This window comes from Hordeum vulgare, chromosome 2H, assembly GCF_904849725.1.
Source record: "Hordeum vulgare subsp. vulgare chromosome 2H, MorexV3_pseudomolecules_assembly, whole genome shotgun sequence".
Lineage (NCBI taxonomy): Eukaryota > Viridiplantae > Streptophyta > Magnoliopsida > Poales > Poaceae > Hordeum > Hordeum vulgare.
The window spans coordinates 148,025,285-148,097,373 of NC_058519.1; the positions used below are offsets into that span (position 1 = coordinate 148,025,285).

The following is a 72,089-nucleotide window of genomic DNA, read 5'->3' on the forward strand; positions in this document are numbered from 1 at the left end:
TGAGTTTTGTGTGGATGAAGTTTTTAAGATTTCAGAAACCATCATATGAGAGGAACTAAGGAGACACAAAATCTCAAGCTTGGGGATGCCCAAGGCACCCCCAATACATATTTCAAGAAGTCTCAAGCACCTAAGCTTGGGGATGCCCTGATTGGCATCCCACCTTTCTTCTTCAACAATTATCGGTTAGTATCGGTTGAACCTAAATTTTTGCTTCTTCACACGATTCGTGCTATCCTTGGAGTGTCAATTTATTTTGTTTGAATAAGGTACTTAGGATCTGAAATTCTTATATGGGAGAGTCTTCACATATCCAAATAATTATCCAACTACTCATTGATCTTCACTTATATCTTGTGGAGTAGTTTGTCTTTTGCTCTAGTGCTTCACTTATATCTTTGTAGAGCATTGAAATGGTTTTATTTTATAGAAATAGTTGAACTCTCAAGCTTCAATTATATTATTTTGAGAGTCTTAAACAGCATGGTAATTTACTTAGGTTATGAATCTAGTCCTAATATGATGGGCATCCAAGAGGGATATAGTAAAACTTTCATATAGAGTGCATCGAGTACTATGAGAAGTTTGATTCTTTGCATATAGTTTTGAGACATAAGGATGGTGATATTAGAGTCATGCTAGTTACTCCCTCCGTTCCTAAATATAAGACCTTTTAAAGATTGCATTATAAACTACATACGGATGTACATAGACATATTCTAGAGTGTAGATTCACTCATTTTGCTCCGTATGTAGCCTTCTAATGAAATCTCTAAAAGGTCTTATATTTTGGAACAGAGGGAGTAGTAATTATGGTTTGGTAGAAAAACTTGTGTTAGAGTTTATGATTCCCATAGCATGCACATATGGTGAACCGCTATGTTAGGAAGTCGGAGCATGATGTTTTTATTGAGTGTCATCCTTTGTGTGGAGGTCGGGATCGCGCGATGGTTAACTCCTACCAACCCTTCCCCTAGGAGCATGCGTCTAATAATTTGCTTCTATAGCTAATAAACTTTTGTAATAAGTATGTGAGTTCTTTATGACTAATGTTGAGTACATGGATTATACGCACTCTCACCCTTCCACCATTGCTAGCCTCTCTAGTACTGCGCAACTTTTGCGGTGCATTACACCCACCATATATCCTTCCTCAAAACAGCCACCATACCTACCCATCATGGCATTTTTATAGCCATTCCGAGATATATTGCCATGCAACTTCCACCGTTCCTTTTATTATGACACGCATCATCATTGTCATATTGCTTTGCATGATCATGTAGTTGACATCGTATTTGTGGCAAATCCACCGTTCATATATTTCATACATGTCACTCATGATTCATTGCACACCCCGGTACACTCCCACAGGCATTCATATAGAGTCATATATTTTTGTTCTAAGTATCAAGTTGTAAGTAAATAAAAGTGTGATGATCATCATTATTAGAGCATTGTCCCATGTGAGGAAAGGACGGAAGCTATGATTCCCTCACATGTTGGGATGAAACTCTGGATTTTAAAAAAAAGCCAAAAAGACCACCAAAAAAATGAATTAAAAAAATGAAAAAAAAGAGGCCAAAGAGCCCAAACAAAAAAATGAGAGAAAAAGAGAGAAGGGACAATGCTACTATCCTTTACCACACTTGTGCTTCAAAGTAGCACCATGATCTTCATAATAGAGAGTCTCTGATTTTGTCACTTTCATATACTAGTGGGAATTTTCATTATATAACTTGGCTTGTATATTCCAATGATGGGCTTCCTCTAAAGTGCCCTAGGTCTTCGTGAGCAAGCAAGTTGGATGCACACCCACTTAGTTTCTTTTTGAGCTTTCATACACTTATAGCTCTAGTGCATCTGTTGCATGGAAATCCCTACTCACTCACATTGATATCTATTGATGGGCATCTCCATAGCCCATTGATATGTCGAGTCGATGTGACCATCTCCTCTTTTTGCCTCACAACATCCACCATATTCTAGTTCACCTATAGTGCTATGTCCATCGCTCACACTCATGTATTGCGTGAGAGTTGAAAAGGTTTGAGAAAGTAAAAGTGTGAAAACAATTTCTTGATTAATACCGGGGTTGTGCATGATTTAAATACGTTGTGTGGGGAAGATGGAGCATAGCCATACTATATGATATTGTAGGGATAACTCTCTTTGGCCATGTTATTTTGAGAAGACATGATTGCTTTGTTAGTATGCTTGAAGTATTATTGTTCTTATGTCAGCATTAAACTTTTTGTCTTGAATCATATGAATCTGAATATTCATGCCACAATATATGTTAGGTAGCATTCCACATCAAAAATTCAGTTTTTATCATTTACCTACTCGAGGACGAGCAGGAATTAAGCTTGGGGATGCTTGATACGTCTCCAACGTATCTATAATTGTTTATCGTTCCATGCTATTATATTATCAACTTTGGATGTTTTATATGCATGAATACGTTATTTTATATTATTTTTGGGACTAACTATTGACCTAGAGCCCAGTGCCAGTTTTTGTTTTTTCCTTGTTTTTGACCTTTTTCAGATAGGAATATCGAACGGAGTCCAAATGGAATAAAACTTTCGCGATGATTTTTTTGGACCAAAAGAGACCCCTGAAGCTTTGGAAGAAGGCCAGAAGAGCCACGAGGGAGTCACGAGCCCGGTAGGCGCGCCCTACCCCCCGGGAGGGCCTAGCAGGATCGTGACCTCCTCGTGGGCCCAACTGACGTAATTCCACCGCCATAAATTCCTATGAATACAGAAACCCCCAAAAAGAAACCTAGATTGGGAGTTCCGCCTCCGCAAGCCTCTGTAGCCACCAAAAACCAATCGGGAGCCCGATCCGGCACCTACCGGAGGGGGAATCCATCTCCGGTGGCCATCTTCATCATCCCGGCGATCTCCATGACGAGGAGGGAGTAGTTCTCCCTCGGGGCTGAGGGTATGTACCAGTAGCTATGTGTTTCATCTCTCTCTCTCGTGTTCTTGAGATGTCATGATCTCGATGTACCGCGGGCTTTGATACTATAGTTGGATCCTATGATGTTCTTCCCCCTCTCCCTTCTTGTAATGAATTGAGTTTTCCCTTTGGAGTTATCTTATCGGATTGAGTCTTAAAAACACTTGATGTATGTCTTGCACGTGTCTATCTGTGGTGACAATGGGATATTCATGTGAGTACTTGATGTATGTTTTGGTAATCAACTTGCGGGTTTCGTGACATCGGGAACCTATGCATATGGGTTGGCACACGTTTTGACTCTCCGGCAGAAACTTTGGGGCACTCTTTGAAGTTCTATGTGTTGGTTGAACAGATGATTCTGAGATTGTGTGATGCATATCGTACAATCATGCCCACGGATACTTGAGGTGACAATGGAGTATCTAGGTGACATTAGGGTCTTGGTTGATGTGTGTCTTAAAGTGTTATTCTAGTACGAACTCTAGGATAGATTGAACGGAAAGAATAGCTTTGTGTTATTTTACTATGGACTCTTGAATAGATCGATCAGAAAGAATAACTTTGTGGTGGTTTCGTACCCGACAATAATCTCTTCGTTTGTTCTCCGCTATTAGTGACTTTGGAGTGACTCTTTGTTGCATGTTGAGGGCTAGTTATATGATCCAATTATGTTATCATTGTTGAGAGAACTTCACTACTGAAAGTATGAACCCTATGCCTTGTTTCCACGCATTGCAATACCGTTCGTGCTCACTTTTATTATTATTTACCTTGTTGTTTTTATATTTTCATATTACAAAAACCTATATCTACTATCCATATTGCACTTGTATCACCATCTCTTCGCCGAACTAGTGCACCTAATTCCTCTCTCTTACGGTCCATCAGACCCTCTGGAATGTGGTGTAGACGGAAGGCTGCACTGAAATCTTCCCATGTGGTTGCTGGTCCGGCACGACGCATAGCTTCAAAATTCTCCCACCACAGATTGTCGGGGCCTTACAGGAAATACGCAGCAAAGGTCACCTTGTGAGCCTCAGCAACATTTACAGAGCGTATCTTGCGCGATATACTGCACAACCAGTCATCAGCGCTGAGAGGATCGACGAAGTGATGGAACTTCGGGGGATTTAGCTTGACAAAGTCATTGAGGGATACTGCATCATTTCGCAGCTGACGAGCCGTATTTTGCTCAATATGCTATAGCAGACGGTTGGTCTCTCGCTTGTTTCTTTCCGCCTCAAGCATAACTTCTGCCACAGAAGGAGGGTGAGGCAGTTCCTCCTGTGCTGCCTGACTACCTTCTCCATGCTCATGGTTAGGGGCACGGTTCAGCCTGGTAAACACCATCCTGGCAAACAAACTCACAGCTTAGACTAATATCAACATCAATACTAACTATGGATTAAGAATACATTGAACACATGGAATGCGTAAATGAACATCCGAACAACATGGTAACAAGCAACTGCTATATATACACCATGGTTCATACACACCATTACATAGTTCAATACAACCTCAAACTGAAGAGCAAACTACTGAAAAGATGATACTACTCATCAGAGGCTTTCCAAGCTTCCTATACATTATTTATCTATGCCTCCAGAACTCATCTCACAACATAATCATACTCCACAAGACACACAGGACTGTGGAAGTACAACTACTACCATACTACTCTTCCACTCACGGGTTCAAGCATCCACATAAAACATCTCATAAAGGTTGCCTCCATGGCCTGGAAGCTCAACCTCCGGATCAGGAAATACTCGAGCGTGTGACCCCTAGGAACCGTAAGGATACGGGTGTGGCCTTGGTCCCCTGACTGGTGGTAGTAGAGGTCCCCGAAGAGGGGTGACACCTCCTATAGCAGGCCAGTCAACGTGATCTGGAAGATGAGTCCTAACGGGGTTCAACATCTCCATATCCCCATACCCTGTCTGAACTACAGGTGCCAGCCGTGTCAAGGCTGTCCACAAACGGGAACGAGTAGCATAGAGCTCCATACGAAGGGCACGAGCATCTCTGTCTCTATTCTCTAACATCTCAGCGGTAGACTGCAGCAGCGAATCCTCCAAAGAGGAATCAAAGTAGACCCCACTGAGGTATCCTTCTTCTCATGGCTGAGAAGCGGGAACATAGCAGAACTCTGAATTCTGCAGAGTGCATGTCTGGCTCTCATGATGGTCAACATGGAATAGGCAGCATCTTGTACCGCCATGTCAACAGTAACTCCCAATCCATAAGGCCAATGGATCGGCTCCTCGGCTCCATGGTAATCAGGGAATACCCTAACAGTGCACACGTACTGACTCTGGTTGAAATCCCGGTACTGCTCCTCCACTGTATACTCTGGGTACCAGCGGTAACCGGCTACTGACATCATCCTGACCAGCATGGCCGTGTGACCCGGCACATCAATGCGCCTAGTCAGACGGACCACCTCACGAGAAGGACGGCGAGGCATCTGAAATAGAGAGTAACGCAAAAGGCATTAGAGCTCTGGACATAAAATTGGGTAGCATGATGGCTGTAAATGCTCAAAACCAACTTTGAGACAACCCATAAAAGATAGGATAGCATAACCACTCAACTATGAAGTTCAATTCCATGGTCATCAAAACTTATTTTCCTTTCATTGGAACAAAAAGAAACTCGAAGTAACTCTCAAACCGTTTTCCTACAATCTACCGATTAGTAACACGCGATCGTGAGAGATAGATAAGTAACCTAGTTCTTAATCCCCGTAGAAAAGACGAGGATGACCAAAATAGAATGACTTGAGAAGAGAAGCAAGAAACTTACGTTCCCTTCCACAAACAATTCCCTTATATATAACTAAAGCAATTCTAGACTCAACTTCGACCAGTTCGGCTTGGTAATCCTACAGTCAGTCAGGCTCTGAGACCAACGCTGTCGGGACCCCAATCCTAAGCCATAAGAATCCAGCATGTAACACATCGCATCTCTTTGCGGTCCAGTGCACGGTTAAGCCCACGGCTGCCACCTTACCTTAGCCGGGACCGTTTCTCCTTTTGACTCACGTATGCATTTGTGTCATTAGCATTCCAATGCCAAAGAACCTGGGTCGACATAACTAGTCACAAACTCAAGTGGCTCAAGTGTACAGAGACAGACATACATAACCCAACAAAGCAGGTGTCGGTCATCAGCGAGTGTAGACGAGTCGTAGTAAGCTACAAGGACTCCATTACACCGCGTGACATTTCCCCATAGGGACAGACACAACAACTAAGAAGGATACATGCCGGTCAACCAATGTGTCCAGAGCAGTAGCAAACTACCAAGGCTCGGTGGAAACACAAAGGGGCATTTCTATGTATAGAGAGCTACTAAGGGCATACGACTAGGTGTCGAATCCCATACATATCACAGTGCATCACACGTACGCATGACATACTCAATATGCATAGATACAACAATGGCATCACAACATAACCATACAACAACACAACATTTATTTAGAAGACTCGGAAGAGTCTTGCATAATATGTTCATACAGGTAGGGGTCACATGACCCGACACTCAAGTCATACAAGCAGGGTTATACAAACCAAGCGGAAGCATAAAAGTTGTCTGAGTACAGACAGTTGAAAGGAAAAGGCATAAAGCCTGACTATCTACAGATTCCTTTTGCAAAGGGGTCAGGTCGTAGCTGGGACACCAGCTACTCGTCATCATCGATGTCTAGAAAGAACCCGTATGTTGGCTCGTGGGTATCCTCTTCAACATTTATTAAGAAAACATGAGTACAAAAGTACTCAACAAGACTTTAGAACAGATCTATCTACTCATGCACAGGTATCAATAAAGGGGTTGTGGTGTTTCATGCAGCAAGCCAGCTTTGACTCTTGGCTAGACTAAACTACAATTTTAAATAGTTTAAACAACATTGATAAGTCGTACACGAGTCCACTACCACCACACCAATACACTATCATGAACTCCTTTCCATCTCCCTACGGAAATGCCATACATGATACTCACGCTTATCTTGATACTTTTATGAGTAGCCATTAAAGTTGTCTATGAACAACATATGTCTCCAAGTAGTCCATATCCGCGGACGCGGCTATTCGAATAGATCATAACCCTGTAGGGGTGTGCTTCTTCACACACACTCTCGCCACTTATCGCCATGTGCCTGTCATGCACCTCGACAACCTTCAAGCGGAAGCCCAGCGAGGGAGTCGGCCACGACCGTTAACCACACTAATACCTAGTCCAGGTTTATCGCCTATTTGAGGGTAACCCGCACAGAAGTCCGGCCGAGGTTTCCGCCACGGCCCCAAATGATGTGTGCAGGGTTCCCAAGCCCACCATACGGGTGCCACTTGGTACACTGTGCCACTGCCTACCACATCATAGCCCACCTCTAAGGTCAGCACTATGCACGGCCTCCAGCATGACTACAAACACCAGAAACTACTTTCAACTCCTGGACCGAGTACTAGGCGATTAATAAGTCGAGCAGGGTCATATTTCAGGGCCCAGCATGTGGTAGTAACTAGTCTTGGATTACATACACGGAACACAGTTCCTAAGGACGGTTCCAATGAAACAACCCGCCATGTACTCCTACATAGCCTTTCATCGGTACCTTTACCAAATCAGGTTCCACACTTATTCTTTGTCACTAGAACACATTCATCCATTCCTGTTCATCACCCAGATGAAACAGACCTGACACTAATCTAGGCATAGCAAGCATAGCAGGATAAAACACATCACAACTCAAGCAACTACCAGGTAAGCTAGGTTGCAAGGTTTGGCTATTTACTATGACAATGATAGGTCATGCAAAGGAATAGGTTCAGCTACCTAAGTAAAGCATTTGAAATATTTTTTCCTAATGCAATAAGTGGGAGCAGGAGCAAGAACATGGGATTATATCGGGATGATCAAAAGGGTGCTTGCCTTGTTGCTCAGCACAGGGATTAAATCCGTCAATCGGATATTCAGGCGTATCTCGAAGGGCAGAGCCTACCGAAACAATAGCGACAATCAATAACATTCATATGCAACAATATGATGCATGATCATGGCATGATATGAAATGTAGCATAAGCTAGTGTGGCTATCAAATCTTTGGGTTGATGCTGATTTGAATTCAAATTCAAATACTAGTTGAAATAGCATATTTATCATATTCATTTAATTGATTTGACCTGATTCTGTTTCATAACTTTGTTTGTCATGCATGAAAATAGCACCATTATGTTCATTGGATTTTTCTGATCAATTTGCATATATTATTTGTCAGATTTGGAGTTATATTCAATTTTCTATGAATTTCCAATGTTGTAGCATTTTCTGGAATTATATTAAATCAGAAATAGAGTTACTGCATCAGCATGACATCAGCAGGTCGAACTGGCCATTGAAAGTCAAACCTGACCAGTGGGACCCACTGGTCAGTGACTTTGGCCAGATTTTAATTAAACTTCAAGTTAATTAGTTAGATAACAGGGGATGTCCCACATGTCAGTGACTGCTTAGGGCTTTAATTAATCATTTATTTTTATTAACCTAAACTTAATTAGCCATGGGTTGGCCCCACCTGTCATAGACCCGCGGGGTCAAACCCACCGGTGATGGGGTCAAACCCACCGGCGACGAGCCGCCGGTGGCTCCAGGGACGGCAGAGGGCATCGGAAATGCTCCTCCGGCGACCAAATGGACGGCGGAGGGCACCAGGGGAACGACACTTCACCCACGAGTCCATTTTTGCTAGTCTCGGGGGCTGAAGTGGCCGGAGCTGACGCCGGTGACGAGCTTGGCGGCGGCCGAAGCTCGGGCCTCATCGGGATCACTGCTACGAGGCTTATCACGTGCGGGGCTGGGCTCCTACGGCACCTACTCATCAACCTGAAGCCGATGGTAGCCTCAGATCGACCAGCTGATCACCAGAGTGTCACCGGCATTGAGCTCCCGCAGCGGATATCGTCGGGCTCCAATGGAATCGGGCGCTAGGGCATGGGATCGAAGGGGAAAACGAGGGGGAAACCATCCTGGGCTCACAGAGATTGCAGAGACGTCGAGAGCAGGCTCGAGGATGGCCTGGAGAAGGAGAACGACGGCGGCGATCAACGGCGACCCGAGGAGGAAGACGATGGTGATCTGACGATGCAAGGCTTGGGGGCTCTTTTCCTTTGGCAGGGACGACGTGCTTGACGAGGCAAGCGAACGACGCGCTCAGGGAGGCTTGGGATGGCCTAGAACAACGGCGAACTCGAGCTCGAGCTCGGCTCCAATGGCGGCCGAGGGAAGAGAGGCAGGAGAGTGAATGGGGAGAGGGAGAGAGCTGGAATGGGTCGCGGAGGGTTATCCGTTCGCGGCCAGCGCGATGACGAGGCCAGGCACGCACGCAGGTGCGTGGCCGCACCGGAGAAAGCGGTGGCCACCTCCTGCTGCCTACTGGCGCGAGGAAGACGACACGGAGAAGAGCTGAGCTGGGCCAGGTAAGCGCTAGATAGGATTTTTCTTATTTCCTTTCTTTTCTGATTTTTGTTTTAAACTTTCTGACATTTGTTTGATTTTATTTTTGGCTCCAAACTATTTCTAAAATAGTGAATACACTCTCGGGTGTTATTTGGAATATTGCCAACCCCATATAAAAGATTCAACATTTTATGAAACTCTGAAATATTTGAAATCAAATATATAGTTGATTTCAGTGGCTTTTGTATTTTAAATAAAATGCCAAAAGTATTTTTAAAAATAAATCCACCCCTGAATTGTTGTTTCCAATACTTATCAAAAATGATGGACTTTTATGAAGGCCATGTTGAGTTCATTGATTTGTCACAATTTTAAATTGTTTTGAATATAGAGTTGCTAGGGTTTTTCTCTTTGATTTCCATTTTCACTTTTAATGCAAGAATAAAATATGAGCACAATCTTGCTAGACTTCAAAGGGGTAGCTAGGGATGTGACAATGGAGTCGAGAGGGCCACGAGGTAGGCACAAGCAATCAGCCCCCCCCCCCCCCGACCCCTCGGATCGTGCCCTGTTAGCTTCTCGGCCCCTTGTGACGCCTCCATCCTTCTTCTGATGCTCGCTGGTCTTCTTTTCGTCCATATAAAATCATCAAAAAAATTCACGGCAATTGGACCTCATTTGGTATGGAAAACCTGCAAAGTGAAAAACACGCAGAAAACAGCAACTGCCACTCGGCACTGGGTCAATATGTTAGTGCTCAAAAATAATATAAAAATGTAAATAAATACATCAAAAGTATTCTAGAATTATGATATATCAGCATGGAACAATCAAAAATTATAGATACATTGGAGACGTATCAAGCATCCCCAAGCTTAATTCCTGCTCGTCCTCAAGTAGGTAAATGATAAAAACAGAATTTTTTATGTGACATGATATCCATGATGTAACCTTGTGCATGTATACTCATTGAGAAACAATGAATTAAAAAACATTAACATAGCAATACTTGTAGGTATAAGCAGCAAATCGTTAATCTTTCAAAGTATACGATCCTCAAAGATTGTTTTACCCCCCATCCATCTTTATTATATTAGCAAGGCATGGCTCCATCTTCACCACATTAATAGAAATGTCAAGCACCACTGTGTCCAAGTGAGGAAATTGGATCACACTTTTTCATTATGCATTAACTTTTTATTCTTCACGCAATACATGAGTGTGACCATTCGACATAGCATAAAGGTGGAATGGAATGTGGTGGTAGTTTTCAAAGGGGTAAAAGTGGAGAAGATAGTCTCACATGAACTAGACAGAGAAATGAGCTATGGAGATGCCCGTTAATAGATATTGATGCGAGGAGTAGGGATTGCCATACAAACGATGCACAAGAGCTATAATTGTATGAAAGCTCCGTTGAAGCTAAGTGAGGTGTGCATCCAACTTGCTTGCTCATGAAGACTCGGGCATTTGACGATGCTCGTCATCGGAATATACAAGCAAGTTTAGGAAAAAGTGATTCCCACTAGCATATGAATGATATAACATAAGACTCTCTATATGAAGAACAAGGTGCCACTTTCACGAAAAAGTGTGGTAAAGGATAGTAGCAAAGTCCCTTCTCTCTTTTTCTCTCATTATTTTTTATGGTGGGCTCATTTTGCCTCCCCCATTTTTATTTCCTCATTGGGACAATGCTCTAACAATGATGATCATCACACTTTTATTTACTTGCAACTCATAATGAAAATTGATAGGACGATATGACTCTGAATGAATGCCTCTGGCAGTGTACCAGGATGTGCAAATATCTAGCATGACATGTATCAAACACATGATGAGAGGTGGCTTTGACACAAATACTATGCCAGCTTTAAATGGTCATGGAAAGCATTATGATGATGAACGAACTAGTCATGTGAAGTGACGATGGCATTTGGATGGCAATATATCTCAAAATGGCTATGTAAATGCCATGATAGGTAGGTATGGTGGCTGTTTTGAGGAGGATATAAAAAGTCTTATGTGCAATAGAGCATTTCATGTCATGAGGTTTGGATGCACCGACAAAAGTTGCACCGATCCTCAAGGTGAAAATGGGCGATGTACGGTACCGAAAGGCTAGCAAATATGAGGAGGTGAGAGTGCGTATGTCCATGGTGTCACATTAGTCATGAAGAAATCATATACTTATTGCAAAATTTTATTAATGTTATCACAAATCAAAGTACTACTCACATGCCCCGAGGGAGAGGGTTGGTAGGAATTAACCATCGCACGACTCTGCCTGAAAACAACACACGGTTTTCAACGAGGAATAGAAATGCTCACACATCATCACCATGCCTTTTTAATTTTTTAGATGAACAAGAAGTTTAACATCTCTTAATATCTACACCTATCTGAATTAATAATCATGCACTCACACATTTTTTATATCACCACATCAATATCATTAACCCCTAATTTTTCTTTATGTGCTACATGATGGTTTTTATCATCATTCATTGGATACTCATTATTTTTTATCTAGTCTTATGACCCATCCAAATTACCATCACTATTTTTCTAGCTCTAGAACAAATATAAGTGAAGTACGAGAGAATAATATTTCTATAAAATTTACATGCCACCGTGTTCAAAAAGATCTAAGTGAAGTACTAGAACAACTTCTAAGCTCAAAAGATATAAGTGAAGCACATAGAATATTATAACAAATTGTGATGATGTGATCTCTCTCTCTCAAATAGGTATGTCCAGAAAACAATGATTGTGGTATACTGAAAGTAAGCAAACAAAACAAACGATGCTCCAAGAAAACTCATATCATGTGACGAACAAAATTATAGCTCCAAGTAATGTACCGATGGATTGAGACGAAAAGAGGGGACGCCTTTCGGGGCATCCCCAAGATTAGATGCTTGAGTCTTCCTAGAATATTAAATTGGGGTGCCTTGGGCATCCCCAAGATTAGGCTTTTGCTGCTCCTAAATCCTTTGTCCATCACGACAATACCCAAAACTTGAAAACTTCAATCACATAAAACTCAACTAAACTTCATGAGATCCGTTAGTATAAGCAACATATCAAATACTTGCAGGTGTTGTTACATATTGATTATTATTTTATTTTATCATAGGGTACTATATCTTAACTCCTCCATGGCTTATACCCCCCCCCCCCGATACAATCCATAGCATCATCAAAACAAGCAAACTACATGAGCAAAAACAGAATTTGACTGAAACAGAATAGTGTGTAGTAATCTGTAATGAACCTATACTTTTCTAACCCCAAATATTCTAAAACATTAGGACGACCTGAGGAATTTGTATATCAATACTTGGTAAAATATATCTTAAAAAGTTGTTCTAGTAAAATCAGAGAAACTATGTGTTGGACGTCAAAGTTTCTGCTTTTGCACTGTATCAATTCTACTCATGATGCAAATCATATCAAAGGCTTTATTTGGCGCAAACACTAATTGAAATATAAAACACAATCATTATAGAGGTAATAATCATGTTATCACACACTAACAGCAATAAAAAAGCAAAAATTAAAGATAACTCTTGGGTTGTCTCCCAACAAGCGTTATTGTTTTACGCCCCTAGCTAGGCATATTGCATAGTATCAAGTGTAGTCACCTTTGTTCATAAGAGGTGTAATATCATCCATAACCTTGTTTCCCCTAGCACAAAGAACATCGGGATTTTGTTCTATGGTATCAAGCCTTCTATTACAAAGCATGACATTCCAGTGAATCATAGAGATAGAGTTGAACACCCCCCCTAAAATTAGACTTCATACTAGTTCTAGCCTCTTTGATTAAATCGGTTTGGCGGTGGCACACTAGTATAGCCGATTCAATGGTTTCAATTTTAGGTTGCCCAAATACACTTTTCAGCTTATCATAGGTCTCAAAAGCATTGTTTCCAAGGAAGTCTTTTTCGAACATAGATAAACCAACAGAAAAACTTTTGAGAAGCAAATTAATATGACTCTTAGGATTAGCTCTAGCTTGTATTGTTAGTTCTCTATCCCAAGCTTCCTTGAGGGACTCGTCACCTACTTGCTTAAAATCCAAGATTGGGGAACCTCTCCAAAGTAAGGACGAAGAGGCATATCCATAGTGGAAGTGGCCATGACGTCAAACACATAAACTAGGAAGAGAAAATGTAACCTAGTGACAAGCTAAGCAAGCAAAGATAAATATTTTTGTATTTTAAATTTTTTAAGAGAAAACTAAATATACTAGCAAATAAAAATAGGAACAACTGAATGATTTTTTTGTCTGGAGTTACTTGGTAGTTGGTGATGATATTCCCCGGCAACGGCGCCAGAAATCCTTCCTGATACTTGTGATCTGTGTTGGGTTTCCCATGAAGAGGAACGGGTTATCGCAGCACAAAATGGGTATTTTCCCTCAGTTATGAAAGTAAGGTTTATCTAACAAATAGGAATATCAACCAAAACCGTCTTCAGCGGCTGCACACAAAAGAACAAACAATTTGCACCCAACACGGGCAAAAGGTTGTCAATCCTCTTGTCTTGTTATTTGCAAGCAAGTGAGGTTTGTAGATAATTGTAGATAGCAAGATAAAATAAAAACAAGTAAATGGAAGCAAGGTAATGAATGTTTTACCAATATGTTGTGAATAGACCCAGGGGCCATATCTTTCCCTAATGGCATCTCTCATGGAAAAATAGCATACGGTGGGTAAACAATTTACTCTTGGGCAACTGACAGAAAAGCGAATAGTTATGCGATATTTGCGGCAATGATCATGTGTATATAGGCATGACATCCATAAACAAACAGTCCGACTCCTGCATGTACCTATTACTATTACTCCACTCATCAACCGCTATCCAACATGCATCTAGAGTATTAAGTAAAACATAGTAATGCATGGAGAACAATACCATGATGTAGACAAAGTAAACTCAAGCAATATGAATAAACCCTGTCGTTTTATCCTTAGTACCAGCAACACAAAGACGCATCTTGTCCCCTTCTGTCACTGGGATATAGAAATTTGCCAGGTTAAACATACCACAATGCACCTCTCACCGAAGAAATATCGATCTAGTTCGCCAAACTATTTTAATATATTGGAGAGAATTATGAATCTATCATAATCATGCACATAAGATCATATAAGTGTTGGGTAACATAGAATAAATTCAAAATTTTCCTACGCCATATTCAGATCTTCCTAAACGAGAGGGGAGTGTGCATCTTCATACCTTTGAAGATCGCTAAGCGTAAGCGTTGCTAGAACGCGGTTGATGGAGTCGTACTCGCGGCGATTCAGATCGCGGTGTGATTCTGATCTAGTGCCGAACCACGGCACCTCCGCGTTCAACACACGTGCAGCCCGGTGATGTCTCCCGCACCTTGATCCAGCAAGGAGGAGGGAGAGGTTGGGGAAGATCTTCGGCAGCACGACGGCGTGGTGTCGATGGAGAGACGAGGTCTCCCGAGAGGGCTTCGCCAAGCACCGTGGGAGAGGAGGGAAGAAGAGGGACAGGGTTGCGCCGAGGGAGAGATCAACTTGTGTCTCCAACAGCCCCAAACCCCTCTCTATTTATAGGAGGAGAGGGGAGGGGTGCGCCACCTCTAGGGTTCCCACCCTAGGGGTGGCGGCAGCCCAAATGGGAGAGGGAGGCGGCGTCCAGGGCAGGAGAGGGGTGGCGCACCCCCTGGTGGGCCTTAGTCCCACCAGCGCCTAGGGTCCCCCCTTCCTCTCTCGTGCGCCATGGGCTGCGTTTGGAGGGTGAACCAGCCCACCCATGGGCTGGTTCCCTTCCACACTTGGCCCATATAGCCTTCTGGGGCTTGTGGCCCCTCCTGGTGGGCCTCCGGAACCCTTCCGGTGGTCCCGGCACTTTGGTGGTGGTGCCCGAAACATTTCCGGCGTCCGAACCCATCCATCCTATGTATCAATCTTTACCTCCGAACCATTCCGGAGCTACTCGTGACGTCCGGGATCTCATCCGAGACTCCGAACAACCTTCGGTAACCTCGTATAACAATTCCCTATAACCCTAGCGTTATCGAACCTTAAGTGTGTAGACCCTACGGGTTCGGGAGGCATGCAGACATGACCGAGACACTCTCCAGCTAATAACCATCAGCGGGATCTGGATACCCATGGTGGCTCCCACATGTTCCACGATGATCTCATCGGATGAACCACGATGTCAAGGATTCAATCAATCTCGTATACAATTCCCTTTGTTTGTCGGTATAGAACTTGCCCGAGATTCGATCGTTGGTATACCCATACCTTGTTCAATCTCGTTACCAGTAAGTCTCTTTACTCATTCCGTAGCACATCATCCCGTGACTAACTCCTTAGTCACACTGAGCTCATTATGATGATGTTCTATCGAGTGGGCCCATAGATACCTCTCCGTCACATGGAGTGACAAATCCCAATCTCGATTCGTACCAACCCAACAGACACTTTCGGAGGTACTCGTAGTGGGCCTTTGTAATCACCCAGTTACGTTGTGACGTTTGATACACCCAGAGAACTCCTACGGTATCCGGGAGTTACACAATCTCACGATCGAAGGAAAAGACACTTGATATTAGAAAAGCTTTAGCATACGAACAACACGATCTAGTGATATGCTTAGGATTGGGTCTTGTCCATCACATCATTCTCCCAATGATGTGATCCTGTTATCAATGACATCTAATGTCCATGATCAGGAAACCATGATCATCTATTGATCAACGAGCTAGCTAACTAGAGGCTTGCTAGGGACAAATTGTGATCTATTTATTCACACATGTATTACTGTTTCCTGTTAATACAATTATAGCATGAACAACAGACGATTATCATGAACAAGTAAATATGATAATAACCATTTTATTATTGCCTCTAGGGCATATTTCCAACAGTCTCCCACTTGCACTAGAGTCAATAATCTAGTTACATTGTGATGTATCGAACACCCATAGCATTGTGGTGTTAATCATGTTTTGCTCGAGGAAGAGGTTTAGTCAACAGGTCTGCAATATTCTGATCTGTGTGCACTTTACAAATATCTATTACTCCTCTCTGGACCTGGTCCTGGATGGAGTGGTTGCGGCGTTGGATGTGCTTGGTCTTCCGGTGAAATCTGGGCTCCTTGGCTATGGCAATGGCTCTAGTGTTATCACAGAAGAGTGTCATCGGACCCGACGCGCTTGGAACCACTCCAAGGTCGGTGATGAGCTCCTTCATCCAAATCCCTACATGAGCCGCTTCTGAAGCAGCTATGTACTCCGCTTCACATGTAGATGCTGCCACGACGTCTTGCTTGCTGCTGCACCGGCTCACTGCCCCGCCATTCAAAACATACATGTATCCGGTCTGTGACTTAGAGTCATCCGGATCTGTGTCGAAGCTAGCATCGGCGTAACCCTTTACGACGAGCTCTTCGTCACCTCCATAAACGAGAAACATCTCCTTAGTCCTTTTCAGGTACTTAAGGATATTCTTGACCGCTGTCGAGCGTTCCATACTAGGATCACTTTGGTACCTCCCTACCAAACTTATGGCAAGGTTTATATCAGGTCTGGTACACAGCATGGCATACATTAGAGAGCATACGACTGAAGCGTAGGGGACAGTACTCATCTTCTCTCTATCTACTGCCGTGGTCGGTGACTGAGTCTTACTCAATCTCATACCTTGCAAAACTAGCAAGAACCCCTTCTTTGAGTTTTCCATATTGAACTTCTTCAATATCTTGTCAAGGTATGTACTTTGCGAAAGACCTATGAGACGTCTCGATCTATCTCTATAGATCTTGATGCCTAATATGTATGCAGCTTCTCCAAGGTCCTTTATTGAAAAACTCTTGTTCAAGTAGGCCTTTATGCTCTCCAATAACTCTACATTATTCCCCATCAATAATATGCCATCCACATATAGTATGAGGAAAGCTACAGAGCTCCCACTCACTTTCTTGTACAGACAGGCTTCTCCATAAACCTGTATGAACCCAAACGCTTTAATCACCTCATTAAAGCGAATGTTCCAACTCCGAGATGCTTGCACCAGCCCATAGATGGAGCGATGGAGCTTGCATACCTTGTTAGCACTCTTAGGATCGACAAAACCTTCTGGTTGCATCATATACAACTCTTCCTTAAGATACCCGTTAAGGAACGTTGTTTTGACGTCCATTTGCCAAATTTAATAATCATGAAATGTGGCAATTGCTAACATGATTTGGACTGACTTCAGCTTCGCTACAGAGAGAAAGTCTCATCGTAGTCAACTCCTTGAATTTGTCGAAAACCCTTTGCGACAAGTTGAGCTTTGTAAACGATCACATTACCGTTTGCGTCGGTCTTCTTCTTGAAGATCCATATATTTTCTATGGCTCGCCGATCATCGGGCAAGTCCACCAAAGCCCATACTTTGTTCTCATACATGGATCCTATCTTGGATTTCATAGCCTCAAGCCATTTGTTGGAACCCGGGCCCGCCATTGCTTCTTCATAGTTCGAAGGTTCACCGTTGTCTAACAACATGATTTCCATCACAGGGTTGTCGTACCACTCTGGTGCGGATCGTACCCTTGTGGACCTTCGTGGTTCAGTAGCAACTTGATCCGAAGCTTCATGATCATCATCATTAACTTCCTCTCTAGTTGGCGTAGGCGCCACAGGAACAATTTCCCGCGTTGCGCTACTCTCCGGTTCGAGACGGGGTGTAATTACCCCATCAAGTTCTACTTTCCTCCCACTTACTTCTTTCGAGAGAAACTCTTTCTCTAGAAACGATCCGTTCTTGGCAACAAAGGTTTTACCTTCGGATCTAAGATAGAAGGTATACCCAATAGTTTCCTTAGGGTATCCTATGAATACGCATTTCTCCGCTTTGGGTTCGAGCTTTTCTGGTTGAAGTTTCTTCACATAAGCATCGTAGCCCCAAATTTTTAGAAACGACAGCTTAGGTTTCTTGCCAAACCATAGTTCATATGGTGTCGTCTCAACGGATTTAGACGGTGCCCTATATAAAGTGAATGCTGCAGTTTCCAATGCGTATCCCCAAAATGATAGCGGTAAGTCGGTAAGAGACATCATAGATCGTTCCATATCCAATAAAGTGTGATTACAACGCTCCGACACTCCATTACGTTGTGGTGTGCCAAGCGGCGTCAGTTGTGAAACAATTCCACACTTCCTTAGGTGTGTGCCAAACTCGTGACTCAACTATTCTCCTCCATGATCAGACCGTAGACACTTTATTTTTCTGTCACGTTGATTCTCCACCTCACTCTGAAATTCCTTGAACTTTTCAAACGTCTCAGATTTGTGCTTCATCAAGTAGATATACCCATACCTACTCAAATCGTCGGTGAGAGTGAGAACATAATGATAGCCACCGCGAGCTTCAATGTTCATTGGACCACACACATCAGTATGTATTATTTCCAATAAGTCAATTGTTCTCTCCATTATTCCTGAGAATGGAGTCTTAGTCATCTTGCCCATGAGGCACGGTTCGCATGTGTCAAATGATTCAAAGTCAAGAGACTCTAATAGTCCATCAGTATGGAGCTTCTTCATGCGCTTAACACCGATATGACCAAGGCGGCAGTACCACAAGTATGTGGGACTATCATTATCAACTTTACATCTTTTGGTACTCACACTATGAATATGTGTAACATCACGATCGAGATTCATCAAGAATAAACCATTCACCAGCGGAGCATGACCATAAAACATATCACTCATATAAATAGAACAACCATTATTCTATAACTTAAATGAGTAGCCGTCTCGCATTAAGCAAGACCCTGATACAATATTCATGATCAAAGCAGGTACTAAATAATAATTATTAATGTTTAAAACTAATCCGGATGGTAGATGTAGAGGCAGCATGCCGACGGCGATCACATCAACCTTGGAGTCATTCCCGACGCGCATCCTCACCTCGTCCTTGGCCAGTCTCCGCTTATTCCGCAGTTCCTGCTTTGACTTGCAAATGTGAGCAACAGCACCGGTATCAAATACCCAGGAGCTACTATGAGCGCTGGTAAGGTACACATCAATAACATGTATATCATATATACATTTAATGTTGCCGGCCTTCTTGTCCGCTAAGTACTTGGGGCAATTCCGCTTCCACTGACTTTTTCCCTTACAATAGAAGCACTCAGTCTCAGGCTTGGGTCCATTCTTTTTCTTCTTCCCGGTATCTGGCTTACCAGGCACGGCAACGGCTTTGTCGTCTTTCTTGAAGTTCTTCTTACCCTTGCCCATCTTGAAACTGGTGGTCTTATTGACCATCAACACTTGATGCTCTTTCTTGATTTCTACTTCTGCAGACTTCAGCATCGAGTACAACTCGGGAATGGTTTTCTCCATCCCTTGCATGTTGTAGTTCAGCACAAAACCTTTGTATCTTGATGGGAGAGACTGGAGGATTCTGTCAATTACAGCGTCATCCGGAAGTTCAACTCCAAGCGAAGTCAGATGACCGTGTAACCCAGACATTCTGAGTATATGCTCACTAATAGAACTGTTGTCCTCCATCTTACAGCTGAAGAACTTGTCGGAGACTTCATCTCTCTCGACACGGGCATGAGCTTGAAAAACTAGTTTCAGCTCCTGGAACATCTCATATGCTCCGTGTTGCTCAAAACACCTTTGGATCCCCGTTTCCAAACTGTATAACATGCCAAACCTAACCAGACGTTCTGAATGTCCTGGGACGCTGCGGGAGCAGGAGGGTCACCTAGCGATGCATTAAGGACATAAGCCTTTTTAGCTGCTTCGAGGATGAGCTTCAAGTTGCGGACCCAGTCCGCATAGTTGCTACCATCATATTTTAGCTTGTTTTTCTCTAGGAATGCGTTGAAATTGAGGTTGACAGGTGTGTTGGCTATTGGATCTACAATATTTGTAAAGACAACTTTTAGACTAAGTTCATGACAATTAAGTTCATTTAATCAAATTAAGTATGAACTCCCACTTAAATCGACATCCCTCTAGTCATCTAAGTGATACATGATCCATGTCGACTAACCTGTGTCCGGTCATCATGTGAGACGGACTAGTCGTCATGGTGAGCAACTTCATGTTGATCGTATTCAACCATACGACTCATGTTCGACCTTTCAGTCTCTTGTATTCGAGGTCATGTCTGTACATGCTAAGCTCGTCGAGTCAACCTAAGTGTTTCGCGTGTGTAAATCTGGCTTACACCCATTGTATGTGAACGTTAGAATCTATCACACCCGATCATCACGTGGTGCTTCGAGACAACGATCCTTCGCAACGGTACACACTTAGGGGAATACGTTCTCGAAATTTTTATGAGGGATCATCTTATTATGCTACCGTCGTTCTAAGCAATAAGATGAAAAACATGATAAACATCACATGCAATCATATAATGACATGATTTGGCCATTACCATCTTTGCTCTTTCGATCTCCATCTTCGGGCATCGCATGATCATCATTCTCACCGACGTGACACCATGATCTCCATCATCATGTCTGCGTGAAGTCGTCACGCCAACTACTACTACTACTACTACTACTATAGCTAACCGTTAGCAATGAAGTAAAAGTACTAAACACATGGCGTTGTATCTCATACAATAAATTAAGACAACCGCTATGGCTCATGCCGGTTGTCATACTCAATGACATGCAAGTCGTGAATCCTATTACAATAACTTGATCATATCATACATTACATATGTAACATCACAACTTTGGCCATATCACATCACATGTCAAACCCTGCAAAAACAAGTTAGACGTCCTCTAATTGTTGTTGCAAGTTTTACGTGGCTGATTTGGGTTTCTAGCAAGAACGCCTTCTTACCTACGTGACAACCACAACGATGATATGCCAAAGCTATTTACCCTTCATAAGGAACCTTTTCATCAAATCCAATCCGACTAGAGTGGGAGAGACAGACACCCGCTAGCCACCTTTATGCACAGTGTGCATGTCGGCCGGTGGATTCTGTCTCACGTAAGCGTACGTGTAAGGTCGGTCCGGGCCGCTTCATCCCACAGTATCGCCGGAAAAGAATAAGACTAGTAGCGGCAAGCAATTGACAAATCAGCGCCCACAACCTTTTGTGTTCTACTCGTGCATGGAATCTATGCATAGAAAACCTGGCTCTGATGCCACTATTGGGTAACGTAGCATAAATTCAAAATTTTCCTACGCCATATTCAGATCTTCCTATCGAGACCAGCAACGAGAGAGGGAAGAGTGCATCTTCATACCTTTGAAGATCGCTAAGCGGAAGCGTTGCTAGAACGCGGCGATTCAGATCGCGGTGTGATTCCGATCTAGTGCCGAACCACGGCACCTCCGCGTTCAACACACGTGCAGCCCGGTGATGTCTCCCGCACCTTGATCCAGCAAGGAGGAGGCATAGGTTGGGGAAGATCTCCGGCAGCACAACGACGTGGTGTCAATGGAGAGACGAGGTCTCCCGGCAGGGCTTCGCCAAGCACCGTGGGAGAGGAGGAAGAAGAGGGACACGGCTGTGCCGAGGGAGAGATCAACTTGTGTCTCCAACAGCCCCAAACCCCTCTCTATTTATAGGAGGAGAGGTGAGGTGTGTGCCACCTCTAGGGTTCCCACCCTAGGGGTGGCGACAGCCCAGATGAGAGAGGGGGGCAGCGGCTAGGGCAGGAGAGGGGGTGGCGCACCCCCTGATGGGCCTTAGGCCCACCAGCGTCTATGGTTCCACCCCCCCCCCTTCCTCTCTGGTGCGCCATGGGCTGGGTGTGGAGGGCGCACCAACCACCCTGGGGCTGGTTCCCTTCCACACTTGGCCCATATAGCCTTCCGGGGCTTGTGGCCCCTCCCGGTGGGCCTCCGGAACCCTTCGGATGGTCTCGGCACTTTGTCGGTGGTGCCCGAAGCATTTCTGGCATCCAAACCCATCCATCCTATGTATCAATCTTTGCCTCCGGACCATTCCGGAGCTCCTCGTGACGTCTCGGATCTCATCCGGGACTCCGAACAACCTTCGGTAATCTCGTATAACAATTCCCTATAACCCTGGCATCATCGAACCTTAAGTGTGTAGACCCTACGGGTTCGGGAGGCATGCAGACATGACCGAGACACTCTCCGTCCAATAACCATCAGTGGGGTCTGGATACCCATGGTGGCTCCCACATGTTCCACGATGATCTCATCGGATGAACCACGATGTCAAGGATTCAATCAATCCTGTATACAATTCCCTTTGTCTCTCGGTATAGAACTTGCCCAAGATTCGATCGTCGATATACCCATACCTTGTTCAATCTTGTTACCCATAAGTCTCTTTACTCATTCCATAGCACATCATCCCGTGACTAACTCCTTAGTCACACTGAGCTCATTATGATGATGTTCTACCGAGTGGGCCCAGAGATACCTCTCCATCACACGTAGTGACAAATCCCGATCTCGATTCGTACCAACGCAACAGACACTTTCGGAGGTACCCATAGTGCACCTTTATAATCACCCAGCTACGTTGTGACGTTTGATACACCCAAAGCACTCCTACGGTATCCGGGAGTTGCACAATCTCACGGTCGAAGGAAAAGACACTTGACATTAGAAAAGCTTTACCATACGAACAACACGATCTAGTGCTATGCTTAGGATTGGGTCTTGTCCATCACATCATTCTCCCAATGATGTGATCCTATTATCAATGATATCTAATGTCCATGATCAGGAAACCATGATCATCTATTGATCAACGAGCTAGCTAACTAGAGGCTTGCTAGGGACACACTGTGATCTATTTATTCACACATGTATTACTGTTTCCTGTTAATACAATTATAGCATGAACAACATATGATTATCATGAACAAGGAAATATGATAATAACCATTTTATTATTGCCTCTAGGGCATATTTCCAACAATAAGTATTCATAGGTGACTCAAATATTTATCATGGATAATATGAACATAAGCCCACAATTCATCGGATCCCAACAAACGCACCGCACAAAAATAATTACATCATATGGATCAAAGCGAAGATGAAGTGATCATTTTATTGAAGATCAAAGAGAGAGATTGCCATCTAGGTAGTGACTATGGACCTGTAGGTCTGTGGTGAACTACTCACACATCATTGTGAGGGTAGCAAGGTTGATGAAGAGGCCCTCCATGATCACTCCCCCCTCCAGCAGGGTGCCGGAACAGAGCTCCGGATGGCCTTCCATCAGAAGACAGAGTTGCGGCAGCCTAAAAAGTGTTTCGAGACTCCCGTGGTGTTTTTAGGGTGGATGAGAATTTATAAGCCAAAGAACAGAGTCGAGAGGGCCACGAGATAGGCACAAGATATCAGGGCTCCCCCCTCACCCACACCGCACCCTGTTAGCTTGTGGGCCCCTCATGAGGCCTCCATCCTTCTTCCGATGCTCGTTGGTCTTCTTTTCGTCCAGAAAAAATCATCAATTTTTTTAGAGCAATTGGACCTTGTTTGGTATGGAAAACTTGGAGAGTGAAAAACACACATAAAACAACAACTGACACTTGGCACTGCGTCAATACGTTAGTGCTCAAAATAATATAAAAAGGTAAATAAATACCTTAAAAGTATTTGAGAATGATAATATATCAACATGGAACAATCAAAAATTATAGATACGTTGGAGACATATCACCACTCTCCAAAAGGTAATGGATGTTGTTGATGATGATGAATCCCTTGCTCTTGTGCTTCAAACGATAGTTTCCTCAACATTTAACCACCTCTAACATATATTTGGCTATGTGGTAGGAGAAAGGATTGTAATGGAAAGCGATTGGTGAGGCTAGAAATCAAGGATCAAAGGTTGGAGTGGAATCCCCTTGATTTCAACATAAGTGTATGTGGTTCTGTCTCAGAAAATGGATATGGGAAGTGGTAGCTTCGTTCTGGTTGCTCTCTCTGAGAGTGTGGAGTGGGTGGTATATATATATCTAGCACCAAAAATCCAACTTTTACACACCTTTATGCACAAATCAGTGGGACCGGGTGAAACCTCTCGGCAAGACCGACTAGTGCAAAAGGCCTGAACTTTAGGCTTTTTTGATAAACCGATGGGTGGATTCCCAAGCACTTTCCACACTTTGGTGAAACTAATTGGAACCACTCGGTAATTTCTATATGAAAGCAATAGGTAAAATGAGGTTGGCAGGTTCTCTTCGGTGGGACCGAAGGGTCATCTCGATGAGACTGAGGTGCTAGGTAGGAAGTGACTTTGTCAAGTGTAACTTGGTGGGTCTGGGTTTTGAACTTGGTAGGCTATAGGTTAGTGCTCAAAATAATATGGTGGGTCCGGTTTTTGAACTTGGTAGGCTATAGCCTACCAGAAAACAACAATGGGTTCGATGGGACCAAGTTTGACTTTACGGTTTTGGACAAATGAGAATGTAGGGTGTGGTGAGGGTTTTGGAACAGTATCTCTAAGCACTTGAGCAAATGATTAATGAACATCCTATTTTGATAGTGTTGGCTTTCCTATGCACTCGGTGTGATCTTGGATCACATATCCAAAATGTAGAGTCTTGAAGCTTTGCCAATATTTTTCCTTTGTATGTTAAGGGGTCCACATCTCCATCCTATAGCCTACATTGAACTTTACGTGAAATATTCTTTGAGATGCATTAGTTCAATGATATATATGTTGTTATTATATACCCCAAATCACCTAGGGATCAGATGCACTTTCAATGGTGTCAGATTTTCCATATCAATATCCACTCTTGCCATTATCCATGAAAAGGCTCACAAACTCTCAAGTTAAACCCATCATCAACATGATAGCTGACAACTTTTGGGATGGAAAACTGATCTTGTGAGTAGGGGGTCGAAGGATTCAAATTCAGCTATGAAGACTACCATGCTAATATACTTGGTGATGGCACTCAACTAGCAAAGATGGGCCTTAACAGAAATCGACAAAATCACAAGAAGGCTCCTTTGGCGAGGAACAAAGCATGCGAACATGGACTACTAGGGAAAACCCTATAGGCAGATCACTAGTAGTGGCACGCCGTAGAAGGCTCGTGCTACTGTTACTTAGCAGTAGTGTGGCCCAGAGGAACGCACTGCAGGTAAAATGTAGTAGTAGCGTGACCTCTACAACCCAGGGCTACTACCAAGGGGTCCCCAGCGTACTCCCGGAGCTAGCCATAGTAGCAGCGTGGGTTCTAAAACCCACGATACAAATAACTGGTTAACAGTAGCATCGGCCGGGTACCCAACACTACTACTATGGCCATCCACGGGGGCTCCACCTAGCATCAGCGTGTTGTACATTACCCGCGCTACAGCTAATCAACTCGTATCATGAAGCCAACCGTTCGTCACTCCCTCTCCTCACTCTCTCTCAACTCTCTCATCGTTGCTCTGGCTCCTCCTACCACCATCGCCACCGCCCCTGCGTTACCGCCGTACCCACCTCATCTGCGCCACTCGACTCCACCTTTGTGGGATAGAGAAGAAGCGTCTAGAGGGGGGTGAATAGACTACTCGACCAAATAAAAACCTAACCTTTTCCTAAATTTAATGATTGGAAATTTTTAGCACTTCTATCAAGTCTAACACACCCTACGCATGCAAGTATACGAGTATAGCAACGGAAAGTAATCACATACAAGTGTAAGTAAGGAGTAAACATAAGAAGATCAAACACAATGAAGACACTGAGATTTTTGGCGTGGTTCTGATAGGTGGTGCTATAGTACGTCCACGTTGATGGAGACTTCAACCCACGAAGGGTAACGGTTGCGGTAGTCCATGGAGGGCTCCACCCACAAGGGGTCCACGAATAAGCAACCTTGCCTATTCACCATGGCTTACGTCCATGAAGGACTAGCCTCACTCAGGGTAGATCTTCACTAAATAGGTGATCTCCTTGCCCTTACAAACTTCTTGGCTCAACTCCACACGATTTGAAGGCTCCCAAGTGACATCTAACCAGTCTAGGAGACACCACTCTCCAAAAGGTAATAGATGTGGTATGGATGATGAACTCCTTGCTCTAGTGCTTTAAAAGATAGTCTCCTCAATACTCAATCACTCTCATAGAATTTGGCTTTGTAGAAGAGATTGATTGGGTGGAAAGCAACGTGGGGAGGCTATAAATCAAGATTCATATGGTTGGAGTAGAAGATCTTTATCTCAACACATGATAGGTGGTTCTCTCTCAAAAAATGAATGGTGGAAGTGTTTGCTTGTTCTAAGTGCTCTCTCTATGAATGAGAGGGAGGTGGAGGGGTATATATAGCCTTCTCCAAAATCCAACCGTTACAACATTATTGCCCAGCTCGATGGAATCGAAGTAAAAAAAACTTGGTTGCACCAACTAGTGAAAAATGCTCTAACTTTTTGGTTTTTGGTGAGACGATACAAAGCATCTCGGTGAGACCGATTCGGTTGGCCTAGGCAGTTCAAAGGACTCGGTGGTATTGATATGAAAAACTTGGAAATTCCATTTTTTGCAAATGGGCAACAGCAAGGTGGTCACTACTTTTGGGTTGTACCGAACTGAATCTCGGTTGTACCGAGTTTCTAGGGTTTGTCTTGGGTTCTATCTAAGGAAACTCGGTCTGGACTATATGTGAAATGATGGTGGCACAGAATTTGATCTTTAGGGTTTTGTACTGAATGATTTGTGGGAGAAATGTTGAGGTTTTTGGTGGCTAATCCTAAGCACTCTTTGAGCAGTCAGATCATCATAGTACCTCATCCCCTTTTAATATTATTGGCTTTTCTATGAACTCAAATGTGATTTATCACATAAAACAAAATGTAGAGTCTTGAAGCTTGAAGCTTTTGTAGAGTCTTGAAGCTTGAAGCTTTTGCCAATCATGTTCATTTCCTTCTTAGGGATCCTCCTGGCAGTTCTCCGCCCCTATAATATTTGGACTTAATCTCAAAAAAACTAGGTAGAATTGTTAGTCCAAGAGATGATTTATATTGTCATGAATTATTAAAACCTCCAAGGGAGCATATGTGCTTTCAACCTCCGGCCTCCCCGAGCTCGTCATTCGCATCGCGGTGCTCCTCCATCCCCATGTCTTGCCTCCGGCCTCCCCTTAGCCACTGTCGCAGCCTCCCGCATGCGCATTGGCTTGCCCCTGGCTGTGCCCTGTCGTGCACTCGTAGCTACCCGAGCGCCCGAGCATGGCCCATGCTCTGTGCTCCCATTTTGTCCTTTTTACTAAGTCCTTGGATCCACCAACGTTTAGCCTTTTTGTAACTGTATTTGTTAATTATCTGTGGCCCTTTTGGTCACATGCCCTAAAGGTGATTTGTTAAGCTCTTTGTGTACTACATCTACACATCTCAATTGCATGAAGTTATCATCTTGTTTAGCCTTGTTTATTCTCGCCAAAATGTGCATCATATTGTTAATCTATGATTTTCTTTGTTTTGAGTAAAACTTGTAATTTTGCAACATCCCTAATTAAATATCCATGCATCAAATAAATATATACCATATATATGTATTGATCTTTGTTATGTGTACTACGTGCCCATGTATTTTGCTTCATCACTAAAAATCAATAGCACGTTGTTCTGAGCATGCAAAGTAACTATGTTATTGTTTGTGTATATTGATAATTGGTGTTTTTGGACATGGATGAAAATGCAGGGAATCCCTGAGTGCCTATGTTTTGTCAGAATGTTGATTAGTTTCCATTCCAATAAATTTTGGACACTCGATATGTCCTATTTTTACTAAAGGTCGTGGAAAAAATTTATGTTATTATCGACGTATGTCATGTTAATTGATTGATGCTTAATTAGGGTTGGATTTTAGTTTGTTGGGGATACTTGTGTGATCGATTAATGTTCTTGAAGGAAGAATCTCGACTGTTGTTGTGGGTTCGCTTTTCTTCCTTCTTCTCGTGATAGACCTTTTGGTAATGCATGGAGAGGAGGGGAAAATCAAACTTCACCAACGGTCATAATATCAGTGAGGGAGTGTCCACCATATAGACTAGTAAGGAAGAATCACGATTGTTGTCGTGTGGGTCGCTTCTCCTTCTTCCCCGTGTGCTAGACCTTTTGGTAATGCACTCGGGGAAGAAGGGAGGAGCGACCATCACTGACGATCAAAATATCACAGAGGGAGTGGCCACCATATACACCACTAAAGATGAGAGTTCTTTAAGGGAGACTAGAAGATCGAGAGTCAGCTGTGTTGAATAGTGTTCTATGTTATGTGTGTTGAGATATCCTCCTTTTTAATATTTTAATTATGAACAGGGAAATGGATGACGACGACAGGATCCTCGAGTGCGATGAATGTACTGACAACAGGGGTTTGTGCGATCGACCTCACTTTGACAACGATAGGTGATTCTTCCTCATGCTCAAGGAGTTTGAAGTTTTTATGGTATATAACTTCAACGGCATGTATTTCTTATTAATTAAGCATGATTTGAGACTTTCATTTAATGTGTAATTTCCATTTTCTATAATTCAATTAGTGCATCCAATGTTATGCAAGATAGTATGTTCTAGAGAAGCTTTCTTTCACTGATGTCGAAATGGTGGAGACGAAGAAAGTTCACCTTAAGACGAAACATGGTTTCATTTTTTAGGCTAAGCTCTACAATGAAGTAACTCACACACATTTTGGTTCTTTAAATTGGATAGGATTATGCAAGGCTTACAAATTTGAGGAGGGCATGAGAATTACCTTCGTTATTGGCATTCCTCAGTATGATCGATTCACTAGTCCTCAATACAATAAAGACATTTGGGTGGATCTACACATGATTCCAACTCTACCTCCATGTGAGTTTGTTAAACAATTTGTTAAATAATCTATATTTCTTATTTAAAAATAGTTGATATTCACTTAACTTGTTTATTTGTAATTGATATCTTATTTCTTTCTTTGAAAGATATACCGAAGATAATAGATAAGACCTACTACGGTGTTGGCTCATGGCTAACTTGGGAGGAGAAGAATTCTCTTGTCGAATTTATTAATGATGTTCTGACTTTTAAGTGCATTTTTGGAGCTGGCCAAAATTATACAGAATATGTGTCACTAGTCCACGAGTTGATCAATGGTAACATTATCATGGTTAGCTTTTTTACTGTTGTGTCACTAGTTCATCTTTCTTCTTAATTAAACTACATTGCTAACTATGTTACTATTGCATACTTCAAGAGAAGCTCCCGGATGATATTGTGCCTCTGCTAATGTTTGTCGAAGGTCAGACGGCAATTGTTGGTGTACATCCATGGGCAAAGGCTTTCGAATGTTCATACTCGACTTCTTAAATAGATGTATGCCTCAAGATCAAAGGATGGAGAACAATAGTGAAAGGGCGCACCCCAGAAATTGGATACCCGTGGATCTCTATGCTCTATTATGAAGAAGAAGGGGTTTTTGTTTTCTTCAGTTTTACCTAAGAGAGATGAGTAGGTAGTGGTACTTGTCATGTGCTAGAAAGGTATTTACCTAGGATGATAACAATTAGCTAGTGGTGGTTAACTTATGATGATCGTTATGGTGAGACATTGTTATATCACTACGATGATGATGAGTTGTTATACACTACGATGGTGATGAATTGTAATATCACTATGATGATGATGATTTGTTATATCTTTATGGTGATGCTAAGTTTTATATCATTGATATTGTATAAAAAATATATAAGGGTGAATAAATACAATACAAATATGGAGAAGTGGTATACGCATGTATAGTAGTGGCGCAGGGTAACATCCAGCGCTGCTGCTATTTAGCAGTAGCGTGCATCCTTACCCATGCTAATACTAACACAAGTAGTGGTAGTGCGAGGTAGGGCCCGTGTTATTACTAACAAGTTAGTTGTAGCATCCTACCAGTAGTGTGGGTCCCCATGCCATTGATAGTCTATTAGTCCGCGTTACTACTAGGGTTTTCCCTAGTAGTGATGAGTCATTGCCTTGTCGCTTGAGTAAAATGGTGCAGCCTTGTGGCTTGGAGGCCTAGGAATTTCATATATATCGAGCCTAGGATGGGTTCTTCAGATGCGGTGGTTATGGCTACGAAAAAATTGGACCACACCAGTCGCGGAGCGTGTTTCATATTCATGTATAAGAATAAGTTCAAGCTTTCTTTGTAATGGTTGTAGTCACTAAATATGTGGGTAGAACTCACACACTATTTTGGGAGGATAGATGGGTGGATGGGCAATGCATTATCGCCGACCCGCATGTATGGTGTCATTTGTAAAAGAACAGTCAAAAGGTGTACTGTTGCAGAAGCTATTAACGAACACCTTTGAATTCGGGCGCATAAGGAGCTTCATCGGTCGGAGAACTATTTGAGTACCTCATTCTCTTGGATCTTCTCATGAATTTCTCCATGCATATATGGCATCCATCCCTCACCGAACAATATTCAACGAAATCTGCATATGAACATCTATTTCATGGACCAATTCGGTTCAAGCCACATGAACGTATTTCGGAGACTTCAGCCCCTAAAAATACAAAAAAAAAAATCTATGATTACTAGCACATGACAGGTGTTGGAGTATTGACCGGCTCGTGTGCCATGGACTTCCCTATCCGGGACTTTGTATGTTGTGTGATTAGGATCAAGAAACGGCCACCCATCTACTAGTGGCATGCCCCTTTGCAAGGCAATTTGGCTACTCTATCATATGTCAAGTTATGTTGCAACACCTTCTTTCCCAACTAGTTGAAATGACACCTGGTGATTGGCGGGAAAAAGCGTGGCAAATAACTCATGACCAACTAAAGAAGGGATTCAGTTCCATGGTTGGGGTAGATGCTTGGATTCGTTGGGCTCACCGCAATGCATGTGTGTTGGCGGAGCGACTCCAAGCATGGCAAGAACGTTGAACATTGTCGACAATGAGGGGCGTCCTTGGGAGATTGCAGGCGCACGGGGCCTCTCTTTCTTAATTGCCCCGACCCTTAGAGCTTAGTTGTTTGGTCCTAGTCCTCATCGTCTTTTTACTAATAAACATGCACATATGTAATCTAAGAGCAATAATGTGGGGTGTGTAACATGTGTGAGTCGGTGTTGTATGGATTCTTGTCCTGTTTTCTTCTTAATTTGATGATGCACATATCTCATGTGTGTTTGAGAAAAAAAATCACATTGTATATGTGCCTATCAACTTCATTCAAACTTGTGTGCCAACTTATTAGTGGCTTTTATGTATCATGTGTGGCATTTTGTCTACGGATGCCATGGAAATTTCCACCTATGTGTTATTTGCACTTAAATGGTAACTTGTGTTGCATACATGGATTTAATGCCAAATGTCGGTGTATCAAACCCAAGGCGTGAGCGACACAGGAGGAGAGGAGGATGGCGGCATGGGAGTAAGTACGAAGGTAGAAGAGAAAATCATTACGGACAACTTTAGTTCCTCGTGTCATTATTTAATAATCAAATAACAGTAAAGGCTATACATTGAAGTGTTTGATATTCCACTAGGGTAAACTAACCCTAGTGCCTCTATGCCATCTCCATCCTTGCGCGTGCCGGGGAGGGGTGAAAGGGAGGAAGAGGGGGTAAAAACGATGGCGGAATGAGAGGAAATGGAAACATAGATATAGTATAGACATCTTACCTACTAAGAATTCAGGAAAGACAAATAAATATTTCGAAGTGACATGAAAAGGCAAAAGTGCGCGAAATTGTTCTCTCTTGATAACAAAAAGGGATATCTGGAATAGAAATCTCTGGAGAAAGTAAAACTAAATATATTTGCAACTGCATGATATCAATGGGTCATGTTCCCACAATACACTTTTCATTAATACTTTTCTTATTTATGAAATGCCATCATGGATTGCTTTATTGAATGCAAATATTTGGTTTCATCATCCACTTTCATAGCATTGATCTTATTTTACTTTATGTTGGACATCTCTCACTAAAAAGTGGGAAGTTCTGTGCTCACATGGAATGGGAGACCTGAAATTTGATGACACATGTTAGCATAAGTCGAAATATAAAGATTCTACGTTAATATGGTGTACGTAAGAATGTGTGAAATATGAAAACGAGAAGTAACAGATTTACTAAAATGCCAAATATGAAAATGATAAGTATGAACTTTACTAAACTATTTGATGAATTTAAATAATAAAAGGTGAATGTATAATATCTTAAAACGTGAATCATTCTTGAAATATTAAATACAAACATGAATGTAAGTGGGGCATTTCATATCGATCTAGTTGTACCTAGGCACCACTGTTAATCTATCCAATTATGTAAATTTTTTGTCTTAAATGCTCAGCCTATGAAAACTACTAAGGATTATTCCTTTGCAATTTAGAGAAACTAACTATTCTCAACAGGGAGCCAATGTGTCCAAAGGGAATTTCATACCTCCTCGCTCACTGGAAGCTTATTCAGCATATTGACAATGGTCTCTATGGAAGGTCTCTTCTTCTGATCAATCTCCACACATTGTAGACCAATATTGATACATGCTTCTACTTGATCGAAAGCATGTTCTTCTAACTCAATGTACTCAGACATTATTTTCTCCAGTGTCCAATTTTCTTTTACCTACATAAAAATGTGAAATTATCATAATATATAGAAATCAATTAAGAGAATATTCTCAATTTTAGTCTTCAAATAATCAAGTATATTTTTTCTTACTCCATCAATATATTTCCTTGCATGCTTCTGGTCAGTGCTAGAACTATTCATCTCTCTGGTGGATATCTCCATTATGATTAGGCCTAAACTATATATGTCTGACCGAGCCGAGATTTCGCCATTGTACAGATATTCGGGGGCCATGTATCCGCTAACGGCAATTAAAACGTCAAGATATTAATCAGCATTATTAATTGGAGGTGTGAAATGAGTTTTGCATTACAGTATAGGAACAAGATAGCTGATATATCAACATAATAAGCATACAGTAACTTACACCGATCCCACGACACTTCTTGTGTTCTTTCGGGTTTGATCTTGGCCGAATATTCTCGAGAAACCAAAATCCGCAATTTTCGGTTTCATATTGTCACCCAGTAGTATATTTTGAGGCTTCAGACCCAAATGGAGAACAGGACTAGGCAAGGTATGTAGAAAATGTATACCTTCACATATTCCCTTTATTATTTTAAAGCGCGTATCCCAATCAATGCTACCGGATTCACCTGAAGTAACATGTAATAGAATTTCATAAGCTATCCAAGATGCTGGATAAAAATGATAATAAGTATCTCAGAATAATAATGACAGCAAAGATCTTGTGAAGAGAAAAATGTCCACCAAAGCAACAGCAGGATTCTTCTATTGATAACGTGTGATGTTATCCTTTTCTGCTCAGTATATTACCAGTGCAAAAAATAGAGGAAACTTATGCAAAGTCATGCTAGAACTCCGAACAAGGTACATGAAAAATAATAGCTCGGATAGTGCATGATGTATGACATACCAAAAAGATTATTGTGAAGGCTCCCCTTAGGCAAGTATTCATAGCAGAGTACAGTGTCAATGACCTCTGCAATAATATATCGTCCGTTGCTCTGCACCAATTTTTTTTGTGCCTCACGGCAGTAAGCAACCAACTTGACGATATTTTCATGTTCAAGCACCATAATATTCTGAACCTCATTCACGAATATTGTGTCACGTGGTACAGGGGAATTTTCCGCGAGTTTCTTCACAGCAACCACCCCACCATCGTCCAGGATCCCCTGTTTAACGTCACATAAAACTAATCTACCTTGGCACTTTCCCGTGTCAACCTCTTAATTGACAGAGAAAGTTGTGGCAAAATCATAGTACTACCTTATAAACTGACCCGAATGCGCCCTGACCAAGTAGTAGCTCATCGGAGAAGTTCCTTGTGATTTTGTTCAAGAAGTCTAATGGTAGCTCGTTCGGTAGGCTCTCCAGGGTTACGCCTCCGGTGGCCATTAATCGCTGATAATGTAAGAAGCTGCCGATGCGATCAATCACAACTTGCAATTTACCAAAGGAAGGAAGTTGCTAAACAATATCAGACTAAGGATGCACAAGAAAGCTGTATCTGGGAATAATTAAGCAGTTCGTCAAGTGCACTGACCTTGGAGAGGAACGGTCCTCGTCCTCGATGAAGGATCCAAGCTGGGAACAGAACACCGGGAGAGGGGATGAACTTCAGATCTGAGATGAATAGACTGCTTGCTGCCGGTGCCACTGCCCACTAGTATGTATGTAAAGCAAAAGGAAAGAAACAAGGAGGTATTTGTATGATCGGTTGACTTGACTGTCGCTAGCCTAGCATGTTCTTTCACCTGGGTCCGCCCTCGTCAGTAGACGCGGTTTGGTCTGATTTTAATTTCGATCGCGTGCATTTTTTTGGTGGGTGTGTGGGGGTGGGGTGGGGGTGGGGTGTTTTCGATATACTCCCTCCGTTCCTTATAATTAATATAAGGTGTATTAGTTTTTCAAAGTTAAAGTATATCTATGTTTGATCAATTTTATAGCAAAATATATAAGCATTTACAATACTAAAAATGCAAAATATAGAAACGTATTTCATGGTGAATCTAATGATAATTATTTGTTACTCTAAACATTGATATTTTTATCAATAAACTTGATCAAAATTAGAAAAGTTTGACTTTAAAAAAAAATAATACATCTTATATTTAGGAACGAAAGGCGTATTCATCAAACAAGCTTGTAAGCATTTTATCAAGTGAATTAGAGCAACTTCAACGGACAGACCCAAACGGACGGCGAATTTGTCCGTTTGGGTCGGCCGCCCGCCCGGCGTCCGCCCTGTTTTAAATTTGTTTCGACGGTGTGCCCAACGCGCCAACCCATTTTATACCCGCAATCAACATTTTTTTTCAAAAGGCTCGCGGCCGATCATGCGAGCGGCCATGTCTCATGCCGGCATACAATGCCGGCTTTAAAAAAATAACACCACAGTTCATGTTGGCGCACTCGCCAGACGGCCGGCACACATGCCAACACACAAAAAGGATGGGACTTGAGTTCAACCACGCCATCGCGCCCCCCCTGGTCATGCCAGCACACATGCCGGCATCCAAAAAAGATGGCGCTCGCCGCCATAGATCACTTGTCGTCAAACTTGAGCATGTCGGCCTACATCTTCTCGAGCCATGGCCTCTTCCTTGGCGACACGGTGTTGAGATCCACCTTCATGATCTCCATCCCGGTCATCATGCTCGCAAGAGCCACTTCTTTGGCCTTGGTCTTGGCGTTGGCGGCCTCGATCTCTAACATCCCGCTTGTCCTCCTTCTTGGAGTTGGTCTTCCCCCGTGGTCCAGCCTTCTCACCGTCCCCAACCTCCTTCACGGCTTGCTTCCTACCATGCGACTTGAGGGCGACATATTGCGCCTTGAACTTCTCCTCGTCTTTGATCACCCTAAAGCAATGGGAGAGGTTGAAGCACTTGCCATTGTGTTGGACCTTGAATGCCTCCAAAGCTTGAAATGCCTACAAATGTATTTCATGCAAGCATATTCGCAAAATGATATGCAAACGAACACCCAAGCATAAACTTGATAACACAAAAAAGAGGACGGCTTGCTAGCATACCATGTCTTGCATGCCGATGCCGCTCATGGGACGGGCCTTGACGCTCTCAAGAGTGGCACAAAACTTGTTGCACTCTTGTTGGATCACCCTCCAACATTTTGAAATGGACACCCACCCGCACGTGCTTACTATTTGGTACGGCGAAAACTTCTTGCGCTCATGGAACTCACGGTGAACACGAATCCAAAAGGTTGAATGCTTTTGTTCGGCGCATGTCTTGGGGTCTTGCCCAATGTCTCTCCAACACTCGCAAAGAAGCTTGTCCTCGACCGCCGTGTATGCCTTGGTCCGCTTGCTCTTGCGCTTCAGCTTCGTCCCGTCGGCTTGGTTGGCGAGCTCGTCCTCAAACAAAGGCTCCGCTTCGATGTCGCACTCGTCCTCTTCCTCTACCCCGTAGTCCTCCGGAAACTCATGGTCGAGAGGGAAGTCGTCCAGGTCTAGGCCGACCTGATCACGCATGAAGGCGGCATGATCTTCATTGTAGCCAGCGGGCGGCGTGAACGCCCCTCGGCCATCCTGGCTTTGTGTCTTGTTGGGATCGAAGCCAGCGGCCTGCGCACCACCCTCGAAGATCATGTTCTGCATGTAGTCGTCGTCGCCGGCGGCCGGCATTCCGTCGAACAGGTTGCGCGCGCCCAGCAGCTGGTCGGCTCGCGTCTGCGGTGCGCGTTTCCTCGCGCCTCCGGTTGACGAGCCAACGGCCACCGGTGTGGCGTTGAGGTCGATGGGCACGGGCGTGGAAGGCGCGACCACGCTCACCTCGGGCGAGCACTCCCACGAGAGGCGGGAGGGCTGCGCGTAGACGTGGAAGCCGGGCACCGGGTTGCAAGCCGACGCGTCGGGCGAGTCGGGCAGCACCATCCGAGGGAAGGCGGATGAGCCGGTGCTGACCGCGGCGGTCACGGCGGCGTCGACGAGGTCGTGCTGGCTAGGGTTTAACCCCAGCATGCAGAGCGCCTCCCTCGTTGCCACCGCGACGCGGGCGTTCATGACCTGCTGCTGCACGGCGGCGGCCGCCGTCGCGATGGCTTAATCCCTCGCGTCTGTCACGTGCCTCCGGTCCTTCCTCTTGGCTGACTCCTTTGCCCGTTGTTCGGGCGTCAGCACCTTCTTTGACTTCGACGCGGCGGCCTTCCGGGGGCGCGAGGCTTGCCTTTGCCGGACGAGGCGGGGGAGGCGAGGTCGGCGGGGGAGGCGAGGTCGGCAGCGGCGTCGAGGTCGAGGTCGTCATCCATGGCGGGCGTGTGGCAGGAGCGCGCGCGGGCGGGAGGGTTTTTAAGGGAAATGGGGGAAATGGTGGTGGATGTCACCGACCGACGGGCCCGGGAAGAGGAGTAGGCGCGCGCGTCCGTCTCGTGTCCGCACCGACGCAAATCCGGCTCAAAATTAGGTTTGGACTCGGTCGCCAGACGGATGCCAAGCGGATGCGCGTCCGTTTGGGTCGGCGCGTTGGACCGACTTTTGTGTCCGCATCGACCCAAATGGACGGCGACCTACGAAATGGGTTGTTCCATTCAAGTTGCTCTTACGCTGACTAAAGGATATCTTCTGAGACAGGAAGCCAAACTAGATCAAGTCCACACGTCATATTCATGTGTAGTCACCAGCATGTAGTTCTTCGTCTTATATATTCACTTCGTTTTTAAATATAAGTCTTTTTCGAGCATCTACAGCTGGACTAAACAAATCCGCCCTCCTATACGTCGCGGACGCGTCCGGACACGCCCGCAGACGCATCCACACGACCCCTTATATTTCGTTCTGTGCATCCACATACCTCGTACTCGGACTCTCAAATCCTATAAAGTCATGCACGTTGATCATCCGATATAAATTGTCCAAATTTAATAATTTTAAACAAAAGCAAATGATATCATAATTCAACTAAACAAACATGCTAAAATGAAATCAATGTCCGAGCGACAAGTGTTGTCGGATCACTGGCCCCACGAGTTCGTTCATGCATCCTGTTCCGTCTGGGCATCCATCTCCGCCTGCATCCATGCTGCCTCCTCCGCCTACATCGTTGCAACGATCACCGCCTGCCATGGCCGCCGGCTCCTGTGCCGCAGCCGTAGCCGCCCTGGCTGCCTCCAACGCTCTACGGTCATTGATCTCCTTCTTTCTGTCCACAAGACATTTTTTGGCATGCTCATTCAAAGTGGATTCATCCGCGAGCATTATTTTTGCATCCTCCGCATCACATGAGAGTTGCAACCTCTCCTTCTCGAGCTTAATGTCTCCAAATGTCTTGGCCATATGAAGTTCCCATTTATCGCCGCCTATTGCTTCTCCAACTCGATCTTCTCCCTCTCAATTTCAAGCCGCCGCTCTACCCTCGTCCGATCCCACTCCATCCTCTCCCTTTACGCATGCAACATAAACTTGTACCTCTCCTCTTTCTTGCTCTCCCTTGCCGAAAAAATGCCCGTCCATATGGGTGACATTTTTGTAGCAGTGGCGTCACGGGAGATCCTTGCCTTCTCCCACTTAGTTCCCATGAGTAGCCGGGTATCCTGTGGCACGGTAGCTTTTCCTTTGGTGACGACAACATCGTCGTCATCATCGTCCAACCCAATGAATTGGTGGGATCTTGAGCCATCATTCCTCTTCTTTCCGGCCTTGAGGTTGGCCACAACTTGTTGCCACTTTGTCTTGCCATCCAATAAGAGCCAATAATGGCTAAAAGCAAATGGCATCTTCTCGATATCGTGATATAAAGTGGCCGCCACTGCCACCTAGCATACAACATAAGTATGAGCACAAGAATAAAAAAACACCAACATATTGAAATGACAATAAGATGAGGCAATCGAGCTTACATGAGTTGTTACTCCCATCCCACTTTGAGACCGTTTGGTCGCTTGTGAGTAGTAACCGACGTACTTGTTCACTTCTCCTTGAATGATCCCTCGTCGGTGTTGGAGAGATGCCATAATGTGGGTGCTCACGATAGGATGCGGCTTCACATACTCCTTTCGTTCTTGATAGTCCTTCCAAATCTTCTCCCAATACGTGTTCCCCTTTTGCTCGGTGCCACTTATTGGATCCAATGTTGTGTTCAACCAAGATTTGACCAACAAGATGTCCTTGTGTCTTGAGAAAGCAAGCCCTCTTGCTTTCGTCGTCTTGCCTTTCTTCTTCTTCTTGGTAGGATTGGGATCGAATGTTGCCCCAATCATAAATGCGCCCGTCTCTTCCATTTTATATTCCATATGGACCGTATCTTCATTCTCATTGATCATACTTGCCAAGTATATCTCCTACACATTCATGGTTTGCAAGCAGTCATCTTATGTGAACTAGTGAACTATACGAAACATTAATCATTAGATTGGACAGGAGCATACGTACCCGGTCTTGTTAAGACATCTCGTCAAACATGTCAAGTGCAGCCTAGGCAGTGGGGTTGCCCGTGCTCACCCGCTCCGGAACGAGCTACGGGGACTCACACTCTTGGACCGACGGTTGCTGCGTGGCCGAAAAGCTCTCCGAAAGGGTCCAGTCGGCCGTCTCATCCTTCTCCTCCTCGGTCTCGACGGTGTCGGACGGCACAATCCGCACCGGCGCTTGCATGGATGGGTGAGGGGAGCCCAGCGCACCGGGGGAGACATCTCGTCGACAACACTCGCATGTAGCTGTGCAGCCAACTCCCTCTGGCGCTATCGGCGACGATGTAGCTTACGGAGGATGTTCTTCGGCTTGCAAGACGAAGCGGAGGAAGGGCCGCCGACGAACGAGGTGGATTGTGTCTCCGTCACGGCGGTTGGAGACGGGATGTCTTTCATCACGGCAACGGACTGAGACAGGTGGTGAGGATGGAGAGCAAGAATGACGAACGGCAAAGGATCGGGCGCGGGAAATTTTGGCGAGCAACGGGAGGAGGAAGAGTTTGAGGGATTTGATACAATTTGAGGCAGGGTCAAAGGAGGAAGAGTTTGACGGATTTGATACAATTAGCGTCGGGCTCGCCGTGACGGGTTTGCCTGAACTCCCCCATATTCATCCCATATATAGCGTCGGACTGTCGGGTCCGCCGTGACGGGTTTGCCTGGGATCCCTCATATTCATCCCATATTTAGACTAAAAATGAAAAGTGTCTGCCTGGGCTCCCCCATATTCATTCCATATTTAGACTAAAAATAGAAAGTGTCGATCAGCCCGAACGTTTTTTTATGATCGCGCTCTTAGAGATTACAGTTTGGACTACATACATACCAAAATGGATGAATCTACTTTAAAGTATCTTTATATACATCCATATGTAGTATCTAGTGAAATCTCTAAAATGACCTATATTTCGGAACGGAGGGGGTAGTTGTACAAATTGCTTCAAAAGCCACCCCACGTTCGGTTTCTGCAAGAGCAGAGAAGCTATACCCAGAAGGAGCATCACAGAACTTCGGTCAGTACGTGACTAAGAAAAACTGTCAGATTAGAAGTACACGCTGTCTTCACCAACGAGTATTCTGTTGGAATTCTTCACGAACAACCAGCATTTTTGGCAACAGCTTCCCATATTTAGAACGCGCTCGTGTACAAGAAAAATAAATACATCCTACCACGATTATCAACACAGACACAAACATCTACAAGTTGAACACGCACGCTTATTTCTGGTATAGAACAGGGGAAACAAATAGAGTTATCAACAGAATAATTTGACACGACACGCTCGGTCTCCCTGTGTATCAATTGGCGCTGACAAGAAAAGCATGCTGGCACACTCCACACTCGACTGTTTCAGAACCAGAGGTTGGAACTTCAACCTGCAGTTGAACATCCATTAATATGTCATGTTAGGATCAACCGACAATTATTATTATGAGACCATTTTATATTTTAGCTATACTCCCTATAATTTGTGACGCACCTGAAGATGGACTGTGCAGGTAGGGCATGCAACTTCTCGCATTCTTGTTCCAGATGCACCTCCAGACGCCGTCCCTTTGAGAGAAGAAATTTCAGAATTTTGTTGCATTATTACTATGCTAGAAAATGCAGTTCATGGGAACATGAAAATACCTGAAGACTTGCGATTCCTCTCCAGTTCCTCCTGTTGATCAAAGGATTTTTTTGTTAAATCATTGATTTCACAGAATAAATCACATGAGCTTCAGCCTGTAGGGTCTGGTTCGCTATTTCTATTAATGTCCTGCCTCCCGAGGTTGGCTCCTCTCTGTCGGTTGCAAAGACATTCATGTTGAATGGTCTGAACACAAGGTGCTGCTGGTTTTATAATGTTAGAACAACCAATTAATTTCCTGAGTTGGAACGTGAGGGGTCTTAACTGCCCGGATCGACGCATCACTGTCAACGCCATGATTGCATCCTCATCTTGCCATATTGTATGCCACCAAGAGACAAAGCTCGACAACGTCGACTCATTCACGGCAGCTCACTTGGGTGACCAGAGGTTGGGCCCGCTGACGGTACTAGGGGAGGCATCTTGCTGCTCTGGGACGATAGTCTAGTTGACGTGTCCAGCATCACCTTCACTCCGTACTGCCTCTCCGCCATGGTCGGGCTGAGAGGGACTGATGTGTTCTTCAAGATCACTACAGTCTACGGCCCCACCGATCCCGCTAGCAAAGACACTTTCTTTGCCGAGCTCCTGAGCCAGAAACTGCCAACGGGGACGGCTTGGCTTGCCACCGGAGATTTTAACCAGATCTATAGGGCGAGAGACAAGAACAAGAGAAGCGTTAATCGCGGCAGGATTAACCGCTTCAGGGCCACGCTGCAGAATTGTGAGCTCAAAGAAATCCACCTTCAAAACAGGAGGAGATTCACCTGGAGCAACAAAAGGATTAACCCAACCTTGTGCAAATTGGACTCCTCTTGTAAGGCCGGGTGGGATGCATTTTTCAACACGCGTCTTCTAAACACACTCTCCTCCTCTCTCTCCGATCATTGTCCGTTTCTGCTTGCCGATGGAAGAGGACCAAGAAGGCCGAGATTTTTAAGTTCGATAACTTTTGGGCGTCCATCCCCGGTTTCAACGACGTGGTTCTTAGGGCGTGAAATGAAAGGGTTGACCACACTGAGCCATACCAAATTCTATTTCACAAGCTCAGAGCTCCGACTCTCGGAATGGAGTAGGGGCCTTTTCTCATAGGCAAAAGTCCACAACTAGACTCTTGATCATTCTACACCTAGACATCACCCAAGAAAACAGACTACTGTCTGTAGAGGAGCACGAGCTCCAGTCTAGGCTCAAGGGAAGAGTCATCGCCCTTGCCGTGCTTGAAAGGTCACGCAAGAAGCAATGTGCCAGAATTACCAACCTTAGAGAAGGGGATGCCAATACCAAGTTCTTCCACCGCTGAGTTACCACCAGGAGGAAAAAAAATTATATCCACGAGATAAAGAAAGACCATTCCTGGGTGACCGAGCACGAGCCAAGGAGAAGCTCATCCACGACCATTTTTCCAATGGCATGAGGTGAGGCCCCAAAAACCGCAAAGATTTCTATTGGGAGGAGCTCAATTTGCATGGCATTGACTCCCCGATGTCTAAGAGTGAGGTGCTTGAAGCGATCAACAACATGCCAAGTGACAAGGCTCCGGGGCCGAATGGCTTCACTGGCCTCTTCTTCAAGAAGTGTTGGGACATTATTAAACATGATATCATGAGGGTCATTACTCATTTCGACACCCTCCACACCGACAACCTCCAGTGGCTCAATTCCGCAAATGTGGTGCTATTGCCCAAGAAGGGGTTGAGGGGATCGCCGATTACATACCCATCAGTCTCATACATGCGATCGCGAAAATCATTGCGAAGGTGCTCTCCCGAAGGCTTAGTCCCCACATGACTGACCTCGTCTCCAACACTCAAATTGCCTTCATCAAAACAAGAAGCACCCATGACAACTTTTTATATGTTTGCAACCTTGCTAGGCGACTCCACAAGAGCAAGAACCCATCCCTCCTTTTCAAGCTTGATATCTGTAAGGCCTTCTTCACCGTTAACTGGGAATATATTTGTTACAGTATATGTGGATTGCGTTAGCCCTTTCCATCAGTTCGGACTTTTGATTGCGTTGGCTAGTGCATGAAGCTTAAGATGGTATCAGAAGGTCTTAAGTTCAAGTCCTGGCTTTTACAATTTATTAAAAATTGTTGGTAGCCCCCCTTTGTGTTCACGTAGAGGCCTCTTGAGTCATATGTGAGTTTCACGCGTCGTCGCTCTCTTCCGGTTGCACGTGTTGACTTGTCTTCCCCGTCACACGTGAGGGGGTGTTACAGTACATGTGGATTGCATTAGCCCTTTCCATCAGTTCGGACTTTTGGTTGCGTTGGCTAGTGCATGAAGCTTAACAATATTTACTTGAGCTGCTCCAACGGCGGGGCTTTCCTAGCAAATTTAGGGACTATATCGCGACACTCCTTAGCTCATCATCCTCGGGGATCGTCCTCAACGGTATTACCGGAAACCCAATCAAGCATGGCCAGGGCCTGCGACAAGGGGACCCCGCATCCCCGCTACTCTTCGTCATCGCAATTGACCCACTACAAAGAATTCTCAATCTGGCTACGAGAAAAGGATTCCTCCACAAGCTCAGGGGAAGGGGCCCCATGATGAGGACATCTCTCTACGCGAACGATGCCGCTGTTTTTTGGCTCCAATAAAAAGAGATGTGGACAACTTTACAAACATTTTGTGGGGCTTCGGAGAGGTCACGGGACTTTGCACCAACTTCCAAAAGAGCTCGTTCGTGCCCATCCGTTGCAACCAGCTGGGCTTGGGACGTTTAAACAAAGCCTGCCGGCGGCAAGGGCGTCTTTCCCCTTGCGCTATTTGGGGCTCTCCCCATCCATTTGGAAGCTAAATTTGGTGGATTTCCAATTCCTGGTCGACAAAGCTGTGGGCAAGCTAACAACTTATGAGGAGCAAAACATCACAATCATAGGTCGAACAGCTCTTCTCAAGTCTGTGATCACCTCCCAGCTGGTCTACCCCGCCACACCGTTGATCATCCCACCAACCATCCTTCTCCATGTCAACAAGCTCGAGAGAGCTTTCTTGTGGTCTGGTGCGGAAAAGACAACGGGGCCAAATGCAAGGTGAATTGGGAGATTGTCTGTAGGCCACGCGAATATGGGGGCCTTGGGGTGCTCAACACAAACAAGTTTACGCACGCTCTCCGGTTGCGCTGGCCGTGATATGAATGGAAGGAGCCAACCAAGATGTGGGTGGGGATGGGAAACCCTTGTGACGTGGAGGGCCTAAATTTTTTCTATGCTTCCATCACTATCACCGTAGGCGACGATGCAAGGACCCCATTCTGGGACTCGCCTTGGCTCCATGGACGCAAGCCAATGGACATTGCACCACTGATCCACGAGGCTTCCACAAGAAAAAAATTGGAAGGTGCGGGAGGCTCTCAAAAATAATGCCTCAAGGAAAGGAGCACCGGACTTTATTAACCCCTAACTTCCAACTTCTAACTTCCTTTATTAACCCCCTTCCGACTATCGGCGACAAGGGCCACATCATACACCATGGAATATCTCCTTGTGACCTTGTCCATCACCAAAGCAAAAAGGTAAGGGCTCAAAGTTGACCCTTGGTGCAGTCCTATTTTATTGAAAAGTTATCAATGTCGTTATCATTTGCCTGAACACTTGTCACAGCATTATCATACATGTCCTAGATGAGTATTTTTGTTGGGACTTTGTGTTTCTCCAAGGCCTACCACATGGCATTCTACAATATCTTAATGTAGGCCTTCTCCAAGTCAATGAACACCATATGCAAGTACTTCTTTTGCTCCATGTATCTCTCCATAAGCTCATACCGGGAAAATGGCTTCCATGGTCAACTTCCCGGGCATGAAACCGAACTGATTTTTTGTCACGCTTGTTATTCTTCTTGAAGATTGGTACTAATATACTAAAAAGCTTAGTTAGGCATTTTATCGCTATGTCTTCAAGGCCTCTCCACACCTCAATGGGGATACAATCAGGACCCATCGCCTTGCCTGACCTCAGACTCTGGACTCGTCACACAAAAGTCCTATTGATATCATCATAGGAGTCGGAGTCATCCGGCTCAATGGTATTGCTCACTCTCCATTGAACAGCGTGTCCAAGTACTATTGTCATATATGCCTGACTCCATTGAACAGCGTGTCCAAGTACTATTGTCATATATGCCTGATCTCCACGTCCTTGACCAAAAGCCGATATGTTTCGTGTCTTGATGCATTTGACTTGGTTGACATCCCTCGTTTTCATCTCTCGAATCTTGCCCATCTTATAGATGTCCCTTTCGCCTTCCTTCATGTTTAAAAGTTAGTAGAGGTCCTCGTACACCCTACCCCTTGCTTCACTCACAGCTCGCTTGCAGACTTCTTTGCCACTACTATGTTGTTTGCACTTCTATTCAGGTGTAGGCGTCTGAAACAATCTTTCTTCTCCTTAGAGCATCTCCAACGGCCGCGCTATATAAGCGTCGTGCTGAAAAAAGACAGTTTTTTGCGCGTGCAGCCGCTCCAGGCGCTCCAGCGGAGGCGCAAAAAACGCGTGCGCGGCATAAATGGTTCAGCGCGCGGGGCGAAACGGCATCGCGGGCCGCTTATTTCGAGCGCCCACTCCCGCGCGCTGGACAGCAACGACTCGCGCGCGACTTCCACCCACCACTAGATCCAGGCGCTGGCGCCGCCGCCCGCGCCACCCCATTTGCTCCGGTGACCCAACGGCGCTTCCCCGGCCTATCCCCGCGCCACCGTTGCTTCCTTCATCTCCCGCGCGCCATTCCTCCGTCGAACAGCGTCTGGCCGCCCACTGCCGCTCGGCGCCCACAAGGTATGTATTGCTTTAACTTCACCTTTTTTACATGAATTTGGTGCATGTTTTTTGTAGTTTTTTAGACTAGTTTAAATTCAATATTGTAGATGAGTTCGTCATATGATTCTTCCGAAGAAGAATTTGATATTGAAGAGGAGGAGGACCTTGAATTGGAGTTGGAAGAACTATCCTAAGGCATGGCATGGGCAATTCCACGGCCAGAAAAAGGGTTCCACTATAATCCTTGAAGCGGTGGCCGATCAAGAGACTTGGATTTGGCATGCTTTTTTCGGAATTCCTGGATCTTTGAATGACGTCAACGTTATTAATCGGTCACCACTCATGAATAAGATTGCAAATGGTGAACTGCCACCGATGGAGTCTGTAGCAAATGGCCATACATACAACTATGGCTACCATCTTGCGGATGGCATCTACCCAAAGTGGTAAACATTTGTGTAAGCTGTTGAAAAAAACGAAAGGTAAGGAAAATCTAGATTTCCACAATGCTCAGGCGGCGGCTCGGTAAGATGTGGAGAGAGCTTTTGGGATTTTGCAAGCCCAATTTGCTATTGTGAGAGGACCGGCTAGATTTTAGGATCAAAAGATCCTTTGGTACATCATGCACGCTTGTGTGATAATGCATAACATGATCATCCAGAATGAGCATGGCCAAGATTTAGACTGTGAGGGTGGCCCGATTTGTTGCCTCATATCATGCCATTCGACGTGCCCAAACGCATAATGATCTTCAGAAGGATCTAATCGAGGAGTGGTGGACATGGAATGGCCGACAAAATGAATGATGATTTGTATGTTTGATGTTGTACGTTTGATGTTCTTGTGTTGAACTATTTATTGTATTGGAAGATAAACTATTTGTCAAAAATTAAACTATTTATTGTCGATTATTTTTTATGTGTTTGATTTTAATTGGTTTTGTTTGGAGTGTCATATGTTGTTTGTGTTGGACGTGTGCGCCGTTTTTTTGCAGCGCCTGTTGGAGCGGCTCGTGCGCGCAATTTTTGGCGGCCGCCGCTGGAGCCAGCGCTCTCCGGCGCCTAAAAGTCGCTATTTCAGCGCTCCAACATGTTTTTAGCACGCGCGGCGGTTGCACGGCTGTTGGAGATGCTCTTAGGCCTCCTTTGGTTCATAGGATAGGAATACCATGGGAATAAGATAACCATAGGAAGTGAGATGACATGTAACTCATTTCCTATAGGGAAAGGGATGTCATTTGACTCATATGACCAAGGTTGTCAGAATCGCGATTCTGAATCGGATCGGAGCTCCGTTGGTAGGATCGTGAATCGTAGAATCATAACTACCAGGATCGTAGAATCTTAGATTCTTTGAGCAAAATCATAGAATCGGAGGGGTTGGTTTGGATCGTAAAGTCGTAAGATTCTAAGGCTTGAGTCGCGATTTTGACAACTTTGCATATGACAAGATTTTTCCATTGGATCTAGGCTAAAAAAAATTCCTTTGAAATGTGAAAGATTGGTTCTTATCTTTCATAGGAATAGGAATCAGTTCCTGCAAACCAAAGGGCTTCAAAGGAATTTTTCCTACAAAATTCCTATCCTTTAGAGTTCCTACAAAATCCCTATAAAACAAAGGAGGCCTTAGCCTTCTAGATATCATTATTCCGCTGCCGGGTATCTTTAGCTCCACTTCTACCTTTCTTGGTCACCCCAAACTCCTCTGAAGCCAACTTCCAAATGCAAGTTGCCACCTTAATCCACATATTGTTTACATCACCTCCTTCCTCCCAAGAGCCCTCCTCAATAGCCCTCTCCTTGAAAGCCTGAGATGCTTCCCCCTTGAGCTTCCATCACTTCGTTCTAGCGACTTTGGCCCGCTTATACGCTGGACACAAATTCAAAAGCGAAAGTCAGCCAACACAAGCTTATGTTGAGGGACAACATACTCTCCATGTATCACCTTACAATCTAGGCAAGCATGCTTGTCTTCTCTTCTCGAGAGGACCAAATCAACCAGCTAGAGTGTTGACCACCACTGAAAGTCAATAGATGGGATTCTCTCTTTCTGAAGAAGATGTTAGCTACCATCATGTCGTAGGCTAAAGCGAAGCTTAAGACATCCTCCCAATCTTCATTCCTGCTGCCATAACCAAAGGCCACATGCACCCCTTCAAAACATGTGTTACATGTACCCACACGGCCATTGAGGTCTCCTATGAAGAGCTTCTCACCAATGGGTACACTCCTAACCATGTCCTCCAAGTGTTCCTATAACTCCCTCTCGGTGCTCTCATTGTGGCCTACTTGTGGGGCATACACGCTGATAACATTGAGAACTAAGTCCCCATCGACCAGCTTGAATCCGGTCTCCTTGCCTCTTGACGTCTACCACTCCATACTCGAGGCTCTTGTTGATCAAAATGCCTACTCCATTCTGTTTGTAGTTGTCCCGGTGTACCACAGCTTGAAGCCAGAATCCTCCAACTCGTTCGCCTTATGTGCCTGCCATTTGGTTTCTTGGACACATAGGATATCAACACCTCTCCTCACTCATGTATACCCTACATTCCAGCTACCTAAGCGGATCCTACTAGGCTCAGCTATCTTCCTTAACCTTCGCATTTTTTAGATCAAAACGAAAAAGGAAAGAAATCGAAGTACGGCTAGGGGACTCCTTTTAGCACAAGTTCGTTCTCAAATTTGGTCGTATTCGGCAGAATTGGCTTGTATATCTAGTTTGTAGCCAAAACTATGGCAATATTCCTTTTCCATTGGCATCCAAGTTCATTTCTGTCACTTATATGGGTGTATCGCATAGAGGAAGGGTCATCTAGCATATTACCTTCAGTTTTCTTGCAAGATCTCCATGACTTTGCACTGTGGTAGATCTGTTGGCAGCTTCCTGTGCCATACTAAGCCTCTGAGAAACCTCTGCCTGTGGAAGATAAGAATTATTATGAGAACATGGCAGCATCTCTTTACATGCCAAGCATATTTTCACACACAACTATCGAAAGCTGGAATAGTTTAGTGCAGCGAAATGCTTCCCATAATACAGTCGCTACATTGGTAATAATAATTGAAGACAAACAAATGCAAAGGATCTGAGCCAGTGAGTAGGGAAAACACCACCAATAAGAAACACAACAAAGAGCTTTAACAAAACTGAATGATGACAAAAAAAAAATTACAGCAAAGTCAAAGACATGCTTCGGGAGACATACTAAGCAACCCAACAAAGGCTGAAGAGCTGTAACAAACATGGCGACGTAAATTTTTTTCCACTTGGCAAGCGGGAGGGAGGGTGGCAGTACGAATTGGACACCTTTCTTTTAGTAAGGTAATTATTGTCAACAATATTTGGAAGTAAGCAGAGAACTAGAAAGTGAATACAACCAAACATTAAACTAAGTCTACACAGTAGCAGACCATACCATGCATCTATCGCACACTCGGACAAGTGGAGCATTATCTTCAGCTGTCAGAGCAATTCTTCCTTGGCTGCATTTATCACAGAAGATCTCGCCACAGTTCCTACAATGATGCTGGAACAAAGAATAACAAACTCATATCAATAATTTATAAATTCATTGTTCTGGTGATAACATGAATAGCTGAACAAAGCTACTATATAAATTACCCTGCGGTTGAAATGACTGAAATCACCAGCACAAGACTGGCATTTCTTAGCAGCCTCATCTGGAACCTGAAAGTGGAGAGACAGTAACAGTACACATTAAGTATAACCTTTGATGCAAGAATGCGAGAAGAAAATAATTCATAAGATTATTAAGAGATGGAGGTCCCGCTTGAATTAACTACTTTAAAGGGTTAAGAGTTTAAGGGGTCATGGATGACAAGAAATGCTCCTAAACAGTTCTAAAGAAATAAGTAAAATGATGTGTTTCAAACAATCATGTGACTACCATGTAAGTAAATGGGTATTGAGCATCTTCATCTTACCCAATGATCTTTCACTTCATCAACAGGTTTCGCAAACATCCAATCAAAACCTTTTTTCTTCTCATTTGATTGTAATGAGGATTTGCCAGCGTCTACAGTTCCTTTGGCTCTTGCATCTTCACCGATCTCCTTAAACTATGTTATACAATCACAAAAGTAAACAAGGCTTATCTAAGGAAGAAATTCTTAATGTATCATGTAGAATCGAAAACAGTGTCAAGTAAGTAGTTCCAAGCTAGTAACCAATCTGGGCAACACGAATATCGAGTATTAACATAAAAATCCATGTAAATAAAAATATGGCTAAAATAGAATCAGCAAGATAGGAGCAATTCAAACACAAGTGTAACAGAACAGATAAAAACATGTTAGCACACAACCAAAAAATTGGCACGAGATTTTACTCGTCTGGTCATACTATAGAAGGCGAAATATTCATGAAAAAAATATTTCATTTTTTAATACCTATCTTCGGTCCAAAATATATGTCATTTCAGTACTGAACAGTTCTCACCAAATAACCCTATCGATGGTTTATCGATAGTAGTATTGACTGATCAGCATACATGGGTAAACCATGCAAAAAATTAAGACATTAGCTCCTTATTTCCACAAGTATGGAGTTAGAATAACATGTAAACTGAACCAGAAGTACCAAAGCAAACCATAGCATGGATAGATAACTAGAGTAAACCATTTGTACTGATAGTTATTACAGATGTAGTTGAAATATGAAACAGCAACACTGCCAAAGAAACGGAACTAAAATATACTGACATTAGAGCATTGAGAAGAAGGATTTCCACTGTTTTCAATATAGTTAGGTGGCTACTCACGGATAGTGAGAAGAGAATGGTGGTGGTGTAATACCTGGACTGTTGCTGCTGTCACAGTGTCAAGCAAAGTATTGGAAGTATAGCTGTTTGACTTCAGCCTTATTCTCTTTGCTTCAAAATCTACTGAAGTCTTTGCCCAAATCGCAAATACAGTTGAATCCAAAACCTAAATAAGCGGAGTGTCAACCATTAGAATACCCTCACTGCTGTGTATCATATCACTGATGAGAAAATATAACCATAATCTTCTGCAAAAATGCTGTCCAACACACCTCCCATTTAGTCAGTGTATCAAGGGGATAAATCCTTAGGGTCCTGCTTGTGCTGGGATCAAGCATGCGGATTCCATCCAGACCAACCTGCAATAGCATATAATAATTAATAAGTACAGATTTCATGTATCATAACAGTCCTTGTGATCAATATGGAAGTTGGAACAAGTAACATATATGTTGCAAAACCACAGCACGATATCATAATTTCGGAGTGAAACAATACACCTAACATGTGTAAACTGATAGCTTATCGTTACTGAAGTTGTACCTGGCAAAGCACATCGGTGGGGCTTCCGGCACCCTCTGGCAGCAGCTTAACCCGAAACTTCTGCGCACCACCACTAGCATCCTCATGGGTTTCTGCTTTTGGAACAGCCCTCGCAATCTTCCCAAAGCTCCCACCCACACTGCCGCCCTCGCCGCCGTGTGGCTGCTCCACCCCTCCGGACGAGAGTCCAATCGACCGGCCGTAGTCATCAAACATCGCGGCTCCTGACCGGGTCGGCGCCGTGCCGCGCGCGCCGTACGGCTCGGGGCCTGCGTCGCCGGTATAGGCATACGCGCCCTCGTTCAGGTAATCGTCGTCGCCATACCGAGCGGCAGGCTGCTGGTAGCCTCCACCGTAGTACGGGGCGTCATAGGGAAGCGGCGCTGGGCTGGGTTCCGCTGCGGGAGCCGGCTGGGTGGGCTGCGAGTAGCTGTAGTACGGCGCCGGCGTGGGCTCCGGGGGGTAGGGCGTGGGGTTGTAGGGCGGGTACCCGGCGTACTGGGGCGGCTGCGTGTAGGACGGGGCAGATGGCGGCTGCTCGGGGTAGCCGCCGACGGAGTAGGGCGGCGCGGAGGCGTAGCCCCCCGGGATCGGGGGGTCGGCGGCGATGGGGTGAGGGGTCGGCCCCGGCGACGTGTACTGGTGAGGGTAGTAGTGGCCCGCGGGGGCGGGGGAGGCGTAGTCGCCGCTCCCGTGCTGCATCGCCGGCGAGGTGGAACGCAAGAGGCGACGGCGATTTCCTCTCGCTTTTTTTTCCCGAACTCTGATCCGATTCGATGCTTCGCGATTGCGTTTGTTTGCAGGGGAAGAAAGGGTAAAGAAGGTGGGGATTCGTTTCGGAGGTTGACGCGTTAGTGCTGGAGCGTGTCCGCGCGCGGCGGCCGTTGGATCTCGTCGGCGGGTGGAAGTGGACGGTCACGATGGTTGCTGTGGTGGTATTGGGTTCGCCTTTCGCGGGAGTTGTTTTGTCTGCCGCTCTGACTACGCGCCCGACACGGCGGGTTGCTGGTGTGTGGATCGAATTGGGCCGTGCATGTCCGTCAGCTTAAAGGCCCACATGATCCGGATTGGATTTGAAAATTAATGCCTTTTAAACTGAAAATTAATGATTTAATTAGTGAGGGTGGTTTTGCCCAAAAAGAAAAGTAGTGGAGCAGTTCATTGTGGTTCCCTAACAATTCTCTCTTTAATTTACTTTTTTTGCTAAATATAAAGAGCGTCAATTGTTCAAAAAATGGCTTTTCTAATGCTCAACCAGTTGTGCTCCAACAAAGTAACTACAATTGCACATCCGTTAAGAGCATCTCCAGTCACGCCTCGGACGTGTTTTTTTCGTTGACGCCGAAAAATCCTCCCAGTCACGCCCTCAGGATGTCGATTTTCACCGGTTGGGTTCATTTTTAGGCCCGTCGATCCCAGGCCGAACCTAGTGCGCTTGGGGGCTCCAGCGGAATGGAAAACGGCATGTGGGTAGGCACTGTCAGGTGAAAAACGTTTTCCCACCTCCAAATTCTCCCCCCACCCCACACGTGAAACACACCTTTCCCCACTATGTCGATCCTGGCGTCGCCCACGTGCCTACCGCCGCTAGAAAGGCCATCTCCCCGCCGAGAAAGGGAGGGTTCGCCGCGACTTCGCCCTCGGTTTTTGGGCGAGCTTTTCCGTCGCTCCAGACACGCAAACGGTTGCGTGTCTGCCACACCCGCCTGGTGTTCGGTGTTTTGTCTTGGCGATGGACTGCGATGACGAGGAAGCGTTCGCGGCGCTGCTGAAGGAGGAAGCTGTAATGCCCCAGATGTAATCCTTGCCATTTTGGGATCCTTTCCTATTTTGGAACCTTGTTCTCAATGCCATAAGAGTTATCATTCCATGTGGATGTTATATTTTGCCTCCTTCTTGCATCATGGCATCCATTGTGTTGTTGTTGCTTGATCTATCATGAGTGCTATGTGATTATGAGTGCTAGGTGTTTGTGTTGATGTTATGGGGTTTTTCAAAATATGGTGTTTTCAATCAAGGTTTCAAAACCCTTTCTCCTTTAATAAATGAACCTATGAAATAACTTTGAGTAAACCTGTTTTAAAAATGTTAGTTAATTATAGGATATTGTTTGTGATTGAGGGGTAGCCCTCATGGTTAAAATCTTACTTTGGAGAGGTGGCATTTATTTTAAAACAGCATATTAAAACCCCGTTATGATTATAATTTAGTTGTCTAAAAATTCAGGTTTGCATTTTATTTAAATAGGGCATAATTCCCTCATGCCCCAGGTGTTGTTAATTTTATTTTTCAAAACCCTGTTTGCTCTAGGTATTTTGATTTTCGGTGATGTTTATTTTTTCAAAAGAAAACCCTTTTTCTTTTCTGATTTTGGTCGGCTACAGAGGAGCCAGGTGGGCCGGCTGATCTCCTCCTCCACTTGGGCCTCGCCCCCTTTCTTTCCTTCCTTCGCCAGTGCTTGGCCCAGCTTCCTTTCCTTCTTCCTCCTCGTCAGCATCGTTTCTTTTCTGCTTTCCGTCAGCAGAGGGACGCGCGCGAGAGAGAGAGGGATCGTCCACGTCGACGTCGTGAGGTTCACGGACGTCGAGGGGCCCCTACTTAACCTCTTCAGCCGAGCCGTCCTCTTCCTAGGGTTCCTCTTTCCCCCTCCTTCGTCGCCGCCACTTTCCCCTTCCACTGTTCTTCTCTGTAGATAGTTCACAGAGAGAGGTGAGATTCAGAGAGAGGGAGCAGGAGGTGCTCCACCCTCGTCACCGTCGTCCTCGTCAACGTCGTCTCCTCCCACTCGGGCAAGAGTGTCCGCGACGCCCCGGAGATGTCGGCGTTCCATTCCCGTCACTGGTGAGGCCGGAGCGCGTCCACAGCGACGGCCTCGACCTCGTCTCCATCGAGCACCCGGAGCACCCAAGCCCCTGCAGCAGCGCCTTGTTTCTTCTTCCTCCTCCTCGAGCAGCCGCTTCGTCGCCGTCTTCGCGCCACAGTGTGAGCCTGCGTCTCCTTCCCTTCCCATGTATCCCGCGCGTAGCCGCCGTCCGCGTAGATCACCGGAGTTTAGCCAGAGTAGACTCCCTGTGTCGGCGTCTTGTGTGTGTGTGCGGTAGATCAGAGGGGCTGCTCAAGAGAGTACCACCCCCTCTCCGGTCAGAACCGATCACCTAGCAAAGTGGAAACGAACCGTGGCATATCCATCAGGTCGGGGGTTTGATTCCTCCCCGGCGCCCTTTTTCCTTTTTGCTCTGTTTTGCTAGTAGCAGGGCAGCGCCAGAGAGCTTATCATGTTTAAGCCTGTAACGACCAAGATGCGGTCCTTTCCGATCTGGGGGTCGAGGCCCCGAATAGGAAAGAAGCGCATTTAAGCGTTTCGCAAGCAAGTAACATAGCACAAATAATAATACAAGTAGACAATTCGGGATTCAACTGTCTTCTTATTAATAACTCAGAGTACAACACAGATACAAACAAGGTAGTTCCGCAACGGACTACAAAACATGGAAAATGCTATGCTACCCTGCTTGCAGGCCCACGATCACGACCACGCCTCAGTCCTCTGGATAGTTCACGTAGAGGCGGTATGTCTCCTCGTCGTACTGCCACGCCAGCTGGGTGTCGTCGGGACCATCTGTCTCTGGGGTACCTGTACGTGCTGGGAATTTCAGAGGTATCCGTGAGCCACGGGGACTCAGCAATCTAAGACCTTGGTGCCAGAACTAGTCATGTTATTGGGTAAGGTAAGGGTGAAGTGTATCAGGCTGCAGCAACCTATGCTTGATTAAGTGGCTAACTTACGCAAAGTAGAAGTAAAGGTGGTCTACGCTAACGGTCGGGATTTACTTGATCACTAAGTGATCCTGAGCACCTACCTACGGCATTCTTAACCCCACCGTGTTCCCGATCGAAGAGAGATCTTCGAAGGGACAGTCACGGTTACGCACACAGTTGGCAGTTCTATTTGTTTATGTTTAAGTTCTCTAATACCGGATGTTAACAAAATATTCCAAGTTGCCACATAACCGCGGGCACGGCTTTCCGAAAGATTAAACCCTGTACGGGTGCTCCAACTAGTCCATCACAAACGAACACATGTCGCAAAGGCATCCTCTATCACGAGTCTCGTGATCTCGTCGGATTCCTTAGAGGAAAACCTCAACTCTGGGGGAAACCAAAGCTTCACTGGGATTCCTATACGCAAGATATACCGCTAAGGTAAGACAACGATAGCAGGACCTCCCGTCGTGTCGACGACCCTGATAAGAGCCGCGTATCTCAGTCTCAGGACACGACAGATGAGATAGACGTCGGGATGTCTAAACCTCTGGGTGACCAGTGGGGCCCCGGACATCGCTCAGGTGGGGCCAACACTCATGAGGAGCACTGGCCCGGGTTGTTGATTAAATTCCTCGGGGTAGCTATTCCCTATGCAGATTATTATGTGATTAGCAGATTAAAACCAATGTTGGGTCCTGCCGGACAAGCCTTAGCACTACGAGTTTTTTTCAAGGGCGTCCCCATAACAACCCCGAACGTGTTAGGAGCGATCATTATGGAATCAAACACCGGTAACCGGTAACTAAGGCGGCAATAACGGAACAAAGCACCCGGCAAAAGGCTAGGCCTCCCGTCATTTACCAAGTATAAAGGTGCATTAATTAAATAACAGAATTAAGATAATGATATCAAAGCTCATGTTATCACATGAGACAAAGCACCGGCAACTAGCAATGCTAACATTAGCAGCTGAGCAAGCCTACTTAGCCATACAAGTTTGCTAGGAAGGAGTACGGTGTTTGGGCTCATGGCATTTCAAGAGGCAATTTAATTTCAGTGGTAGGCAGCGAGCAATAAGACATGGAAACGAAACTAGCATAACAAGTCTAGAGATGGAATCAAGGTCATATCATCTTGCCTGTGATATCCTCAACTTGGAACGGTTCTGGTTCGTCCTGCACGTACTCTCCTGACTCCACGTATTCGTTCTCCGATCCCGGTGCTACCCAACATAAGAATAACAGACAATGAACAGCAGCACCACAAGATGCAACAATCACATGATGCATGAGATGAAATTTGAGCATGCACCACTATTTCTATCCCTAGCACAAGCAAAACAAACTACTGCAAGTTCCTGGACAGAACTGTATACTAAGCTATTCTGACATGCATGAGAATGACATGAACAGATGTGTCTCGTGAAAACGGTGCAAAACCATATAAAGAACATTGCAAACGGAGCTACGGATCAACGGAATCAACGAAACGAGATATGAAGCTCGACGTGGAAGAATCAATACCACACTCACAATTGGCACAAATATGGTATTCCCAGGTTGCCAAGGCATGTAACAACCCAACATGAATGGACTGGAGCAAGGAAGAACACCACAACATCAACTACGCACACACATTGACCAAAAATACAAAACTACATAATCTGCCATAATCTGCATCTTAGCTCTTTGGGAGCTGCATGCAACATAGCTACAGGGCTTCAAACATGACAAATAATATATGTGGCTGTTGCCAACCAAGAACACTACAAGCTCCAGCAAGAATCACAGCAAAAGGAATTAAACTCTAGAAGATACAAGGCCACAAACTTTCCCAAAACCATCAGATCTCAGGGACTTGGTGAAAATTCCTGCTCCTGAGTTTTTGTCTCTGTTCTGAAGCTTTTTGACAGCAATCAAAACACAACCTACTGGACTCCAAATGATTTGAAAATTGACAGGAAGCTTCACAAACATACCAGGTTCAAAATCCTAGCATTGAACTAAGGCTAGTTCTCATCAGAATGACCAGCACATCCTCATCTATAAGAGAAGAAAATGTTTCCAGAATTCCAGACTTAGTGAAATTTCAGAGTTCAACAATCTGGAATTTTTTCAGGCACATGCCCACTTTGTCTAGGCATAGTTTTCACACACATTACACCAAGTGATAATTGACACCACTATAGTGTAGAGCAAAAATCCCTACTACTATCACACAAATACTCATGCCCTTGGGCTCCACCTATTCCATGGAATCAAGGCTCAAACTTGCAACAAAACTGATTATGTCAACTCCATAAGGTATCCTACTAAGACAACAACTACCAAGGTTGGGTTCATGTGCACAATGACAAAGTGACATGGGGGTTTGAACCCCATGTTTGTGTCATGCACATCAACATCACAAGCACATCTACCAAACCATCCCCACACACAAACACCATGCCCTCTCACATATAGACATGTGAAGGTGCATAGTTTTGCAAAGGTGGGGAAGTTCCACACACACACATATACTCCACATCATTCACAACAACATCATGCCCTTGAACCCAAGAACAACATGAGGGGGAAAATTACTAAGCAAGTAACTTGGAAGCATCACCTCTCAACACTTTTAGTAGGTACCACAAGTGGGGTGCACTCACAACAAACACATCTCCATACCTACACCATCAACTTCACCTACAACCTCTATGCACAAAGTCCTAATTGCAATCACAGCAACAACATAATCTAACAAGACCGCATACACACACATATCACTTAAGCCACCACACCACTTATCACAATACTAGTGTGTGCAAAACACACACACAAAACAATCTGTCCCCATCTACACCAGCAGGAAAAATAATACATAGGACACCTACCTATCTATGCGTAAGGAAAGGAAGTATCACAAAAAAAGGAAAGCAAAAAGAAAACAAAAAAATATGCATCAGGCTCCTGGGAATCGAACCGAGTACCTCCTGGTACACAGCAACAGAGCCTACCACTACACCACTGCCACTTCATCGACAAGGTAGGGGAAGCAATCAGGCTAACATGTCCCTGATGCTACTGTGCAGGAAAAACAAAAAACAAAATAGCGCCGAGGGGGGATCGAACCCGCGCCCTCCAACAGGCATGCAACGCTGGTTACCACTGGGATACGATACGGCGTCTGAACCACTACGCGCTGCGAAACAGAAGAGGTAACCTCCCTGCTCATCTGCTACCGGCGACTGACCGGAACAGGGGAGGGGTCTCGCCGGTGATGAGAGCCAAATCCAGCTCCGGCTCGTGGAGGGGAGGAAGCCCACACCCACATGAACCCAATCCAAGTCCTAACTACTCCCGATGGGCGCTACAACGGCGTGTCGACGGTGACCAGCGGCTCCGGCGACAGAGGCAACGCGCGCAACGAATCTACGGCTACGGTGCTCGATCTTGCACAAGGAGGAGGGGGGAGGCGTACTACCTCACGTACGGGTCGAGGAAGAAGCGCCCGTAGAGGAAGTAGCAGGAAGAAGAGCGCGGTGCGGCGGAGCTCGTCGGAGATGCGTCGCCTTCGGGAAGAAGACGAAGCAGGGTCGGGGTAGCCGATCTAGCGGCGGGAACGAGCCCGTGGAAACGCCCTCGAGCTGCTGGCGTCTTCGAAGAGGAAGCAGGGGTAGCAGAACGACGGCGGCGACGATCTTCACCCGTCGGCCATGGCGGACCCGAACTCCTCCTACCTTGCTGCGATGAGAGAGGGAGAGGGGATCGAGATCTGGACGGTGCGGCGGCGGGGAGGAACCCTAACACGGATGCACGGACGCCAAGGGGGTTAAATAGAGGGAAGGAGAGGTGAGGATCGCGGCGCTGCCATGTGCGTGCGGGGAGCTTCGGTGGAAAGCAGAGAGGAGCGAGGTGAGAGGCTGACTTGTGGGGCCGCCTGCCTCGCTGGAAAGGGGAGGAGGACGACGCCCGCGCGCATGAGCTAGGAAGGAATGGGCTGGGCCGCGCCGGTTTGCTTGCCACCGGCGTCAGATAGAGGAGAGGGGCTCAGAGGGATTTGAACCTTTTAAAATTGAACACAACTAGGACTTAAATCCACTGGCAGTTCTGTTGGGGTAAAAACAAAGCAAAAATGCCCGTGGCCATAAGGAATTATGGCCTATTAGAATAAAATAGAAAAACAATATTTGGAGCAATTTGGAATAAATGCAAAACAGTAATTAATTTACTGTTTTGGGTTTATTTGCACCCTTAAAAACAAGAAGCAATACAAAAAATACACACATCATCATCCCCACAATAAACTCTAATCACAAGACATTTTTGAACAACTTTTGGGAAGATGGAATTTTGAACATGAGGTAAAAGGAAAGGAAAAGGGTTTGCAATTGCAATGAGCTTTGAAAATCCCAAGCAACCATCCCTACACTCCACACACCATCATCACATGACATCAACACATGAAATCACAAGGTAACTAACCACAAGATCACCACCTACATTTATTACTAACATCACAAGAAATCATAGTGCAACAACACAAGATAAGGGCATGCAATGATATGCTATGCATGCATGCATGAGAAGGAAATAGTAAGGATCACACATGAAATCATGGTACCAACTTAACATCATAATCTCTGACAAGGTGGACCCACATGGAATAGGTTCCAAATAGGGAAGGTTCTGCACTTGGGGCATTACAAACTCTCCCACACTACAAAGAAGATCTCGACCTCGAGATCTAAGACTGAAAGAAATCGGGAAATTCGGAACGGAGGTGATCCTCGCGTTCCCACGTAGCCTCTTTATCGGAATGGTGTGACCACTGCACTTTGAGAAACTTGACAATCTTGTTACGGGTCTTGCGCTCAGTCGCCTCGAGAACCGCAACTGGATGCTCATGATAAGAAAGGTCAGGCTGGAGGTCGATATCTTGAAGATGCATAGTGCGCTCGGGGGTCTTGAAACACCTACGGAGCTAAGAAACATGGAACACATCATGGACATTTGCAAAGGTTGACGGAAGCTCGAGCTGGTATGCAAGGTCGCCCCTCTTGCCAACCACTCTGAACGGACCAACGAAACGAGGCGCAAGCTTGCCTTTGATGCCAAAGCGCTGCATACCCTTCATAGGCGACACCTTGAGATAGACAAAATCATCAAGCTCATATGACATGTCACGGTGCTTGCTATCGTAATAGCTCTTCTGACGGGACTGAGCTGCTCTGAGGTTGTCGCGAATGATCCGACACATCTCCTCAACTTCTTCTATCATATCATTGCCAAGGATCTGACGCTCGCCTGTCTGGGACCAGTTGAGCGGAATACGACACTTCCTGCCATAGAGAATTTCAAACGGAGCCTTGCCAGAACTAGCTTGATAACTGTTGTTATACGAGAACTCCGCGAAAGGCAGACAATCCTCCCACTTCATGCCAAAAGAGATAACACAAGCTCTCAGCATATCCTCAAGAACTTGATTCACTCTCTCCACTTGACCACTAGTCTGAGGATGGAACGCTGTGCTGAAGCGGATCTTCGTGCCCATAGCAGACTGAAAGGAGTCCCAGAACTTGGAAGTGAAGATACTTCCGCGATCTGACGTGATCATCATAGGTACGTCGTGCAACGAGACAATCCTCGAGGTGTACAACTCTGCCAGTTGAGCTGCTGAAATGGACTCCTTGACTGGAAGGAAATGCGCTACTTTACTCAATTTGTCGATGACGACGAAGATAGCATCATTGCCCTTCTTGGACTTCGGAAACCCGGTGACGAAATCCATCTCAATGTGATCGAACTTCCACTCGGGAATCGGCAAAGGCTGCAAGAGGCCCGCTGGTCTTTGATGTTCTGCTTTCACCCTTCGACATACATCACACTCGTTTACGAATTGTGCAATTTCACGTTTCATCCGAGTCCACCAGAAAGTATGCTTCAAGTCATGGTACATTTTGGAACTTCCAGGATGAATAGAGAGCAGAGAGTTCTGAGCTTCTTCCATGACCACCTTCCTGAGATCACCTTTTGGGACGACAAGGCGGTCCTCGAAAAACAAAGTGTCCCTGGCGTCAACAGTGAAACACTTATACTTGGGAAGACTCTTTCCCACGCCAATCTTGACCTTCTTCACCATAGCGTCAAGTAGCTGAGCTGCTCTGACCTGATCTTCCAAGGTAGGAGAGATCTGAAGGTTCGCAAGGAAACCCTGAGGAACCAGCTGAAGATTGAGCTTCCTGAAAGACTCAGAAAGACCCGGCTGGAGAGGTTGCAGAATCAGACTGTTGCAATATGCCTTCCTGCTCAATGCATCTGCCACAACATTTGCCTTGCCTGGCGTGTACTCAACACTTGGATTAAAATCCTGGAGCATTTCCACCCAACGTGTTTGCCGAAGATTCAAGTTAGGCTGAGTGAAGATATACTTGAGACTCTTGTGATCGGTGAAAACTTCAACCTTACGTTCCAACAAGAGATGTCTCCAAGTCATCAAGGCGTGCACAACAGCTGCTAGCTCGAGATCGTGCACATGATAGTTCTTCTCCGCAGGCTTCAGCTGCCTGGAGGTATAAGCAACCACCTTCCTATCTTGCATCAAGACTGCACCGAAACCCTGGAGAGAAGCATCGCAAAAGACCTGGTACGTCTTGGAATCATCCGGAGGGGCCAATACCGGAGTGGAGGTAAGCTTCTCTTTGAGTGTATCGAAAGCCAGTTGACACTCTGGAGACCAAACATACTTGACACCCTTCCGAAGAAGACTAGAGAGCGGCTTGGCGATTTTGGAGAAGTTCTCAACGAATCTTCTGCAATATCAGGCAAGACCGAGAAAGCTTCGAAGCTGCTTCACATTCTGCGGAGGTTCCCATTCAACAATGGCTTGAACCTTGGACGGATCAACCTTAATGCCCTCGGCAGAGATAATATGCCCAAGATAAACCACTTCTTTCAGCCAGAACTTGCACTTGGAAAACTTGGCATACAGCTTGTATTCTCTCAGTTTATCAAGCACCAACCTGAGATGTTTCTCATGTTCTTCCTCATCCTCAGAAAAGACCAGAATGTCATCGAGATAGAGCAAGACAAATTCATTCTTGAATGGAGAGAAAATATAGTTCATAAAATGGCAAAAAGTCGGAGGAGCATTAGCCAGACCAAAAGACATGACCGTATACTCATACGAGCCAAAACTGGTCCTGAATGCCGTCTTCGGAATGTCTTCCTCGCGAATGCGAATCTGATGATAGCCCATTCTGAGATCAAGCTTGGAGAATACTTTAGCACCTTTCAGCTGTCCGAACAACTCATTTATGTTCGAAAGTGGATATTTGTTCTTGATTGTCTTCTTGTTCAATGGGCGGTAATCGACACACAGTCGGTCCGAACCATCCTTCTTCTTGACAAATAGAACACCACATCCCCACGGAGACGAGCTTGGTCTGATCAAACCCAAACGCTCCTGCTCATCGAGTTGCCTCTTGAGTTCCTTCAACTCTTCTGGACCCAGCTTGTACGGCCGTTTGCACACTGGCTCTGTGCCTGGCTCAAGCTCAATGACAAACTCCACTTCACGATGTGGAGGCATGCCTGGCAGCTCTTCAGGAAACACATCTTGATATTCGCAGACTACTGGAACTTGCTCAATGGGATTGATCTCACCCTTTTCATTCAAGGAGAACAAGCGGATTGTGTCATCGCGCGCCGCGAATATAATCACATCCTCCGAAGAGTGGGTAAGCTTCACTTCTTTAGCTTCACAATCAATTGATGCCTTGTTGATGGCCAACCAGTCCATACCAAGGATCAAATCAATGTCGGACTTTCCCAAGACATACAGAGAGGCCAGAAAAGAATAATTTCCCAACTTGATAGAAACATCGGGAGCACGGGTGCTAGCATGCATGAACTTGCCTGGTGAAACTACTGACAACGGACTAGGAAGCTCTTGAATAGGAACATTATGCTTGGATGCAAATGGAATGGAGAGGAACGAATGCGAAGCACCAGAATCAAATAACACTTTAGCAGGACTATCATTGACAAGGAGGTTACCCATGATCACATCAGAAGAGTTGTCTGCTTCAGCTGCATTCACCATGTTGACTCGAGCTGATCTGGGGTTGAACTTGACAAGAGCATTTCTTGGAGGTTTGCCTGGAGGAGGAGGCGGCAGACGGAGCTGAGAAGTACATTTGTTGGCATAGTGACCCTTCTGCCCACATTTGTGACAAGTGACATCTGCTGGCTGCCGGAACTGAGACTGAGGAGGCCCTTGCTTCTGATGCTGGTATCTCTGCTGGAAGCCAGGGTTGAGTGGGTGGGAAGAACCACGTCCACCTGAGTGCTTCGGCTGCTGCGAGTGCCGAGGAGGAGGAGGAGAAACCCAAAACCTCTGTTGCTTCTGAACCACCTGAGTCGAGGAAGAGCTGGAATCTCTGAAGCGCTTCTTGGAGTTCTCCACCCTAAGCAAGGCTGCCTCTGCTCTGAGAGCTAAGTTGTAGAACTTGTCAAACTCCTCAGGATCGTGCAAAGCAAGCGCTTACTGCAAATCCTCCTTCAAGCCACCCCTGAACTGATAGATCTTGCTCTTCTGATCCGGGACATCCTGCAACGCGTAACGGGCCAGCTCGTGGAACTCGACGTTGTACTTGTACACAGAATTGCTGCCCTGCTTCAAACGCCTGAACTTCTCATGCATCTCCTCAACAAAACTGGAAGGGATGTAGTGGAACCTGAAGTCACGACAAAACTCGTCCCAAGACATCACCCTGCCACCTCTGGAGTCCTTAAGCTGCTGCCACCAAATAGAAGCCTGCCCCTTCAACTGAAACGTTGCAAACTTAACATAGTCCTCCGGACGCACATTGCTACACTCAAAATGCTTGTTCATATCACGGATCCAATCTTCCGCATAAAATGGCTGGTCGCAAGAAGTGAACGTCTTAGGCTGGTTTGACAGGAACTGACTCAGACTGGCGAAGTGATTGCCACCCTGCTGGAAATTGCCCTGCTGATGATTGGCTCTCTCCTGGATCAACTGCAACAGCATCTGAGTGTTTGCATTAGTAGCTGCCATCATCGCCTACCAGGCCTCTGCAGGAGGAGGCGGCGGAGGAGGAGGAGGTGGAGGCGGCATATCCTCTCGCGCTGGGGTCTGACGAGTCGGTGGAGCCATCCTGAAGACGGACATCATATTAGTCCACGAAATAATTGAAGATATTGCTGAATCAAAAGACAGGATATCTGAATAGAATTTAGCATTGCACTCGTACAACATAGCAAGAGTGCATCCTCAAAGTAACAGACGACAAAATTCCGATAAGGACCACTGTAACCAAGTGTGAGCTAGAACTGCTCGGAACAAACATATGATCGAGATTTCCCAAACCTCAATCAAGCGTCTGAAGGAAGATAGTCCTAAAAGATACCACTAGATATCCCACCTAGTTCAACAAAACAAAGGGTGCGGCTTGCAATTAGCCAGAACAAACTCATGAGAAGATTTCGTCCGATATTTTCATGGACAGGATCGCACGGGCTCGATTTTACAGTAGCCACCAAGTGCAAGGCAGTGCACCCGACATACGAAGCGTCCCCGAGTCATAGCAAGCTACAAGGACTCTTTAAGACACAACGTGTACCGCTGTAAGTCGACCGTGAACAAATGAATCCACTAGATGTCGAACCTCAACCTAACATCAAGCATTTGTTGGAAGATTGTCCTATAAGTAACTACTTGAATTCCCACCTACGAATTCCCGAAATAACTGGTCATGCAATCACGTACACGGATACAAGGAGTATTTCACACAACTCCTAAACTAACCCATCACCTGTATCACATCCTTCAACACACAACCAGCATCTCGGACCTTCATCTACAACAGATCCTCGTGATCACAACGATACAAAGTGTGGTAATACCCCCGAACAATCTACACCAGTACTCGGGACATCGGGGTTATCTCACCACTACCCGTATTGAAGCAATAGCGAACACCCTCCGTTCTTAGATACTCAGAAATCTGAATGATGGCGATGTGCGCGATAATCCCTGGAGCTCAACTCCCCTGATACTTAGAGCAGATAGGAGGCACCAGGACATGATTCCGTCACATCGAATCATATAGATTACACAAATACCCGCGTGATCCTAAAAAATTTTTTGACCAAGAAAAGGAGTAGAGTTAAAGATTTCCTAAGACGGGAACCTCACCAGAGCATAGAAGAGGAGAAAAAAAGAATCCTACTCTCCGATATAACTAAGATTCAAAACATTTCTAGACTCAACTCGGCCAAGTACGATCACACAAAGGCTCCTATGGTCGTAAGGCTCTGATACCAACTTGTAACGACCAAGATGCGGTCCTTTCCGATCTGGGGATCGAGGCCCCGAGTAGGAAAGAAGCGCATCTAAGCGTTTCGCAAGCAAGTAACATAGCACAAATAATAATACAAGTAGATCACCGGAGTTTAGCCGGAGTAGACTCCCTGTGTCGGCGTCTTGTGTGTGTGTGCGGTAGATCAGAGGGGCTGCTCAAGAGAGTACCACCCCCTCTCCGGTCAGAACCGATCACCTAGCAAAGTAGAAACGAACCGTGGCATATCCATCGGGTCGGGGGTTTGATTCCTCCCCGGCGCCCTTTTTCCTTTTTGCTCTGTTTTGCTAGTAGCAGGGTAGCGCCAGAGAGCTTATCCTGTTTAAGCCTGTAATGACCAAGATGCGGTCCTTTCTGATCTGGGGGTCGAGGCCCCGAATAGGAAAGAAGCGCATCTAAGCGTTTCGCAAGCAAGTAACATAGCACAAATAATAATACAAGTAGACAATTCGGGATTCAACTGTCTTCTTATTAATAACTCAGAGTACAACACAGATACAAACAAGGTAGTTCCGCAACGGACTACAAAACATGGAAAATGCTATGCTACCCTGCCTGCAGGCCCACGATTACGACCACGCCTCAGTCCTCTGGATAGTTCACGTAGAGGCGGTCTGTCTCCTCGTAGTACTGCCACGCCAGCTGGGTGCCGTCGGGACCATCTGTCTCTGGGGTACCTGTACCTGCTGGGAATTTCGGAGGAATCCGTGAGCCATGGGGACTCAGCAATCTAAGACCTTGGTGCCAGAACTAGTCATGTTATTGGGTAAGGTAAGGGTGAAGTGTATCAGGCTGCAGCAACCTATGCTTGATTAAGTGGCTAACTTACGCAAAGTAGAAGTAAAGGTGGTCTACGCTAACGGTCGGGATTTACTTGATCACTAAGTGATCTTGAGCACCTACCTACGGCATTCATAACCCCACCGCATTCCCGATCGAAGAGAGATCTTCGAAGGGACAGTCACGGTTACGCTCACAATTGGCAATTTTATTTGTTTATGTTTAAGTTCTCTAATACCGGATGTTAACAAAATATTCCAAGTTGCCACATAACCGCGGGCACGGCTTTCCGAAAGATTAAACCCTGCAGGGGTGCTCCAACTAGTCCATCACAAACGAACACAGGCCGCAAAGGCATCCTCTATCACGAATCTCGTGATCTCGTCGGATTCCTTAGAGGAAAACCTCAACTCTGGGGGAAACCAAAGCTTCACTGGGATTCCTCTACGCAAGATATACCGCTAAGGTAAGACAAGGATAGCAGGACCTCCCGTCGTGTCGACGACCCTGATAAGAGCCGCGTATCTCAGTCTCAGGACACGACAGATGAGCTAGACGTCGGGATGGCTAAACCTCTGGGTGACCAGTGGGGCCCCGGACATCGCTCAGGTGGGGCCAACACTCATGAGGAGCACTGGCCCGGGTTGTTGATTAAATTCCTCGGGGTAGCTATTCCATATGCAGATTATTATGTGATTAGCAGATTAAAAGCAATGTTGGGTCCTGTCGGACAAGCCTTAGCACTACGCGATTTATCAAGGGGGTCCCCATAACAACCCCGAACGTGTTAGGAGCGATCATTATGAAATCAAACACCGGTAACCGGTAACTAAGGCGGCAATAACGGAACAAAGCACCTGGCAAAAGGCTAGGCCTCCCGTCATTTATCAAGTATAAAGGTGCATTAATTAAATAACAGAATTAAGATAATGATATCAAAGCTCATGTTATCACATGAGACAAAGCACGTGCAACTAGCAATGCTAACATTAGCAGCTGAGCAAGCCTACTTAGCCATACAAGTTTGCTAGGAAGGAGTACGGTGTTTGGGCTCATGGCATTTAAAGAGGCAATTTAATTTTAGTGGTAGGCAGTGAGCAATAAGACATGGAAACGAAACTAGCATAACAAGTCTAGAGATGGAATCAAGGTCATATCATCTTGCCTGTGATATCCTCAGCTTGGAATGGTTCTGGTTCGTCCTGCACGTACTCTCCTGACTCCACGTATTCGTTCTCCGATCCCGGTGCTACCCAACATAAGAATAACAGACAATGAACAGCTTCACCACAAGATGCAACAATCACATGATGCATGAGATGAAATTTGAGCATGCACCACTATTTCTATCCCTAGCACAAGCAAAACAAACTACTGCAAGTTCCTGGACAGAACTGTATACTAAGCTATTTTGACATGCATGAGAATGACATGAAAAGATGCGTCTCGTGAAAACGGTGCAAAACCATATAAAGAACATTGCAAACGGAGCTACGGATCAACGGAATCAACGAAACGAGATATGAAGCTCGACGTGGAAGAATCAACACCACACTCACAATTGGCACAAATCTGGTATTCCCAGGTTGCCAAGGCATGTAACAACCCAACATGAATTGATTGGAGCAAGGAAGAACACCACAACATCAACTACGCACACACATTGACCAAAAATACAAAACTACATAATCTGCCATAATCTGCATCTTAGCTCTTTGGGAGCTGCATGCAACATAGCTACAGGGATTCAAACATGACAAATAATATATGTGGCTGTTTCCAACCAAGAACACTACAAGCACCAGCAAGAATCACAGCAAAAGGAATTAAACTCTAGAAGATACAAGGCCACAAACTTTCCCAAAACCATCAGATCTCAGGGACTTAGTGAAAATTCCTGCTCCTGAGTTTCTGTCTCTGTTCTGAAGCTTTTTGACAGCAATCAAAACACAACCTACTGGACTCCAAATGATTTGAAAATTTACAGGAAGCTTCACAAACATACCAGGTTCAAAATCCTAGCACTGAACTAAGGCTAGTTCGCATCAGAATGACCAGCAGATCCTCATCTATAAGAGAAGAAAATGTTTCCAGAATTCCAGACTTTGTGAAATTTCAGAGTTCATCAATCTGGAATTTTTTCAGCCACATGCCCACTTTGTCTAGGCATAGTTTGCACACACATTACACCAAGTGATAATTGACACCACTATAGTGTAGAGCAAAAATCCCTACTACTATCACACAAAAACTCATGCCCTTGGGCTCCACCTATTCCATGGAATCAAGGCTCAAACTTGCAACAAAACTGATTATGTCAACTCCATAAGGTATCCTACTAAGACAACAACTACCAAGGTTGGGTTCATGTGCACAATGACAAAGTGACATGGGGGTTTGAACCCCATGTTTGTGTCATGCACATCAACATCACAAGCACATCTACCAAACTATCCCCACACACAAACATCATGCCCTCTCACATATAGACATGTGAAGGTGCATAGTTTTGCAAAGGTGGGGAAGTTCCACACACACACATATACTCCACATCATTCACAACAACATCATGCCCTTGAACCCAAGAACAACACGAGGGGGAAAATTACTAAGCAAGTAACTTGGAAGCATCACCTCTCAACACTTTTAGTAGGTACCACAAGTGGGGTGCACTCACAACAAACACATCTCCATACCTACACCATCAACTTCACCTACAACCTCTATGCACAAAAGCCTAATTGCAATCACAGCAACAACATAATCTAACAAGACCGCATACACACACATATCACTTAAGCCACCACACCACTTATCACAATACTAGTGTGTGCAAAACACACACACAAAACAATCTGTCCCCATATACACCAGCAGGAAAAATAATACATAGGACACCTACCTATCTATGCATAAGGAAAGGAAGTATCACAAAAAAAGGAAAGCAAAAAGAAAACAAAAAAATATGCATCAGGCTCCTGGGAATCGAACCGAGTACCTCCTGGTACACAGCAACAGAGCCTACCACTACACCACTGCCACTTCATCGACAAGGTAGGGGAAGCAATCAGGCTAACATGTCCCTGATGCTACTGTGCAGGAAAAACAGAAAACAAAATAGCGCCGAGGGGGGATCGTCCCGCGCCCTCCAACAGGCACGCAACGCTGGTTACCACCGGGCTATGATACGACGTCTGAACCACTACGCGTTGCGAAACAGAAGAGGTAACCTCCCTGCTCATCTGCTACCGGCGACTGACCGGAACAGGGGAGGGGTCTCGCCGGAGATGAGAGCCAAATCCAGCTCCGGCTCGTGGAGGGGAGGAAGCCCACACCCACATGAACCCAATCCAAGTCCTAACTACTCCCGAGGGGCGCTACAACGGCGTGTCGGCGGTGACCAGCGGCTCTGGAGACAGAGGCAACGCGCGCACCGAATCTACGGCTATGGTGCTCGATCTTGCACAGGGAGGAGGGGGGTAGGCGTACTACCTCACGTACGGGTCGAGGAAGAAGCGCCCGTAGAGGAAGTAGCAGGAAGAAGAGCGCGGTGCGGCGGAGCTCGTCGGAGATGCGTCGCCTTCGGGAAGAAGACGAAGAAGGGTCGGGGAAGCCGATCTAGCGGCCGGAACGAGCCCGTGGAGACGCCCTCGAGATGCTGGCGTCTTCGAAGAGGAAGCAGGGGTAGCAGAACGACGGCGGCGACGATCTTCACCCGTCGGCCATGGCGGACCTGAACTCCTCCTATCTTGCTGCGACGAGAGAGGGAGAGGGGATCGAGATCTGGACGGTGCGGCGGCGGGGAGGAACCCTAACACGGATGCACGGACGCCAAGGGGGTTAAATAGAGGGAAGGAGAGGTGAGGATCGCGGCGCTGCCATGTGCGTGCGGGGAGCTTCGGTGGAAAGCAGAGAGGAGCGAGGTGAGAGGCTGACTTGTGGGGCCGCCTGCCTCGCTGGAAAGGGGAGGAGGACGACGCCCGCGCGCGTGAGCTGGGAAGGAGTGGGCTGGGCCGTGCCGGTTTGCTTGCCACCGACGTCAGATAGAGGAGAGGGGCTGAGAGGGGTTTGAACCTTTTAAAATTGAACACAGCTAGGATTTAAATCCACTGGCAGTTCTGTTGGGGTAAAAACAAAGCAAAAATGCCCCTGGCCATAAGGAATTATGGCCTATTAGAATAAAATAGAAAAACAATATTTGGAGCAATTTGGAATAAATGCAAAACAGTAATTAATTTACTGTTTTGGGTTTATTTGCACCCTTAAAAACAAGAAGCAATACAGAAAATACACACATAATCATCCCCACAATAAACTCTAATCACAAGACATTTTTGAACAACTTTTGGGAAGATGGAATTTTGAACATGAGATAAAAGGAAAGGAAAAGGGTTTGCAATTGCAATGAGCTTTGAAAATCCCAAGCAACCATCCCTACACTCCACACACCATCATCACATGACATCAACACATGAAATCACAAGGTAACTAACCACAAGATCACCACCTACATTTATTACTAAGATCACAAGAAATCATAGTGCAACAACACAAGATAAGGGCATGCAATGATATGCTATGCATGCATGCATGAGAAGGAAATAGTAAGGAACACACATGAAATCATGGTACCAACTTAACATCATAATCTCTGACAAGGTGGACCCACATGCAATAGGTTCCAAATAGGGAAGGTTCTACACTTGGGGCATTACAAAGCCCCCTCTGTGATAAGCATGTGAGGCAGTAGCCGAGTGGTAGGAGTGGGGTTTTGCAACAGGGAGCTCGTGGGTTCGATACCCAGGGCCTCCCCTTTTTTTTCATCCAGGTTGTTTTTTTTCCTTCCTTTTCTTTTGCTGCATTTTCTTTACTGCTTTGATTCTTAACAAAAAAGGGGGTGTTTTATTTCTTTTATTGCCACTGTGCATGTATGAACTGTTTAAGTATATGTGTGTGCATGTAGTGGGTGTGTGCAAGTCCTTGTGTGTGTGTATTAGGTTTTGTGTGCACTAGTGTGTGTAGATGTTGTGTGCACTAGTGTGAGTGTGTGTGTGTGTGCATGTGGTTGCACATGCACATGTGCATGAGGGCCTAGCTCCTCATGTTGCTCCTTTTGTGGTGTGTGTGTGAGCACATATCGGTGTGTGTATGTGCTCATGCTTGTGTGTGTGTGGGGGGGCATGAGTGCACATATGCACTTGTGCATGAAGGCTAACCCCTCATTCTTGCCAATATGGTGTGATGTGGTGGTGTATAGGCCTTGTGGGTGTGCATGTGTAGGTGTAGATGTTGCTACATGTGCCATATTAGCATGTGATAATGTTCCATACGATCATATTGGATTCTAGGTTGGTTTTCGAGCTAGCTTTGTGCCTACATGTTACATGCAAGCACCCATGTATTATATATGGTTTTGGGGTACAATCATCCCAGAATCCATTGGTGGAATCAGATTTCACTTTAGAGCAACTTCATAAAACTGTCATTTTCTGTCATGATGCCATGTTTAGAGCTTTGTATTATGTGGTGCCTTGACCCTATGAGGATGAATCCTTGGTGTAGTAGTAGTGGGTGAACCCCTCTACAACATGTGGTCTTCGTTTTATTCATAGGAATTTGTATGCACCTTTTGTGCCTTGTCAAAGTTGACACTTGGCTGAAACTGACAGCTTTGTGAAAATCTGCGATTTTCACTAAGTCTGAGAATCTGGTGTTATTTTCTTCCCTTGTTGATTTGGTTGCACAAGCTCATGTGCTGGGAATCAGCCCATGCAACAAACTAAAGTTTGTGAGATTTTATGTTTGTCTAGCTCCCTGTTAAATTTCATGCTTATTCACTTCCTATAGATATCATTTTGGAGGCTGTCAAAATGCTTCAGAGCGTAAGCAGCTCGTGAAAATCTGAGATTTTCACTAAGTCCCAGAATCTGTAATATTTAGTCCAAGTTAGTGCATGTAGATTTGCTCATGTGTGACTCCTTGGTATTAACTTCTTGCACAGGCTTGTAGAGATTTTGAATGGCTTTTGCCTCATATCTTGTTTGGC

At 45.2% G+C, this 72,089-nt stretch overlaps 2 protein-coding genes across 6 annotated transcripts; both read right to left on the reverse strand.

Annotated features, from left to right (window-relative positions):
* Positions 1-32,068: 32,068 nt before the first annotated feature.
* LOC123425605 (cysteine-rich receptor-like protein kinase 10) lies at positions 32,069-34,739 on the reverse strand. 4 transcript variants are annotated; one of them, XM_045109298.1, is made up of 7 exons: positions 34,525-34,739; positions 34,248-34,420; positions 33,892-34,153; positions 33,382-33,610; positions 33,105-33,255; positions 32,826-33,008; positions 32,069-32,405 (listed from the first exon to the last, which is right to left on the reverse strand). In XM_045109298.1, the coding sequence occupies exons 2-7, from the start codon at positions 34,374-34,376 to the stop codon at positions 32,388-32,390; spliced, it is 972 nt and encodes a 323-aa protein (XP_044965233.1). In that variant the 5' UTR covers positions 34,377-34,420; positions 34,525-34,739; the 3' UTR covers positions 32,069-32,387. The 4 variants fall into 4 exon arrangements, with proteins under 4 accessions (XP_044965233.1, XP_044965232.1, XP_044965231.1 ...); XM_045109297.1 differs by having other exon boundaries at positions 34,248-34,382; positions 34,525-34,720; XM_045109296.1 differs by having other exon boundaries at positions 34,248-34,398; positions 34,525-34,720.
* Positions 34,740-40,465: 5,726 nt separating this feature from the next.
* On the reverse strand, positions 40,466-51,937 carry LOC123425603 (protein FREE1-like). Of its 2 annotated transcripts, XM_045109293.1 has the most exons (10): positions 51,133-51,932; positions 50,862-50,948; positions 50,624-50,755; positions 49,754-49,888; positions 49,431-49,496; positions 49,225-49,335; positions 48,633-48,725; positions 41,038-41,068; positions 40,886-40,959; positions 40,466-40,781 (listed from the first exon to the last, which is right to left on the reverse strand). In XM_045109293.1, exons 1-10 carry the CDS (start codon positions 51,832-51,834, stop codon positions 40,704-40,706), a joined length of 1,509 nt encoding a protein of 502 aa, XP_044965228.1. In that variant the 5' UTR covers positions 51,835-51,932; the 3' UTR covers positions 40,466-40,703. The 2 variants fall into 2 exon arrangements, with proteins under 2 accessions (XP_044965228.1, XP_044965229.1); XM_045109294.1 differs by lacking the exons at positions 40,466-40,781; positions 40,886-40,959; positions 41,038-41,068 and adding an exon at positions 41,084-41,191 and having other exon boundaries at positions 51,133-51,937.
* Between the last annotated feature and the right edge of the window lie 20,152 nt (positions 51,938-72,089).

Excerpts from the sequence above, each read along its gene's own strand:
- LOC123425605 (XM_045109298.1), bottom strand. The coding sequence starts at position 34,376 with ATGGCCACCGGAGGCGTAACCCTGGAGAGCCTACCGAACGAGCTACCA. Across the intron at positions 34,154-34,247 it reads CATTCGGGTCAGTTTATAAG|GGGATCCTGGACGATGGTGG; the intron begins GTAGTACTATGA and ends GACGTTAAACAG. Across the intron at positions 33,611-33,891 it reads CCTTCACAATAATCTTTTTG|GTGAATCCGGTAGCATTGAT; the intron begins GTATGTCATACA and ends ATGTTACTTCAG.
- LOC123425603 (XM_045109293.1), bottom strand. The coding sequence starts at position 51,834 with ATGCAGCACGGGAGCGGCGACTACGCCTCCCCCGCCCCCGCGGGCCAC. Across the intron at positions 50,756-50,861 it reads ATACACTGACTAAATGGGAG|GTTTTGGATTCAACTGTATT; the intron begins GTGTGTTGGACA and ends CCGCTTATTTAG. Across the intron at positions 49,889-50,623 it reads TGACAGCAGCAACAGTCCAG|TTTAAGGAGATCGGTGAAGA; the intron begins GTATTACACCAC and ends TGTATAACATAG.